At 42.9% G+C, this 66,868-nt stretch overlaps 8 protein-coding genes and 2 long non-coding RNA genes across 20 annotated transcripts; 5 read left to right on the top strand and 5 right to left on the bottom strand.

Moving 5' to 3' along the window:
• Nucleotides 1-6,231: 6,231 nt before the first annotated feature.
• Nucleotides 6,232-8,125, bottom strand: LOC112295139 (elongator complex protein 6). The gene is made up of 4 exons (XM_024546362.2): nt 7,692-8,125; nt 7,200-7,496; nt 6,825-7,019; nt 6,232-6,620 (listed from the first exon to the last, which is right to left on the bottom strand). The coding sequence occupies exons 1-4, from the start codon at nt 7,914-7,916 to the stop codon at nt 6,498-6,500; spliced, it is 840 nt and encodes a 279-aa protein (XP_024402130.1). The 5' UTR covers nt 7,917-8,125; the 3' UTR covers nt 6,232-6,497.
• Nucleotides 8,126-10,203: 2,078 nt separating this feature from the next.
• On the bottom strand, nt 10,204-19,417 carry LOC112276706 (transcriptional corepressor LEUNIG). 2 transcript variants are annotated; one of them, XM_090248308.1, is made up of 17 exons: nt 19,157-19,417; nt 18,309-18,406; nt 17,757-17,866; nt 16,941-17,366; nt 16,408-16,485; nt 16,135-16,237; nt 15,934-15,992; nt 15,258-15,608; nt 14,458-14,697; nt 13,428-13,676; nt 12,762-12,906; nt 12,505-12,614; nt 12,076-12,225; nt 11,726-11,881; nt 11,508-11,624; nt 11,001-11,210; nt 10,204-10,817 (listed from the first exon to the last, which is right to left on the bottom strand). In XM_090248308.1, exons 1-17 carry the CDS (start codon nt 19,186-19,188, stop codon nt 10,674-10,676), a joined length of 2,778 nt encoding a protein of 925 aa, XP_090104434.1. In that variant the 5' UTR covers nt 19,189-19,417; the 3' UTR covers nt 10,204-10,673. The 2 variants fall into 2 exon arrangements, with proteins under 2 accessions (XP_090104434.1, XP_090104435.1); XM_090248309.1 differs by having other exon boundaries at nt 15,934-15,986.
• Nucleotides 19,418-22,571: 3,154 nt separating this feature from the next.
• Nucleotides 22,572-23,833, top strand: LOC149989793 (uncharacterized). The gene is made up of 2 exons (XR_016501832.1): nt 22,572-23,093; nt 23,333-23,833. It is a non-coding gene; the product is annotated as an uncharacterized LOC149989793 (long non-coding RNA).
• A 420-nt stretch (nt 23,834-24,253) lies between these two features.
• LOC112294667 (uncharacterized) lies at nt 24,254-27,493 on the bottom strand. Of its 6 annotated transcripts, none has more exons than XM_024545423.2 (4): nt 27,368-27,493; nt 26,681-26,760; nt 25,327-26,382; nt 24,254-24,795 (listed from the first exon to the last, which is right to left on the bottom strand). In XM_024545423.2, exon 3 carries the CDS (start codon nt 26,355-26,357, stop codon nt 25,515-25,517), a length of 843 nt encoding a protein of 280 aa, XP_024401191.1. In that variant the 5' UTR covers nt 26,358-26,382; nt 26,681-26,760; nt 27,368-27,493; the 3' UTR covers nt 24,254-24,795; nt 25,327-25,514. The 6 variants fall into 6 exon arrangements, with proteins under 6 accessions (XP_024401191.1, XP_024401155.1, XP_024401181.1 ...); XM_024545387.3 differs by having other exon boundaries at nt 27,139-27,473; XM_024545413.3 differs by lacking the exon at nt 27,368-27,493 and adding an exon at nt 27,144-27,353.
• A 752-nt stretch (nt 27,494-28,245) lies between these two features.
• On the top strand, nt 28,246-37,724 carry LOC112276700 (transcriptional corepressor LEUNIG). Of its 3 annotated transcripts, XM_090248305.1 has the most exons (17): nt 28,246-28,419; nt 29,985-30,082; nt 30,525-30,634; nt 31,025-31,450; nt 31,906-31,983; nt 32,154-32,256; nt 32,399-32,457; nt 32,783-33,133; nt 33,694-33,933; nt 34,359-34,607; nt 35,028-35,172; nt 35,321-35,430; nt 35,719-35,868; nt 36,047-36,202; nt 36,304-36,420; nt 36,718-36,927; nt 37,111-37,724. In XM_090248305.1, exons 1-17 carry the CDS (start codon nt 28,388-28,390, stop codon nt 37,252-37,254), a joined length of 2,778 nt encoding a protein of 925 aa, XP_090104431.1. In that variant the 5' UTR covers nt 28,246-28,387; the 3' UTR covers nt 37,255-37,724. The 3 variants fall into 3 exon arrangements, with proteins under 3 accessions (XP_090104431.1, XP_090104430.1, XP_090104429.1); XM_090248304.1 differs by lacking the exon at nt 28,246-28,419 and having other exon boundaries at nt 29,764-30,082; nt 32,405-32,457; XM_090248303.1 differs by lacking the exon at nt 28,246-28,419 and having other exon boundaries at nt 29,765-30,082.
• Nucleotides 37,725-44,197: 6,473 nt separating this feature from the next.
• Nucleotides 44,198-46,320, bottom strand: LOC112294661 (uncharacterized). The gene is made up of 3 exons (XM_024545374.3): nt 45,743-46,320; nt 45,349-45,452; nt 44,198-44,991 (listed from the first exon to the last, which is right to left on the bottom strand). Exons 1-3 carry the CDS (start codon nt 46,152-46,154, stop codon nt 44,359-44,361), a joined length of 1,149 nt encoding a protein of 382 aa, XP_024401142.1. The 5' UTR covers nt 46,155-46,320; the 3' UTR covers nt 44,198-44,358.
• A 2,024-nt stretch (nt 46,321-48,344) lies between these two features.
• On the top strand, nt 48,345-52,908 carry LOC112294651 (ferrochelatase-2, chloroplastic). Of its 2 annotated transcripts, none has more exons than XM_024545350.3 (10): nt 48,345-48,640; nt 48,919-48,990; nt 49,338-49,775; nt 50,017-50,160; nt 50,330-50,431; nt 50,588-50,691; nt 50,820-50,946; nt 51,099-51,352; nt 51,577-51,778; nt 51,929-52,908. In XM_024545350.3, exons 2-10 carry the CDS (start codon nt 48,943-48,945, stop codon nt 52,151-52,153), a joined length of 1,644 nt encoding a protein of 547 aa, XP_024401118.1. In that variant the 5' UTR covers nt 48,345-48,640; nt 48,919-48,942; the 3' UTR covers nt 52,154-52,908. The 2 variants fall into 2 exon arrangements, with proteins under 2 accessions (XP_024401118.1, XP_090104428.1); XM_090248302.1 differs by having other exon boundaries at nt 48,371-48,408.
• A 1,788-nt stretch (nt 52,909-54,696) lies between these two features.
• On the top strand, nt 54,697-59,169 carry LOC112279181 (uncharacterized). Its single transcript, XM_024513374.3, has 7 exons — nt 54,697-55,240; nt 55,352-55,578; nt 56,625-56,779; nt 57,219-57,633; nt 57,762-58,107; nt 58,208-58,349; nt 58,502-59,169. The coding sequence occupies exons 1-7, from the start codon at nt 55,100-55,102 to the stop codon at nt 59,032-59,034; spliced, it is 1,959 nt and encodes a 652-aa protein (XP_024369142.1). The 5' UTR covers nt 54,697-55,099; the 3' UTR covers nt 59,035-59,169.
• A 697-nt stretch (nt 59,170-59,866) lies between these two features.
• LOC112279182 (zinc finger protein CONSTANS-LIKE 3) lies at nt 59,867-62,256 on the bottom strand. Its single transcript, XM_024513375.3, has 3 exons — nt 61,270-62,256; nt 60,740-61,026; nt 59,867-60,614 (listed from the first exon to the last, which is right to left on the bottom strand). Exons 1-3 carry the CDS (start codon nt 61,718-61,720, stop codon nt 60,276-60,278), a joined length of 1,077 nt encoding a protein of 358 aa, XP_024369143.1. The 5' UTR covers nt 61,721-62,256; the 3' UTR covers nt 59,867-60,275.
• Nucleotides 62,257-62,617: 361 nt separating this feature from the next.
• On the top strand, nt 62,618-65,391 carry LOC149989792 (uncharacterized). Of its 2 annotated transcripts, none has more exons than XR_016501830.1 (2): nt 62,618-63,718; nt 63,905-65,391. It is a non-coding gene; the product is annotated as an uncharacterized LOC149989792 (long non-coding RNA). The 2 variants fall into 2 exon arrangements; XR_016501831.1 differs by having other exon boundaries at nt 62,618-63,810; nt 64,041-65,391.
• The last annotated feature ends 1,477 nt before the right edge of the window (nt 65,392-66,868 follow it).

Raw genomic sequence — 66,868 nt, 5'->3', positions numbered from 1 at the left:
ATCTCCTCACCGTTTTTTCTTTCCTTTTTTTTTTTTTTTTTTTTTTCTTTTTTATTCTTTTTTTGCTTCTTTCTTATTTTTTCTATCTCGGTTGATGTGTGGTGATTAAAACCGACGGTTTGTCTCGATGTCCAACCTGGTTTATCTCCAAAATGCCTTTCCGGATTGGAATCAGTATGCTTTGGATGCTCCGCTGGATGTTGCACTGGGTTTTGAATCCGTAGCGTAAGGTTCGTTTTTCTATGGCACGTCGTTAATCGACTCACTTATTAACATTCAATATCGAGTCGGCGGGATTCATGAGAACATAATGTATATTTGTCATATTTTGCACCTTGGCCTTCACCGAAATAATAACGTACGATAGATAGACATATAGACACTCTTAATGAATATGTAGTTTATAAACTGTAAAGAAAAAAACAAAACAAAACAAACATACAACAACAACAACAACCACAAACAAGACAATTAACAACTAGGTGTACACCTATTTGGTCAGTGACGTTTATTATCTCATAAAATGACGTGAAAGTTGCATAAGATACACGGTACCCTCTATTTTGTATGTGAGGGTGTATGTAAATATTCTAAAAAAGTTAAAACCACAATTCACTAGCAAATTATTGAGTTATCAACTTTTACTTGTATCAAGTGTCGTATAGTATTTGCTTGAAGTTAGAAGCTATTATTTAGTTATATTTAGTTTTGATTACTGTAATGTTCATGAGAGCATCTTAGCAGAAAATATTAATCAGATTTGAACTAAGAGTTTATCATAGATCCGTGAAATAAAAACTTCAATAAAACATTACATTTGAACCATGACTAAGAATAAAATTATTGTGATCAAATTAATAAAAAAGATAAATAACATTATATTTAAATTATGTCATAAATAAAATAACATACAAAGATATGATCTTTGAAGATTAATTTTACATAATTTAATACATACTTACTAAAGGTATAATTGGGATATATTATAAGCTACTTATATCATAGCATCAATAACTTTATGTCATTAAAAAAAATTAAATAATTAATTTGTACTAATATTATAATTTAAGGGTTTAATGTACATATATTGTAAAAAATTAATCATATATTACATTTTTACAATATATGTACATTAAACCCTTAAATTATAAATTATTATATATGATAAATTTCATCAACAAAACAAATCATCAGCCATATATTTTTCAAATATTTATTACTATATCTTATAATTTCTAATATTTTTTAATATTTTTAATAAAAATTATATTAAAAAATTAAACCTACTTTGTCTTATATATAAGTTTAATTTTAAATAAAAAACAAAATTTATATATATATATATATATATATATATATATATATATATCAAAAAGATGTAAATTTATGAGATAAGAAGGTATTAAAATCATTGTTGTCAAATATAAATAACTACAAAAGTCTTGAACCAAGATTAAAATACAAGATAGGCATTGATAAGAATCAAGATGGTATCAATCTTACATTTATATATATATATATATATATATATATATGTGATAAAAAAATTTAAAAAAAAAAAAAAATTGTGTAGTATCTTCTTAAGAGCCACAAAACTTGCAAGCACAATACCAAAGTTTAAAATTACTTTTATTGTGGTTTCTTAGAAGTAGGATACTTCTAAAAGAAGCTTTTATAGATATGTAGTGCATTTATAACTTTGATTCCACTTAGAAACTTTCTTAATTTTTTTTTAAATGATATTATCTATAATTTTTAATTTTTCTTATTTTACTTCGTTCAACTTACTTGGTTAATAAATGTATACACATATATAATTATGTTTTATGTTTTAAAAAATTACACCTTATTTTATATATTTTTTAAAAACTTAAATACTAATTTTTTATACGTCATTTAAAATCAAAGGTACACAATTATTTATATATGAATGCGAATAATAATTTATCATATATTTTTTAATAAAAAAATATTAAATAATATATATTTGTATATGTATTTAGAAATCTAAAAGGAACATACTACATTTAATTCATATATCATTGCTAATTTTGATAATTGATAAAATTCCATCAAATCTTTTAATAAAAGTTTTATTTTACATTATAGGATTATGCATGTATAAAATATGAATTATTATATCTGTATTTATTAGAGAAATTTAAATTATTAAATATGAATTTAATCAATTTTTATTTAAATACCATAATTTTTTTACATAGTATTTAAAATAAATCGGAATAATATATTATTAATTAGATTTATATTATATATTAAAAGAAATAAGAATAATTTATATCATTTAGGTAAGTATGTTTTTTAAATTACCAATAAATTATTAGACTATGATATAAATAAAATAAAATTCATAATATTACATCTAATAAAAAAATTATTAAGAATGTAATTTACAATTTTAAAAGGTTAAAAGACGCTCAAATACCTTTAATTCTGGAATAGTAAATCACAACAAAATACTACTTATTTTCACATTATTATATAACAGTACAACATTTTGAAAATTTTAATAGATGCAAATAAACATAAATTCTAACAACACTTGAAGCTATCTGATCATAAAAATAAATAAAAATATATGTATATATATCACATCAAGAGTGATTTCACACATTTACATGTGAGGGAAAAGTTTCTAAATAAATGAATTCTTACCACCCCTGCCTAACCTCCCACTTCCAGCAATGGCTGTACCCCCCCCCCCCAACTGCATTACCCCCACCCACCCGCCCAGCACCAGTTTCAGTACTTCACAGCAATTAATCGCAGTGTAAATTCAATTTAAAGTGTTTAAAACCAACTTTTATTTATTTATTTTTATATAAATTTATTATTATTTGTAATGTGATTGATTAAAGATTAGAATTTTTAGATTAAAAGTGCAGATATAAAATTTAGAAGCCATATAACTAAATTTAAGATTTGAGAATTTCAGTTCAAGCTTGGTATATGAATAGACAACTTACAATGTATAAGATTGAGCTTTAAATTACAAATTTAGAAACTTGAGGATTTTTAGTTGTTTAAGTTTTATTCACTACAAATGGATTAGATTGTATGCCAATTATAATCATAACATGTACTTGTACTCAGTTTTTCAAAAAATAAAACTACAAAAATCATAACTCTTTAAAGTAAAATTAAATATGTGGAGCTTCATTTGATAAAAGTATTTCCATAGAATCAAAACTGCAATTATTCACATTCTAGAAACAGAATACACACAAGAGTAAGTTGAAAAGCATGCTACATAAAAACGATTCTTACAATAGTAGTATATTCAAAAGAACCTTTTATGTATACATAACTGGACACATATACATTATTTTTAAAAGAAGATAATGATGATATTCAACAAAAAATAATCCAACTCGTTTTTCTTAGTTCAAAATATTCATGTCCTGTCCTCCATTAAGACCCACAATAGCAAGAGACATAGTGAAGAATAATTGTTGCAGAATCCTCTGTTGAACGCAATCAATTCAGTTGACGATTCTCCCGAAGGTGGAATGCGTCTGACAAGGGGAGAAAGTTAACTTCCCAAAGGAATATTCATACAATATTCTTTTTTAATTGAAGCAACAAATGCTACTGCTGCATCATGGAACATCCATGACCCCCAGACCTATTTTTATACCCTAACTTTCAGAAAAAATTACATAGGGATACCAAAACTGGGCGTCAGCTAAGACCCAATGAACCAATAAAAAGACCCAATACCTCACACAGCAAAGTTCATACTTTTGAACAGATGACACAACATGTTACAACATGGAACAAAAAGCAACAAAAACATGTTAGAACTTGACTTCGAACTCACACCACATGTTACAAATAACAACAAACTAGGTGTTGTGATGAGAGGAGATGTAAGCATTCTCGGCCAGGGTGCGTGCATGAATTCATAGATACAGTGCATGCATGCTATCACAGCTACGGTGCCTGAATTCACCGCAGCACGGTCAGCGACGTAAGCCCTCACATCGACCAAGGAGGTCACGAATAGGCGCAGCACATGAGCTCAATCAGTCCTGGGAACGCAAGTGTCAGATGCATGACATTTGCCGGCTGAACTCTGCAATCTGGCAAGCTTTGACACCTCCTCAGGTTTGCGGATCATCGTCCGTCGCCAAGTCCAGGTTGTATTTTGCCTAGATACTGAAGTGCCGGGATTCTGCATAATAGGGATTGTTGATTTCTGGATTGCATGGCACACAGCAGGGCCTTGAAAGCTCACGTTTGAATGGGTCCTTGCTCCTGCAGTGGGGAGTTACTTTTCCACCGTGAGGTCGCACACTGAAACCGTGGCCGTGTACATTCAGTCGGTTGCATTGGGTTCTGAGGAGCTGAACGCTTTCACAGCTAAGGCTTCGTTCGTCAGAGCTCTGCATTATTGCTGTTGAGCTTTTGCTAGTGGGTTTAGATATATTGTCCTCGTTTAGCTCCAGCGACGTTGAATACAAAATGCATGTGTGGTAGCGAAGAAGTATTGTTGCTGATCCTGACGTCAAATGTTCTGATGTTCATGACATATGGGTTGTCGTATGTGCGTCAGGTGACTGGTGTTTTGCTACCGAGGTGGTTGGGGAGAGACGAACTATTGTGTCACCGCAGCTTGTTCATGACATCTGATTCAACTACACTCCGACAGCACATTCAGTGGGACTGCTGATGCTTCAGAAACTGGGGAACCCACAGCGCTTGAGTTTTTAAGAGACGCAGGAGTAAGTCAAGTGTAGAAGAGAACCAATGAGCCACTCCTCAAAGCCCTCGAAGAATCCCACATTGTCATAACCAGATTTCAATGTTCTCATCCAGTATCAAAATCTTCTTCCTACGTAGAATATCATGAATACTACATCTAGCTATCGGTGTTTGGGTAGCATCACCACACAATGATGCATTCATGGACATTGAAGCTCTACATAAAAACCGCCATTACCATTACCACCCAGATTGATACGACTGACTTGTGAAGCTGTTTGTACAACAAGACAGTGGCTCTTAGCTGACAAGAATTCAGCCATTCTGAGAGGTAAACTTGAATGAACTTCAGTAAGAAGATTAGAATTTTGTTCATGTCAGCAGACTGTTCCTCAGCATTAGTGCATTTCTTAATACGACTCTGACGGTTGTGATCTTCCGTTGGTGTTGGAGGGGTAGTGTGTTAGTGATGAGCAGGGAATTCCAATCTTGTAGCTTCTCGTATATAGGAATCTTCCTTGTGTGCATGAACTCTTCATGACATGAAATACACGTAACATTTACAAAACTTAGCAAAATAATCCGAAACTAGCTTGACCAAGGAAACGATGATGCTGCATGCAAGATGGTTGCGTTGCCGGCCATGAAGCTGATGAATGGATGCCTTTAGGATTTGGGTGTTACAATCAGTGCCATTTCTTAATTAAATTGTAATACATATTCTGTTTCTCGTTGTAATTTTTTTGTATTTTTTAACAATATAAAGATGGATGTATTGCCATATTCTGACTGAAATTTCACTGCAATACTAGACAAATTTGTCATCCATTAGCTAACTTAATATTCTATTTCTGGCTATGGCAACAAGGTCATCTCAGTATTTTGTTGTATACTATTCTTTTCTTCTGTTGTCCCATTGAACTCACTCAGTATCATCACAAAAATCTACATATTAATAAGTCATTTTAAAAAATAAGTAAATAGATATGTTAATTACGTTTTTTTTTTCATTCAGAATATTCTAATCTATTTGAAAATCACCCTCAAGTTATTGTATATTTTCAAAATATTAAACACATTGATAAATATGCATATGTGTTGGAGATGTGAGTTAGTCACCCTGTCACTAGTTGATTGCCCGAAAGCGGCGTTTATTGCTTACACTTTTATATTTGCTAGATCTCATCCCATTTGACATCATAGTGACACCCAAATTTTTACTTGAGAAAGCCCCTGCCTCTTTGAGATCGATCGAAATTGTGGGACCAGAGCGGTGGGGGGATGGGTTCGTCGCTACTAAAAGAAAAGAAAAGGAACTTTCCTGTTGAGGAACGAAGCGATTGCAAGAGTACAAGAGGCTCTGCAAAGCAAACATACCTGATACGATGACATCCAGTTCAGTAAGAGATGGAACTTGAATAATTTCGAAAAGAAGATGAGCAAAGATGAGGTACAGCACATTTGCACTGTTGAGAAGATGAAGACACTTCGAAAGATGGACACACCCGATAATACTAAAAAAACGTTGCATTTATGATAGCCCATCGTAATGTATGGACATGGCACTTTGGAACGCTTTAGTGTCAGATGTGCACTTAGTATTGCATCAGTATATTCAAACAAAAGTACTGTACACTCACTAAGACAAAAGCCTCTAGCTTGAAACGTCCTTATGCTACAGACTATCTTTTGCAAAAAATGATTCTATTCACGATCAACGGACCTGACCTGTTTAAAACTCAAAACTAATGAAAGTAGCAGAGTTTACTTTCATATCAGAGACATCCACCGGGATGAAAGAAAGAAGTATTGTTCTCCATTAACTTGAATTGTAATGTTTGCACACCCTGTCGTGATTCCCTACTAGAGAGCACGTCACTCCAATGGGTGATAGTTACCTGGACACAAATCAAACGTTTATCAGCACATAATACTTCTCCACACCGCCACTTTTTTTGCAAAGACGCAGGAATTCCCAAAATGACTAAAACTACTATGTTACACATAAAATCAACCAAGCAATGAAAACTATCGTTAAATCAGCAAAACTCCTTTCCTTGATCAGCATATCTAGGGCCTTCGTGTCATTAGAGTTTACAAACCTGGCCATGCACATCATTTGCAAGACCAGTGGATAGTGGATCCACAGAAATTGTGACGTCGGCTATGTGGTCAAGCTCTTGTGCCAGAGATGAAGATGTTTGTCCACCCTGTTCACCATAGCCACCGCTGTCCAGCCCTGCAGCACCATATCTAAAGTCCGTATCTCCATGGACGAGCACAACAACAGAGCATCTCTGCACATCACTCAAGATATTCAATAGCTCGAAAATCACATGTTCAACCTGACATGACAAGGGATATTTCAAATTCAAATAAACTAACCTAATCCTTGCAACAACCTCAACATCAATGAGCTAAAATTACCAGAAGTTCTGAAAAACCCATCGAAAGAATAGCAGGGGATTAAAACTCACATTATTCCCTGTATGAATAGCCCTGCAGTATTGTAAGAAAGAGAGAACTTGGTCGGACTTGCCACCCGCAGAGATCTCAAGAAGAGAGGCATCGTCTATCATTATCACTGTCCGATCGCTTGCATTATGTGACTTCATCTTCTTCACAATACCATACACTATTTGATAGAGCCTTTGAAGGGGAGAAGAAACCTGCTCCGTTGATCCTCTGACTTGCGAGGTGAGGGGATTGCCGGCAGCCATCAAATCAAGAAACACCAATTGCCCATTATCCCGGCAGTGAAGCAGATTGCATCCCTACCTCCATCATAAAACATCAAATCCTGTTGAGAATTCATTACCACGACCTTAACAACAAGTGCTCCATAAACCCTAATTCAAAATTGTCTGGTCTACTGAGCTAACCATTGCTCTAATCCAAGCCTAAGTTTCATCAAAAGCTACAGAATCTCGTTGTCTACTCTATTCAGCTGCGAAATTAACTACTCGCACCTGTTTCTTAGCAATCCGGCCATAATGAGAGAACGGCTCCGCCATGGCCACAAACACCACTCGCGTACGCGCAAAACTCCCATCACCATGGGCAGAAGACGTGAGCAATTTCTTCAACATGAAAGTAAGAAGGAATCCGCCTTTTGCAGCCACGCAATCTTCAATAAGAATGAGAGCACCAGGCGGCAATCCATCTCCCTTCCAATCCAGTGCCTCTTCCAGCATAGTCCCCTTCTTTCTTCAGGGATTTATATCCAAAGCTTACAAGTTCTGTAGCCGCCGCTGTTCAAAAGCAAAGAATCTTCAACAAATCCAACAACTACAAACAGTTTAACTTCGACGAATCGCTCAAGTGCCGAAGCATGTTGATTGCCCCTCAGATTGAAAGAATTTAGTGGAATCTGCTTAGCGACGGGGAAAAACAGCAGACTAGTAAGCCAAACACTTGACCTTGGCAGGGGTTTGTGGTGTTTCGAGGGTATCACCCGGGTTTATGCTATATCCTAAGGGTATCGGAAGAAGAATCCGGGTATCAACTGGGGAGATTCCCGACACGCTGACCTGTTGTGTCGACCTCGTCAATTACTGCCGAGAAAAATAATTTCAGGTTTAACATATATATACGTATTATTCAAAATATATTCAACAATTGTTTCTAGTTACACTGGAGAGAGAAATACATATACATGCAGGAAATTGTTCAAGCAACATCTCCATGTTGTTAACTCAACACCTCCTTAAGTTCTCATGATTAATTCAATCCACCCCCCATCCCATGTCCTTGTCCTCTGTCCCCTTTCCCTATCTCCCATTCTCAACCCATGTCTTCTATCCCACTGCCAAGGTCAAGTGTTTGGCTTACTAATTCCATTCCTACTGCACGTCCCTTATTCTTAATCATTGAGAACAGCAACAATAACCTTGAACATAGATGCTTTTATATAAAATTATTTTGTGACTAAAACATTGTTGATGTTGTATTGCAATTACAAGATGATACATCTTGTTTTAATTTAAACACTATTGAATCATTCAATTGTGTTTCGTGTACCTATGGAATCTAAAATTCTCCAGCTATACTTGGGAACAAAAAACATGGAATAGACTAAATGAATCATGTTGTTAGTGTGACACCCAAGAGGGTGTCACACCAACAACATCAGGGTGTTGCATTAGCATCTCTCTCTCTCTTTCTATATATATATATATATATATAGATATACAAATTATCATTACAATATAATTTGCATGATGAAAATATAAAAAAATTAATCTTTAAAAAAACATGAATTAGATGTATGAACATGACAATGTGTTGATTTGAAAGAATGAACTACTATTAATTAAAAAATATATTAGTTTTTGATGTAAGTCAAATTCATAATGAACAAATCATAATAATTAATAAATATAAATCAGAAAAATAAAATCAGATAAAATAAATTTATGAAAGCACTTTGTATTTAACAATTTTCATCATATTCTATTGTATTCATAATTTTATAACAGAATAAATTCTTACTCGAGTGAAGAGATTTTAATTCTTCCTTGTAATAAACCTTATAAAAAAAATATACCTTTTAGGCAAAGAAACAAGTGCAAAAAAGTACGAGTTTAAAAATTAATAACACATCACTATGTTGAAAAACATTCAACTACAGCCTAGATATTGTGAGCCATACATGTCTCATAACTTAGATATTCATTCCTATCTGTTTGTTGAATGATGTATGATAGAATTCCTTTTCACCAAAAATGATTGAAATAAACACTAATTCATGAATGTAGCAAAAAATAAAATAAATTAAAATAAAAACTAATGAGCAGTTACACATCACCTGCCAAATAGAGATATCATTTATTAAAAAACTTTCCCTACACATACATCAGACAATTACAGTCTTTTAAGTTCCAAAACACCATTAAGATCTTCACATTCAACCTAATCTCTTTTACATAGATCTTCAGAAAAGTGTGATCCATTTGTAAATTGTAGAGGGCTAATAACTGATTCGCACTTCGTAGATACAACTTTAAATGATTAAACGTTTAAATGACTGTCTCGTAAGGTAAAGGCATTAGCGTGTACTACCAAAGATTTAACTACAACTTGCGCTCGTAATGAAGCTCCTCCGCGATATGTGCCTAAAGTAATAACATGAATGTCTACAAATCCGCGTTGTTAGTAAAATGCAGCACCCACTGCGGCACCGTGAAGATAAAACCCAGACCTATCAAGACCAACACATTAACACAGTGCTGCAAAATGAGCACATCCCAGCATCAGACTAGACAACGAAATGAATCCACGCATACAATTGCTGCATGATGTTCACATTAAACTCGCCGTACAACTCCAGCAGAGAAACCCATGATAACATCACAAACGGTCATGTCGAAAGCAAATCCACAAACTAATACAGTACCCTCTTCTGAACAAACGCAGTTCAATATGTTCACTAACATGAGCTGCACGGCGCAAACAACGCACGTAAAACGAGCATCACACGAATTTCCACAAACTCACGTCCCAATTCCAAATTTCACATACTTTCTACAAACTTTCGCTGCTGTTTGCAGGAGCTGCTCGCCTCAATCTTTCCGCTTCAGCCCGTCCTGCCAAAAATCCTTTACCTACTCCGCTCTGCCGTCCTCGCCAGCTACCCATCTTCTAACCCCATACGCCTCTTCAAAATTCCGCCTCCTCGTCTAACACCGTCCCCTACCTTTCCAAAATTCCTCGAGTCCTCCCAACTCAGGTCCTCCGAACGCCCATCTAACATACCCACTAATACCCACTACCCCCATCCCCCTCCATACCACCTTCTCCTTCGCTTCAAAACCACGTCACCCCACTCCTCCCTCGCAACATCTCCTAAACCTCCTGCACACCGCCACCGCCGCTGCGCCCCTGCTGCAACCTTCCCACTCCCCAACCACCCTGGCCTCGCACCCGTCTCCTACCGCACCTCCCCATCCCCATCATTTCCATAACCTCACCGTCTTGTCGTGGCTCGCCGACGCAACCATCCCAGTAGCCGCTGATGACGCTAGCGCAGCTATCAGACCCTCGTGCGCTGGCACCGTCATGCTTTGCTTCTCCACCATGTTCCAAAGCTCCAGTGACTGCACCTCAATCCACATGCACCATCCATTACCACATCTCATCCACGCACGCCCATTCATACACTACCCAACCAACCACGCCCCCCTCAACTTCCAAACATCACACCTCATGCACGCTCCCACCCTATCCCACTGCACCCCACCTCCTTATCATCAACGCATTCATCTCCCCCGCCCCTTTACCTGATAACATCCGATCACCAGCAACGACGGATAGTTCGGATGGAACACGCATGAATGGAACTTGTTCCCGTTGCAGCTCAACTCGTGCACGCACTCGCCCTCCACTCCGCCCGACCCCACGTTCCAAACCCTCACCGAATCCTCACTCACCGACGCCACGAAGTCCCCACTCGCGTCCCAGCACACCGAGTGCACGGGTTTCGTATGTCTCTGCACAATCCCACCGTCACCACACTCAGCCCTTTCACCCTCGTCACACCTACCATCCTGCCCTCTCAATAACCACACCACAACCGTCACAAAAATCTCCCACACTCCACTGCCGAACCCACCACCTACCCACGAGACCACCACACCACCACCACCGACATCATTCTGTACCAACACCGTCCACAATTTGTTCAACAAAACCAACACCTCTCACGTCAGCTTCTGTACTCATTCCTTCACCGATCCCTCCCCTGCATGACCCTGCCAAGGTACTCACTGTCCTCCACAAACACGCACCTGTAACGTGTGCACGCAAGTTTCCGACTCCACATCGAATATAGATACCACGTTCTCCGCCGCTGCTGCAAGCAACCTCCCATACCGAGGTTGGAACCTCATTTGCGTCATGCCCCCCTGCACATCACCCACGCAACCTTGTTTACTCCACCACGTTTTCACATCATTCCTGCGCTGCTCTATACTGCAATCTACCCGCGTCCACTCGAGTCACGTACCTTGAACACACGCGTGCATACTCCCTGGCTCACGTTCCAGTACCTAATCTCGCTGTCCCCGTCGCACGAACACAGAAGATCCTCGTTCGTCGGGTGAAAATCCAATGACATCACCGACGTTTGATGGCCAGTGAAGGTCCGCATCGAGTAAGTTGGCTGCGCAAATCACACCCAACCCATGTCCCATTTTAAACTTACCCTTCAGCTTTCGGCACTATGATCACATTCCAATCAACGGGCATCCCATCGAAGACATGGCGACAGTAAATTTGCTGCATGCCACAAAAAGGTACCATCACACACACACAACCACGCCAACGCCCTCACCGACGAGTCACTTGCCCACTTACACTGTCAGCGTCCCACACCCGCACCGTTTTGTCGAAAGATGACGTTGCCAGCCTTGTTGAACCTGGGCTGAACCGAACGTCAGTTATCAGCAGAGAGTGCTCCTCCAGCGAACTCTTCAGCTTCAATGCATCCATATTCCACAAAACAGCCTGTCCATCAAACACCACTCACATCTCAAAAAAACTGCATCTCCGAGACTCACCACTCTCTCAATCTGGTCATCCCTGGGGAACCATCATCCCCCACAAGCGACTACACAGTACACCGTACTTCGCGCCATCCACCACTCGCGCATGCAGTGCACGATTACGTCTATTCCCCGAGCCCTTTCCGGCACCACTGCCCACTAACGCCCATCCCTCGGAACTCACAGTCAACAATCCTAGCTGCAACCACGACACCGACCTCCATACACATTGCGTCCTTACCTTCTTATCGTGGCCTGCGCTTGCTAACAGCTTCCCATCCGACGAAAAATGACAGCACACAACTTTGCTCGTGCTTGCTCGCAGGCATGTCACCTCGTTGAAAGAGAATCCTGATTCACCACTCCCACACTGTCAATCAATCACCGCAACCTCCTAGACGGACCACTTTTTCAAGTTCTTCACACTGCTCCACTATCCGACCACGCCCACTCTCAAAGCCACTAGTTTTCAAACCAAGATACATCGTTTGGACTTACCCTTTGAAACATCCATGCTGTGTCCTGCAGGACTTCTTTTGCTGCCGCCGAAAAGGGACTCCCGTGGATCGGCTTCCTCGTGTGACAGGAACGATTCCACGTTGTCGTCCAAAGACCCATCTTCACCAAAACGGTCCATGTCAGCCTGCACCCCACAAACATCATGCCCCAAACCCATCACTCACTCGATCCATCAACATCCGTCACATCCTAGTAACACACAAACCACCCTAGACTTCGCAAAAACATCCAGAATGCTCACCAAAGATCACATCAACCCATCACCCAACCCAAGACAATCTCAACGCACCCGTCTACCAAACATAAAAAAAACCTAGAAAACCCCCGCCAGTACATCGCACTGCTCCTAGAGGAAACTGCAACTTTCAAGCATTTTACTCAAAATGAAGGCATCGTCATTTCCACTCAGGCACAGCAACATCGTGCACTCTCTCTCAACCTCCCCAGCCCTCTCAGACCACAAACGATCAAGGCCTCCAACACTCACACCTTATGCTCTCCACACCATATAATACAAAACCACATGCACCGCATGCACCTCGGGCACACGCCCATGAACTAATTACACAGAATGCCACGAAAACCAGCATTTCATAATTCAAACACTCTCCACATCTGCAAACTAACGGGTGCACAAGTGATTACCAGCTGATTGGATGGTGATGCCAACGGCCCAGTCCCATCGGCACCATACATCAGCAACGGCTTTGAGGTGCTGCCACTGTGTTGTAATGCTCCAGCCATGGACATGACGTCCCCAGGTGTGTGCGTCGATGGAGTCGAAGGTGCTGAATTCGGACCTGCAGTATTCGCGGTTCCAGTACTGTTCGCAGGCCCCGAGGATAACGCCGGCTGCTTTCTCTTTCTTGCACTCGGGGCAACCTTTGCAGCAGCCTTTAGCCCAACCCACATAAATTATAAGGTGAGGCGGTCTTATGTTGTATGTTTGTATGACGATCAAACCTGCCCTTTCAGCCAAACAGTACACGACTAATTCAAGCTCGTATACTATCGCCTTTAATTGTCAGAAGGACAAAGTCGTCCCTCCGTATTCAGCGCTCAAAAAAAGCGCTCGGCATAACTTAATGACACAGCCTGACCAAAATTCCCAGAAAACACTTCACTTCCACCTGCTCAGATTATCAATACTATCATAAACACTGTACCAATAAAGACAACGATTACGATTCTGAACAGTCAAAGACGAAGTAACACTACGCCTCAAACCAGCTTCATGCAACCACTTTAGTACTACCTATAATAAAAACGACAACAACAAACACCAAAAAGTCGGAAAAACTCTACGAGCCACCTCCACCATGACAACCCACATCGCCAAGTTCCCACTCTAAAATGCGCACAAAGACATCTAGACATCGCAAACACAACCACACGTCTCAATCCCTCACCCATTTACCTCCTCGTGCTACGAAATTCCAACCAAAATAGCATATGACTCTACCAGGCACGCACGAAAATGCCACCGTAACGTCCATTATTTTACAAAACATCCCGCCACCGCGGGAATCCCCTCTTATCAACGCATTCAGACAAATAATACACAAACCCACACTGCAACAACACCACTCCATCCCCAGAACCAGTACAACGCAAGCCGACAAATAGGGCTTCACATAAAACAACATCAGACTAATTAACCCACCCACCCCCGTACCTGTTTTCCCGTGCCAGTACTATTCGTACTCGGACTCGGCTCCAGGCCTCCGTACACGGGCTCACTTTGCCGAAACGAATTCGACACGTCCACGTTCACTTGACCCAACCTATCCTGCTGTTGTTGTTGCTGTTGTTGTTGCTGCTGCTGCTGCTGCTGCTGCTGCTGTGACGTCGCAGCGTTCTGCTGTTGATGGATCCCGCCCTGCTGCTGTTGGCTCTGCTGCTGAATTTGTTGAAGCTGCTTCATTTACTTAACATTAGCAACCAATGAACCAAACCGCCTTAGCATCCTCACGTCTCGTGCATACCCCCTCCCACCACTAACACTCCACACCAACACTATCCACTATCACCTCCCAATCCACCAACACTGCCACATCATCCATCTCATCCAACCCCCACTCTCCACCTCCACCCTGCACACCCGTCTTACTCCTTCCCATTCACCACCCTCGCTACTCATCCTTCCACCTGCATCCACCCTGACCTACGTGCATCCAATCTCGCACCACCAACCTTTCCACCTCTCAACACCCACATCATGCCATCACTCCCACGTTATCGCCCCATTCACCCCGTCCAACCGAACCATCGCAACCATCCACTCTCACCATCCCAACTTTACACACACCTCCCTGCTCTCCCGCATTCACCACCTTCACTGCAACCACACCGTAATTCCCACAACCACACCCACACACACATCCACACCTTCTACGCATGCCTCCGACACAATTCACAGACCCCCCCACACCCTTCCACCAACTCCACTTCCGCCTATCCTGCAAGTCTACATACCTTCATCATCAGCTCCGCCTGCGTCTGGTCCTGCGGACCACCTCGTGGCAGCGACGAAGCCACTTGCATCGGAGATCCCACACCCCCTCCCGAAATATCGCTGCTTGCGTTCGACTGCCCGTCTTTCGTCAGCCCGCTCCTGCCTCCCAACAGCACCCGAAATCGCCGTGGATCCATCTCGTTCAACAGCGGAGATCCCGAGCTCGACATGTTCCCCTGTACCTGGGCTTGTAACAGAAGCTGCTGCTGCTGCTGTGACGTCAGCATCTGAAACTGTTGATACTGGTTCGGACCTTGAATGAACGGCTTCTGACCCTGCCCTACTAACCCGGGCCGAAGCTGATCCATACCCTGCCACACACACACACACACGCCCCCACATATCAACTCCAACCCACACCCTTCCCTACACCTCCGCACGCACGCCACCCACATCACACTCGCTTCCCCACCCCACCCTGCATTCCATTCGCGTTCCCCATCCATAAAATCTCCACTACCCTTCGCATCCCCAGATCAACACTACCGCCTTCATCCAACTACTCATCCCGCTACGCCCACATCACAAACATTTGCCCATCCCCCGCCCACTCCCACTCCTCACTCACTCACTCACCCACTCACTCACTCACTCACTCACTCCGCCATGCCACACCACAATCGGTTCGAAACTTACACTCGGTGGCCACCCCTTCAACGATCCTTGGTTCACGCCTTGATTCACGCCCGCTGACCCTTCACAACCATTACCAACGTCATCATTCTTCCCGCCGACCACACCCACGCGCACACCCCAAACCCAACCCCGCCCCTTCCCCATCCCTCGCCACACAACTCGTCACCACCCTTCAACCGCCGCCCTCAAAACACCACCTACCTGGACTCAGCAACGCCGGTTTCGAGTGTCCCACCCCTGGCACTCCAAACATCCCTGACTCTGGAGCTGGAGACCTCTGGTTCAGCGCATCGTGCTTGTTATCCTGCATCACCAACCACGTCCCATCAGCCCTTTGCTTCTCTACCACTCCTACCACATTACCACAGCTATGCCTACCACACCACAACAACTATGCATCCCGCAACCCTTACTATCTGAAACACCTCCACAATCCAACACCCCACCACCACCGCCCGGACACCTCACTATCACCTGCGAGGATCCTGACATCTGCGATCGCACTTGAACCTGTTGCAGCGCTGTAGTTGCATTCCCAGCAAGTAACGGCCTGTTCAAAACCAACGCCACCATCAGCACCTGCACCCCAACCTCCACTCCCACTTCCAACCATCCTCTACCTCCCAATCAACCATCCAACCTCCACTCCTACCACCCCACCCCACCACATCACACCACACCACACCACACCATCCCATTTCCACAACTTCCACGTTCCCCCGCCGCCCACTGCATCCGATACAATGCGCGCCACTCAAAACCGCCAAAACCCTTCGTGCGCCCAGAACCAATACCTCTGCACCCACAACATCCACCACCAATTCACCGTCAACACCCATCATCTCCTCCCTTTTCCAGTGCTCCCCACCACACTCCTCCCTCTTCAACACCCTCTGCCACACTCCGGATCTACCACACCCATCATCGCCACTGCAACCTCCCAGCCACATCCACTCACACCTCTCCTCTCTCAAACAACACGCGCATCCTACTCCCATCACTACTACCTTCATGGCCGTCTCGTCCAGTGCATCCCTCTGATGCGGGTGCTTCAGTCGCTCTTCGTATATCTTCGTTGCCATCGCGTTCGCCGTCGGCTGTCGTAGCATCGCTTCTGAACCCGGACCGTTCCCAGACCCGTTCAACAGATGCGAGCTCGCTTCTCTCCGTTGTTGTGCATGCCGCTGTTGCAAGATCTGCAGTTGCATCTGCTGCAACTGCTGCTGCTGTTGCGCTTGCGCTTGCTGCTGCTGGTGTTGCTGCTGAGCTTGCTGTTGCTGCACTTGCTGTTGCTGCACCTGCGCCTGCTGTGCCTGCTGCGCCTGCTGCTGCTGAGCCTGCTGTTGCTGGACCTGCTGCTGTGCTTGTTGCTGCTGCGCCTGAGCTTGCTGCTGCTGTTGCTGCTGCTGCTCGCGAGCTTTCAGCTGCTGCGTCTGACCACACCATACCACACCACATCACCAACTGTCCGCGCACACACCGCCCACTCCTGCCGCCACTGTGACCACATCTCCGACCACTCCATCTCATCCTCCACACTCTCACTACATCACCACAAAAAGGACCTGCGTCTTTCCACACTCCCGCTACCTCACCTGCCCAACCTGCCACCTATCCAAATCGCCACTACCCACGTTTCCGTTTCCACCCCTATCCCACGCATCCCTTCCTGCACTCTCCAACACTCGTGCTCCCTACCTCACCACTCTCTCACCCCCCACACCCTGCCGCCTCTCCCTCCCTCAACAACGACCCCAAACAACGCTTGCAAGCCTTCCTCCTACGCCTCTACCATGCCACCCAACCACAACACCCACCCTCACCTCAATGTACGACGCTGCCACCTCCGAATGCTTCTCATTTGTGCGGGCAATGAAGATGTCCCAAAACACCGACCACCATTCGAACAAAAACCCTCCCGGTGCATCGATCGCTGAACAACACACCCCATCCCCCATCCCCGTATCGTCAGTCCCATGCCCCACCACCCAACGTCACCTTCCCCCCTCACCTTCACCTTCACCTTCACCGTCACATCACCACCCACAACATGACCTACTTAGCCTTCACGTTGCTCTTCGTCCACCTCTATCCATCATATACGCCATGCGTCCACTACCTTCCCACAATCGCATGCAATCCCGGCACAACGACACCCACCCATCCACCCTTTCCCTCATCGCGCATCACAGCAACACCACCCACACTCACATCTTGCACCACTCCAAATCTCTCACACCCTTCACTTGCTCTCAACTCAACCTCAAACACGCCTTCACTTCAACTTCTTCACAAAACCACGTCACCCACCCATCCCAACATCCTCGCCTTCATTGTCCCTCCCCCATCATACCACAAACTCAACACCAACGTACCAACGGGGTCGGACGACACTTTGCCCTCGTTCAGAAACGCTTTCGCCGATGCTTGCAGATTCCTCTTTATCAGATAGTCGTATATGTACACATCCAGCCTGCACATCAAACCCACATCACACTCCACCGTTACAAACCTCCCCTGCATCACAGCCCAGTCTGGAGGCCCGACGGTCTCGCACCAAGACTGCATTCGACCCTCCCCAACCAACTTCACGACATGCCTTCCTCACACACTACCGAGCCCATTTCGTGGCTTGTTCCAATCAGGTGCTCGTCTGCTGTTTCTTCAACAGCACAGCCTCCATTTTCGTCACGCAGTATGCTACCAACTTCCTCACTGCAGCTGCTCTCAAAGGCACGAAACTGCTTGCGGCCACTTTCCGAGCCCCGTGTCGGATCCATAGACTGTCAAACGATAGATATTTGCGTTTGCGCTATCATGCTGGCTTCCACCCACAGAAGTTCCTCCACAGGAACCTTGCACCAAACTCAAAGCACACTAGAATTCCAACTACATCTCCTACAGACGAAAGGCTCAAGCTGATAAAAATACTTGACCAGCTTTAACCTCCTTTTGTATCGCTAGGCTACCACTAGTAGCATGATTCGCCTCAGCTCTTCTAGCCTCTCATTCATTTTAGTACAGTCTGAATTATTTGTTTATGCTATTTGCTCCGAATCCAGTGTCGAACCAGTGCCCTACGCCAGCACACCCTACTAAAAGCCAGCTCGTCCAATACTGCGAGGATTTTTCCGCATTCTTCAAACGCACATGACGCTGTTAAAAACACTTAACCCAAAGACGACGACTTTTGCAGCAAAACTTCGGGACTGAAAACCCTTACATCTTGTCGGCCTCCCAGTTGCTCTGAGCCATAGTGTTGCGCGTAGCTGCAACGGGTTCTCACGCCTCCCCTCCCCCCCTGGTCCCCTTGCTGCCTTTCCGCCGTCGTTCCTAGCGGCAATCTTCTCCTTCCGCTATCTCCTGAGCAAACTTGGTGTGCGCTTAACTTCCTCTCTCCGGAGATCCTGTGGCCGTACGCGCGTTTGCCATGAGAGGGCCTTTTCGGCAAGTTCCATTCGAATGCCAGGGTTTGCTTCGCACTATTCTCTAAGCAGTGTGCCCCTCTTCGGGCAGGTTTCATGAAATGCGATGCAGCGTTACACGGTATCCTGCAGTAGTGTCAGGGTTTCATCACCAACAGAGCGTCTCGTCGTCATCGTCGTCATCGTCGTCATCGTCGTCGTCGTCGTTGTCGTCGTCAACATTGTCGTCAGCGTCGTTAGCGTCGTCAGCGTCGTCAGCGTCGTCAGCGTCTGGCTTCTCCGTCGTGGCCCTCGTAGAAGTTCGTCAGTTCGTTAGCGTCGGGTCTCTCAGCACTGCCTGCCCAGTTCCGTCCTGGTCGCGTTCATTTCGGCGTCGTCACCCTTCCGGGGCCAGTGTTCGCTGTGGGGCCGTGGGATAATGCGGAACTTCGGTGGATTCGAGGTGTCGTTTCGCAGTGTGTGGATTTGGGCCTCATGGCCGTGGATGGTCCGAAGACCGTGCCATCGCGGCATCTAGGTGGAAGAAAATCCACGTGGATTAGTTGCTTGATTTCTTCGTTATCTGCACGTGTACGCACTTTCGTAAAGAGCAAATTTGTACTCGTATCAGTGAATTGAAAACTATGAATTTATTTGTATGTTTTTAACAACTCTCAGCAAATTATTTTCTTGCGAGGGCTGTTTGATTGCTTTGCTTCAATAGTTCAGATTTAGTTTTTGACATATTGATAAAGTAATTTTAGTAGGCATAAAAACTTTAAGAAATTTAGAAACCTTTTTTTACAAGATTAATGCAAAAAAATAATTGTGTGTTTTATTAATTTTGATTGTATGTTTGGATTTCAGTGAACCATTATGTCTACTTTCTGAAATTGCTTAAATTGGAATATATCATGCCTCTAATATGACTCCACTAGAAGTTTAGAAGAACAAATTATTTGGCAAAAGAAGAGATGGTGTGTTGTAGTTTTGTAATAACATATTATCATAAACTATAACCCAAATATTAGTGAAATATTGTTGTAATTGTCATCTATTGCTTGATATAAAAAAAAATCTTAAAAAAGAAAATAAATGTATGCTCAAACATTTATCATTATGGATATTTTTATAAAATTAAGAAATAATCTAAATAAAATATAGAAGGTACTTAAGAAAAATAATTATAATACCTGGTCTTTCCATGAAATTGATTTGATAATATGTAATGAGAAACAATTTAATTAGACAAAAAAGTTATTAAACAAGTTATGTTTTGTGTTTTAAAATTTAGCCAATTTTTTCTTTCTTTTATTAATTATAATACATACTTTTTGCTTTAAATTCGCTCTAGTTTTCTAAAAATTCAAACATCTTCAAATACCAATTGTAATTTTAGAATGATAATTTCCTTTCATACTAATTGTTTTTTATTTTTTGTGCCTTGTAGACAATCTTTCCAATGGTTATTAATATCAATAATATTTTTATCTTATATCTACAAATGTATGCTTTTTGGATTTGATAATATTACAAAGTGTTTTTAAGAACTATTTTGTGAGAGTATGTGTGTGTGTATATATATATATATATATACATGTATAATTTAACCTTATTTTGTTTACAAAAATCATCTAAACTATTTAAAATAATTATAAAATATTCTTTAAATTTCAACTAGCTAACCAATGTTCTTTAATAATGCATACATCATTTAAATAAGTGTCATATGTGCTTTAAATAACTAACCAAATATATTAGAGTACTAAATACTTATTTTTCTTGTAGAACTATTTTAAAAATCTATAGTTGCTATGAAGATTTTTATAATTATATTCTAGTAAATGTAATCTCTTTAAAATGTTTCAAAGAATTATTAAAAATACATGATAAATAATAAATAATAAATAATAATATTAACAATAAATAAATATACACATATATATATATATATATATATATGTGCATGCAATTTACTGTCTAACAAAATTTTAGTTACATTTAAATATACCTAATACACGATCATAATTGCGTCCAAAGCTCAAAGTAATTAAAATAGCCACAAAATTATACAAAATTATACAAAAATATACAAATATACACACAAAATAACACACTACAACACCTAAAACAAATTACTATGCAATCTCTCTTCTTTTCCCCTCTTTTAAAAAAAAGAAATTATAATAATTTCAAAGACTAATTATGATCAAACATCCCAATCACCAATGAACATCCCTAAACATCTCAAACCTTACTTTCCATTATATCAAATTCTCCTAGTATAAAAAATGCTATTCTTTTTCACTCACAATCTACCTAAGTTTCAAGGAAGAATAGAAACGAATGCGCACACACACACACATGCTCGGTGTTGTAAAGAGAGAATCTTACAAGGCTAGACAGAGGGGCACTGGTAGCAGCACAGAAAGCTCTAGAAGGACAAGAAGAGAGCCTTGTTAAGCATGCACAGATGACTTTTTCCTAACACTATTTCACAAGGAAAAGCATTTGTGTCTGAACAGTGATTGGCAATAGGGAATGTAGCATTACGGCTGAATTAAATTGTCGCAGTATGAACAGTTCAGACGGTCACTCACTTAGTTTTTCATCATTTTCGGTGATTCTTTGCACTGGAGGAAGAAGTCTACGATGTCCTATTAAGTCTGCCGGGACACAATCTATCTCAGAAAGATTGTGATCCTGACTTGTGAACTCGTTCCTCTCGGTGTTCGGTCCCACATTTGCAGCAACTTTCTGGACGCTGACCGTTGGAAATAATCAGCTGGCAAAGAGAGCTTGTCATTCATGGACAATCCGTCAAGGATATTGTTCGGAGATTTCTCGCATCCAAACCAAAATAACGTGACCTCTTACATGTTTTGGTAGACTATAATAATAGTTGAAGAACTCGTTAACTCGGTTATCTAGTTAACTTCTGTTGCAGAACGGAAAAATCAGTTCAAATTGAATTAGTATACAATATCTTTCTTCCAGTAGGATCCAGCTCATCCTTAATACATCTAGCAGTGATTATGAAAGCAATGTGCTGTGGTTTCTGTTCTGGTAAGTGCATTTTACCTTAAGAACTTACACGCGTAACTTAGATTTTGATTACTCAGCGAAGAAACTAAAGTCTTTTTTTGATGTGGTCGCTATTAGATGCCGATGTGCTTATTAAATATCTTGCGAAACAAGTAGAGATTGGTAATTGAGAGACACAAGTTCAGAGGTTTGCTGAATTGAGCTCATTGAAGGCGAACTTCCGTTGCTTACTGGCAATCTTGATCTGTATACTTCGCTTCTTTTTTTCTTTCTTTTTGACTTTGCTTCGCTTTTTGTATCAACCAGGAAACATTATCACCAAGTTCGGCATCCTTGAATAGGTTATATGTCGTTTTCTTTACCTAGACTGTGAAAATTCTGTGATATTGGTTCCCACAGGTGTTATTTTTAGCCACTTCAGGTCTGTCCAGTTGGAAATCACAACTGTAACCTAGTAAAATTGCGTATTTGAGCTTATGAACAACGTTTTACTGCTCAAAATACAAAGAGGTATATGGATAGAACCGTGGAGCTTTAGTTTTCGCCATCATTTTCAGGCATAAAAGCTGCAGGAGGTATTATTGCATCATTCTCTAAAATTTGCAGAAGTTACGCGCAACCAAGGAGAAAGAAGAAAGAACGAGACTTGACACAGAAGCTATAGAGCTGTAAAGCGTTGATCAAAGAAGCTCAGAAGGAGCTGGATAAGAGGTATGCAGCAACGGTTGCTGAACGGATAGTCTACAATTCCCTACCTTATTGTTTCAGACTCGTTTCTTTTTAACCATGAACCTTAATAGCTTGACTTATTCTTTTCTGTCCCTGTCACTTGGAATATGGACAATGGGTCTTTCAGTTTATAAGTGATGGCCGCTAATATTCTGAAATCGTTTGACAAAGTCAAACCTAAGATAATAAGTTTACTGCATTTTTCTTCCTACTTCTACCAGGTGAAACGAGATGGAGAAAGTGGTTAAGGGCTTAAAACTTGAGGAAGAGACATTTAGTGATCGAATGAGAGCTGAGGAGAATGGTTTGATCGTGAGAAAGAAGAGGTGGGTCGTAGAGTTGGGACTGTTGCTAATGCTACTTCTTGAGCCTCAATCGTAGGAATGATATTAGGTGCTGCTAGGGATGTTTGTTGCGTTTTGACTTTTGGATTCCCGTGCATGCACAACCTGATATTTTTTTTGGTTGGCTTTGGCGGCCATGAGGGAATGTTTAACGTTGACGTAGCACTTTGAACCTGCTCAAGCTTTATTTAGATTGTATGACTGGAGATAGTTAGAAATGTCCTGTAGATCACTTATTCATATGGCGGTTGGGTCGACGGTTGACTGCGTATATGGAGAAACTCAGAGCGGATGTAATGATGAAGAATGAGACGATAGTGTTCTTGCCGAAGTAATGAAGTCACATTTAGGAAGTCCCTTCCATTAATTACTGCTCAATCTTTAACACTTATTTTTCCTACTGGAGGGAATTGTTTGCGTGGCCATCTTGAACATACCGTTTGTTTATTTAGCTTTAAGACATTTGTGTTCTGTGCTATCACATGCATAGTCCTTCCCCCTTCAATGTACATCAAGCTTGCGGTAGCTAAATGAGGGGTATCGGCAATTTGTCACCATCACGCAATTGGCGATATTGTGTGGCCTCCATACATGGATTAGAGCAAATATGCTGTGATCGAAGACACATTGCAAAAATATGCAGTGTCAGTGATGTTTTTTTTCCACTGAACAGCATTGCTCCCTGCCTACACGAGATTTTGAGGCCCATATGCAGGAGTTATTCTCATGCAACTCACTATTAAGAACAAGAGTGGCAGACACAAAGAGAGTGCTGCTGCAAAGTTGGGCAGTAACAAATGAACAAACATTATGCAGTTCATTCAAGAAAAAAACAGGGAAGCAGGCTAAAGGAGCATATCTGTATCACCCCTTAGCGAAGGGAGCTAGAATTGCTACCAATTCTATGAGCTCTACATTCTGTTCAAACGCATGTGGAATGCTTTGAGATGCAAGCTAAACACGTTCAGGATAGGGCAAATATCTCACATTCATAGAGCAATCTACTGCTCACCATTGCAACATATGCTACTATAAGATTTCAAAAAATCATGTCTAATATATATTAAGTTCAATTATGAAAAAAGAGCAGTAAGAGTATAACAATTCAATTCTTTTCACACCGAGACAACTATCATAGTTTTGGCTTAGACCATCGGTGATAGGACAGGCTACCTTACCTCAGAAGTTGTATCCATATTCAACTTCTGCTCCTGTTAAAGATCCTGCCCATCATATGAAATGCAGGCTCGCCTTTCCAAATTGAAACGCTTCATAAGTGCCGTGGAATGCTCACAGGATCTTTAAGCTTACAATGAACAGCTACGAATCACTACAGTATCCTGGTGCAATCAGAACTGCAATTTTAGACAGAGAATATACCATATGTTACATTATGAGACAACTCCACTTTGTGAGATTCAACTACCTAGAAAGAATAACCTTGGTCTATTGTATCAAGCAGCTAAACTTCTCCGACCAAAACTTGCCAAATTACTACCTGAAAACTCTCTATACTGCAAAAAACGAGGATTTCTAAGTATGATTTTGAAAGAGCTAGCATTGTTTATGAATTTGACTGCATGCAGTACAAAACATAAAATGAAAGGAAGAATAATTTACTTATTGATTACTTCAACGAAAAAGTTAAAGAAAAGATCTTGTAGGAGTGGAAAATTACAAGGACACTGCCGTATATGAATTAATTAGTCCAAGCATCACATCAAATAATACACCAAGCCAATTTCAACAGGTAACAACGGTGTGGCTCTCCTAGGAATGCCACCTCTAATTAGACGGTGAATATCTTCGACCATTAAACTGGAGCATTGAGCATTGAAAGTGAGAGAGGACGCACAAAAGGCAAAAAGTACCTGATGCTGTTCAAACTTCTCAGATCACATCACTAAAACCGTCGAATGGACTCAATGTTTTGCAAAATTGGATACAATCTGGAAGAATTGAATGGGACTCATGCACCGGATGTAATTTCTGCTTGCCCCCATCGTGGGCTTCCTCTGCTCAAAGACAAACAATCCAAATAAAAGAACTTTTGATGCTCCTACTTGAGCTTCTTCTCCTCCTGCCTTCTGCGTCTCATCCTGGTGTAAAGAACGTCTATGAGCGTCTCTGGAGGCACTGGGTCAATCTCCAGAAACCCCTTGCGATGCTTTTTAATCTCTTCCACACTCAGAAACGACGTCACAGTCTTCCCATCCCTGGTCACCACCAAGTTTTTCCCATACTTCTGAATCACTTGCTGTGAACTTGACTTATGTTTCTTGGAGAGAGTGTGGATGGCTGACCACCTGAGCTGATAATTCACAATTGCTTTTACTTTGAGGAAATTGTCACATGATGAGTAATAGTTCAGTAGTCCGATGCTGACTCTACGATACCAAGTGATGATACGGTGATCTTCTTGACCCAGCACAGAGTCGTTCGGCGTTGGTCTCTTCTGCTTTGGAGTTATAAATCCACGTGAGTGCAGCAGGGCGTATATCTCGTCGATGGGGGCTTCGATTCTCATCGAGTAATCAGATTCTCGACCTTTCGACTTGCGAGGATCACGAAACTTTGTAGAAGATTCAGTGTCCGACTCTAGGTCTTCACATTCTGCGTTATCCAGGTCTTCAGGTTCTATGTCTGAGTCATCTTCCCATTCAGAGTTTCCCAATTCAGAGCCACTTCCAATATCAGAACCTTGAGCCGTATCAAACTCTTTGCTCTCTTCGGGAATCTGACCCCTACGAGCTGACAAAGATGTGAACATACGGTCTTGAAGAGGAAGAACTGCCTTCAAGATTGAAACTAATTCTTGGTGCCTTGCTGAGGCAAGAAGCGACGGATAACATGAGAAGGATTCCACTGTGTATCTACTCACAATCGTAGAATTCGGCGCCATTGTCAAGTGTTTCCGAGACACGCCGCTGCATTCACCGAAATGTTTACGAAGTGAACAACTGATTCATGGGGGAAAGTAGATACACACCAATTTCCAAAGATGCGCCTCATGCTTCACATGGATTATTGGCAGCAATAACGATAAACAATGATTTACTAAGAGATTCTATGCCACTCCATCCAACGAACACTAAAGATTGCAGTAAAACAACCAAGGTGTGACGTCCACATTAAGCTTCAATGTCCTACTTCCGTGCCAAGTGCAGGTAAATACGCTATCGTAGCAAATTTCATAATTAGTCAAGACAAAGATGAAGGCCAAACCTAGAAAATGATAGATGGTTTTTTATCTTCGCCAGTTTTTTTAGGGCCCAATTAGAAGGACAAGTGTATTCTCCATTGACCTACATTCCCACGCACACATCGGTTACACTCATACAGAGAATCGACGATGACAGGTGATTGTATTACAAGCTTCTATGAATTTCGCGAGTCATAACTCGCACCGTCTAGAGAGGAGACTGTATATGAGAAACAAGTCCTGTGTAAAACACGCCCGCAGGAAATCTGACAGTGGAGAAGGAAGATGACTGAGAAAAAATGCATTCAAAAAAATTCAATTCAGACAGCAAAACTACAAATCTAAGTTCCCCTCTCCGCAATCAAACATGGCCTATGCGAACCCTAATAAGCATGGGGTTTGATTATAAGATAGGAAATTTGTTACAACCAGAGAGAATGAATCAAAAACACGACAATCTACAATAAGAGATTCCGCATACACCACGGGAGAGCAGAGCCACGGTCTTTGAAAGCAGTGCCACCGTCGACGTTCTCATGGCTGGTCCTTCCACTTCGTGTACTCCTAACCGCACTTCATCAATGCATCAAGTGAATCGCTCTCAAATGCTCAAGCTCCCATTTGGATGGAATACAATCTTTGCACAGTTGGGGGAGATTTCAGCCCGGAAGGCTTTGGTGGTATCAAGGTCCTGGAGCTTTAGAGGTCACCTGACGACGTCCGCGGCGCTAGGTCATTACATCGAGACATCTTGAGACTGCAATCGGTTGATTTCGACGATCCAGACGTCTGAGAGGATGCTCCATAGCTGGAACGAACATTCTCTGTGATTGAACCAATGTTGGCGCACATTTTAATGAATTCACCTTTGTGAACGGCACGTTCAACACTCACTAGGGGGCGTCAAGGATGTAAAAAAGAGAAATGGCAATTGATAAAAGTTGGGAGTTCCTCAGTGCGTGGATGAGGGACGAAAAATGAAAACATTTCACTGCTTTGATTGCCCGGTTACACTATTCTCAGAACATAATCCTCCAACCATTAAACATGCTTGACACCTACAATTATACGTTTTGTTTTCTTATGTTCGCTGCTGATTGCCACATGATGCAGTCGAAAAGAATCGACCTTTGTGGGGCTCTTGAGCAAAATCGATGAATTCGTTCCGAGGAAATGGGATTTTATTTCGAGTTTTTAATAATGGTCTGCTAACTTGTAAAGACAAATTATTTAGGGCTGTCGCCAAGCGAGATGTAGCTTAGACTTCAGAATCCTCCGTTGCAAAAAATCTACAAACCCACAGAATGATTAATTTAACTCCGGCGACAGAGGGGATTGTGGCTTTAGGCCATGACGGGAGGAGGGTTGAGTCACAGTCTATGCTTCCGTCCACGCTGGAACGGAGAAGCGAGATATCGACGACGACGGAGACGGAGAAGGGCTCTGCAGACAACGGAGCAATAACATCGTGAGAGTCGGCGATGAATCATATTTCCTTGGAGCCGCCCGTTGAGGCCATAATGTGGCAACGAGTGTGAAGGAAACCCTGGAGAATGCGTCTTGACGGGAAGACGCTCGGATGAGCAAGAGTACTCACGGACACAGAAATTCGAAATTGAGAACATCGACAGTCTAGGTGCGAGGCACAGTGGGAGCGAAGGCTTGGTGGTCGGTGGGGATGTAGGGGAGACAGAAAGTGGCAATCAGTCAATGCTGCTGTTTGCGTTACGATGGCTCAGAGCAACTGGGAGGCCGATAAGATGTACGTGCTTTTACTCAGAGTGTTTTGCCGGGCGTGTCCTTGTTCCAGTTTTGTTACTAAGCATGATGTCGTAAGGACTGGGAGGGTGCAGATGAGTTCACAGAGTGTTGAACGATCTGACTTTTGCTTAAGTATTGTTCTCTAGTGCAATAGCTTAAAATTAAGTTCGGATGGAGAGGAAGAGGGATGTGGTTCTTTAGCAGTGCATCAGCGGACACAAGATGAACGACTAGTTGTGGAAGTGTGAGCTTTTGAGGCTTTCTGTGTAGGTTTTTAGTTTCGTCTGGGAAAGAAAGAGAGAAAGAAAGAAACCGTTTAATCAATAGTTGTGTGAGGGAGGATTGCAGCAATATAAACTGACGATTTGTTAGATTATTCCTTGCAATGAGGATGATTGGATCTACGATTGAGTGAGTTGAGGCGCTTCTCTGTATCGAAGAGAACGTTTTAAGTGTACAGCGAGTAGTAAGGCGACTTTTAGCTCACAAAGTGTATGTCGCTTGTAGTGTCTTACGCGTATGCACGATTTCTCATCTTTTGAAGTCCTATGCTTGAATCGTGGTTGCACTCAGCCCATTTTAGTCCGGTCAATTATCATGAGTTTCGTTCCTGAATATGTTGTGTTTCGAGTTTGCATGTTTATCAGCCGCGAGGAATTAGCTAACTATCTGCATTTGTACACGGGCAATGTTCGTCATGTAGAAGCGTGTCCTGTTCACTATTTATGTTTCAGTGGAAGGAGCCGTGTTGTATATCGTGTTTACTCTAGCTTTGTGGGAATTTCGTTTGTACGCGGTTTTCTCCAAAAATTTGTATGCTTCAAATCGATCACTGAGATTTCTTTGGTTTAGGATTTTGCTTTGTTCACATCTTTGACGATATGACTAACTGACAGCAGAGAGATGGAGGTTGTCTTGTAATCATGACGAAATGCAGCAATTAAAGGCTTTTGTATTTGAGACGCTGTTGAATATCCACACGCAAAGCTGGTTAGCTATAACATATGAAAAATGTCCCCATCAGACCTTCCGACTTGTAGAAAACCGTCCTTCACTGGAAAATTCTGAGCCGCTCGATCTCTTCACTTACATCAAATTCACCTCGGAACATATTCCTAACCAGGTTGCAACCAGCATGAACAGAATGTAGTTGGAATTCTAGTGTGCTTTGAGTTTGGTGCAAGGTTCCTGTGGAGGAACTTCTGTGGGTGGAAGCCAGCATGATAGCGCAAACGCAAATATCTATCGTTTGACAGTCTATGGATCCGACACGGGGCTCGGAAAGTGGCCGCAAGCAGTTTCGTGCCTTTGAGAGCAGCTGCAGTGAGGAAGTTGGTAGCATACTGCGTGACGAAAATGGAGGCTGTGCTGTTGAAGAAACAGCAGACGAGCACCTGATTGGAACAAGCCACGAAATGGGCTCGGTAGTGTGTGAGGAAGGCATGTCGTGAAGTTGGTTGGGGAGGGTCGAATGCAGTCTTGGTGCGAGACCGTCGGGCCTCCAGACTGGGCTGTGATGCAGGGGAGGTTTGTAACGGTGGAGTGTGATGTGGGTTTGATGTGCAGGCTGGATGTGTACATATACGACTATCTGATAAAGAGGAATCTGCAAGCATCGGCGAAAGCGTTTCTGAACGAGGGCAAAGTGTCGTCCGACCCCGTTGGTACGTTGGTGTTGAGTTTGTGGTATGATGGGGGAGGGACAATGAAGGCGAGGATGTTGGGATGGGTGGGTGACGTGGTTTTGTGAAGAAGTTGAAGTGAAGGCGTGTTTGAGGTTGAGTTGAGAGCAAGTGAAGGGTGTGAGAGATTTGGAGTGGTGCAAGATGTGAGTGTGGGTGGTGTTGCTGTGATGCGCGATGAGGGAAAGGGTGGATGGGTGGGTGTCGTTGTGCCGGGATTGCATGCGATTGTGGGAAGGTAGTGGACGCATGGCGTATATGATGGATAGAGGTGGACGAAGAGCAACGTGAAGGCTAAGTAGGTCATGTTGTGGGTGGTGATGTGACGGTGAAGGTGAAGGTGAAGGTGAGGGGGGAAGGTGACGTTGGGTGGTGGGGCATGGGACTGACGATACGGGGATGGGGGATGGGGTGTGTTGTTCAGCGATCGATGCACCGGGAGGGTTTTTGTTCGAATGGTGGTCGGTGTTTTGGGACATCTTCATTGCCCGCACAAATGAGAAGCATTCGGAGGTGGCAGCGTCGTACATTGAGGTGAGGGTGGGTGTTGTGGTTGGGTGGCATGGTAGAGGCGTAGGAGGAAGGCTTGCAAGCGTTGTTTGGGGTCGTTGTTGAGGGAGGGAGAGGCGGCAGGGTGTGGGGGGTGAGAGAGTGGTGAGGTAGGGAGCACGAGTGTTGGAGAGTGCAGGAAGGGATGCGTGGGATAGGGGTGGAAACGGAAACGTGGGTAGTGGCGATTTGGATAGGTGGCAGGTTGGGCAGGTGAGGTAGCGGGAGTGTGGAAAGACGCAGGTCCTTTTTGTGGTGATGTAGTGAGAGTGTGGAGGATGAGATGGAGTGGTCGGAGATGTGGTCACAGTGGCGGCAGGAGTGGGCGGTGTGTGCGCGGACAGTTGGTGATGTGGTGTGGTATGGTGTGGTCAGACGCAGCAGCTGAAAGCTCGCGAGCAGCAGCAGCAACAGCAGCAGCAAGCTCAGGCGCAGCAGCAACAAGCACAGCAGCAGGTCCAGCAACAGCAGGCTCAGCAGCAGCAGGCGCAGCAGGCACAGCAGGCGCAGGTGCAGCAACAGCAAGTGCAGCAACAGCAAGCTCAGCAGCAACACCAGCAGCAGCAAGCGCAAGCGCAACAGCAGCAGCAGTTGCAGCAGATGCAACTGCAGATCTTGCAACAGCGGCATGCACAACAACGGAGAGAAGCGAGCTCGCATCTGTTGAACGGGTCTGGGAACGGTCCGGGTTCAGAAGCGATGCTACGACAGCCGACGGCGAACGCGATGGCAACGAAGATATACGAAGAGCGACTGAAGCACCCGCATCAGAGGGATGCACTGGACGAGACGGCCATGAAGGTAGTAGTGATGGGAGTAGGATGCGCGTGTTGTTTGAGAGAGGAGAGGTGTGAGTGGATGTGGCTGGGAGGTTGCAGTGGCGATGATGGGTGTGGTAGATCCGGAGTGTGGCAGAGGGTGTTGAAGAGGGAGGAGTGTGGTGGGGAGCACTGGAAAAGGGAGGAGATGATGGGTGTTGACGGTGAATTGGTGGTGGATGTTGTGGGTGCAGAGGTATTGGTTCTGGGCGCACGAAGGGTTTTGGCGGTTTTGAGTGGCGCGCATTGTATCGGATGCAGTGGGCGGCGGGGGAACGTGGAAGTTGTGGAAATGGGATGGTGTGGTGTGGTGTGGTGTGATGTGGTGGGGTGGGGTGGTAGGAGTGGAGGTTGGATGGTTGATTGGGAGGTAGAGGATGGTTGGAAGTGGGAGTGGAGGTTGGGGTGCAGGTGCTGATGGTGGCGTTGGTTTTGAACAGGCCGTTACTTGCTGGGAATGCAACTACAGCGCTGCAACAGGTTCAAGTGCGATCGCAGATGTCAGGATCCTCGCAGGTGATAGTGAGGTGTCCGGGCGGTGGTGGTGGGGTGTTGGATTGTGGAGGTGTTTCAGATAGTAAGGGTTGCGGGATGCATAGTTGTTGTGGTGTGGTAGGCATAGCTGTGGTAATGTGGTAGGAGTGGTAGAGAAGCAAAGGGCTGATGGGACGTGGTTGGTGATGCAGGATAACAAGCACGATGCGCTGAACCAGAGGTCTCCAGCTCCAGAGTCAGGGATGTTTGGAGTGCCAGGGGTGGGACACTCGAAACCGGCGTTGCTGAGTCCAGGTAGGTGGTGTTTTGAGGGCGGCGGTTGAAGGGTGGTGACGAGTTGTGTGGCGAGGGATGGGGAAGGGGCGGGGTTGGGTTTGGGGTGTGCGCGTGGGTGTGGTCGGCGGGAAGAATGATGACGTTGGTAATGGTTGTGAAGGGTCAGCGGGCGTGAATCAAGGCGTGAACCAAGGATCGTTGAAGGGGTGGCCACCGAGTGTAAGTTTCGAACCGATTGTGGTGTGGCATGGCGGAGTGAGTGAGTGAGTGAGTGAGTGGGTGAGTGAGTGAGTGAGGAGTGGGAGTGGGCGGGGGATGGGCAAATGTTTGTGATGTGGGCGTAGCGGGATGAGTAGTTGGATGAAGGCGGTAGTGTTGATCTGGGGATGCGAAGGGTAGTGGAGATTTTATGGATGGGGAACGCGAATGGAATGCAGGGTGGGGTGGGGAAGCGAGTGTGATGTGGGTGGCGTGCGTGCGGAGGTGTAGGGAAGGGTGTGGGTTGGAGTTGATATGTGGGGGCGTGTGTGTGTGTGTGTGGCAGGGTATGGATCAGCTTCGGCCCGGGTTAGTAGGGCAGGGTCAGAAGCCGTTCATTCAAGGTCCGAACCAGTATCAACAGTTTCAGATGCTGACGTCACAGCAGCAGCAGCAGCTTCTGTTACAAGCCCAGGTACAGGGGAACATGTCGAGCTCGGGATCTCCGCTGTTGAACGAGATGGATCCACGGCGATTTCGGGTGCTGTTGGGAGGCAGGAGCGGGCTGACGAAAGACGGGCAGTCGAACGCAAGCAGCGATATTTCGGGAGGGGGTGTGGGATCTCCGATGCAAGTGGCTTCGTCGCTGCCACGAGGTGGTCCGCAGGACCAGACGCAGGCGGAGCTGATGATGAAGGTATGTAGACTTGCAGGATAGGCGGAAGTGGAGTTGGTGGAAGGGTGTGGGGGGGTCTGTGAATTGTGTCGGAGGCATGCGTAGAAGGTGTGGATGTGTGTGTGGGTGTGGTTGTGGGAATTACGGTGTGGTTGCAGTGAAGGTGGTGAATGCGGGAGAGCAGGGAGGTGTGTGTAAAGTTGGGATGGTGAGAGTGGATGGTTGCGATGGTTCGGTTGGACGGGGTGAATGGGGCGATAACGTGGGAGTGATGGCATGATGTGGGTGTTGAGAGGTGGAAAGGTTGGTGGTGCGAGATTGGATGCACGTAGGTCAGGGTGGATGCAGGTGGAAGGATGAGTAGCGAGGGTGGTGAATGGGAAGGAGTAAGACGGGTGTGCAGGGTGGAGGTGGAGAGTGGGGGTTGGATGAGATGGATGATGTGGCAGTGTTGGTGGATTGGGAGGTGATAGTGGATAGTGTTGGTGTGGAGTGTTAGTGGTGGGAGGGGGTATGCACGAGACGTGAGGATGCTAAGGCGGTTTGGTTCATTGGTTGCTAATGTTAAGTAAATGAAGCAGCTTCAACAAATTCAGCAGCAGAGCCAACAGCAGCAGGGCGGGATCCATCAACAGCAGAACGCTGCGACGTCACAGCAGCAGCAGCAGCAGCAGCAGCAGCAACAACAACAGCAACAACAACAGCAGGATAGGTTGGGTCAAGTGAACGTGGACGTGTCGAATTCGTTTCGGCAAAGTGAGCCCGTGTACGGAGGCCTGGAGCCGAGTCCGAGTACGAATAGTACTGGCACGGGAAAGCAGGTACGGTGCATGTGGTTTAAGACCGGAGATTCGCACGGTGGATTACGGTTGGTGACGGAGTGGTCGTTGACGTGGTTTTGTTGTTTGTGTGGGGTACTTGCATGTGGCATGGTTGTGTTAAGTTGGAAGTATGATAAAAATATTGCATGGCGGTACTTCCGGAGTCGAGGTGTCGTGCATTATGTTTTGTTCATGGTAAACAAATGGTTTTTGTAATGGTTTTTCAGGCTGTGTGATTGAGTTCTGGTCAGCTTTTCTGTATAGTTCAGCTCTGGATGATGAGGTGCCCGTCTTAAGTTGAATGGCGATAGTATACGAGCTTGAATTAGTCGTGTACTGTTTGGCTGAAAGGGCAGGTTTGATCGTCATACAAACATACAACATAAGAACGCCTCACCTTATAATGTGTGTGGGTTGGGCTAAAGGCTGCTGTAAGGGTTGCCCCAAGTGCAAGAAAGAGAAAGCAGCCGGCGTCATTCTCAGGGCCTGCGAACAGTACTGGAACCGCGAATACTGAGGGTCCGAATTCTGCACCTTCGACTCCATCGACGCACACACCTGGGGACGTCATGTCCATGGCTGGAGCATTACAACACAGTGGCAGCACCTCAAAGCCGTTGCTGATGTATGGTGCTGATGGGACCGGGCCGTTGGCATCACCATCCAATCAGCTGGTAACTAGTTGGACGCCTTGTAGTTAGCATGTGAGGAGTGTGTGTGTGTGAGAAATGGAAGACCCTTTGTCTGCCTGGAGTGCATGCGGCGAACTGTGGTTTGTGTAGAGTATGTTGTCACTTACACATTCGCTATTGCTCAAGGCCCTGAACCCGCTCGCTCTTAGAAGTACGGGAGAGACAGTGGAGGATGTTGCTATGCCATAGTGGTTTTGTGGTTTTGTTTAATGTTTGGTACAGGTGTGAGTTAAGATGCGAGTCGTTGGATTGTACTGGATAGTGATGGCTTCAGGTGATCGTTGGGGAGCATAGTTTATGGTGTTATGTGGTCCAGGGAAAGGTGTGCGTTACTACATAGTCGCTGATGTGAATGGGTCGAGTGAGTGATGGGGTTTGAAGCGTGATGTTTCTGGGTTGCAGGCTGACATGGACCGTTTTGGCGAGGATGGGTCGTTGGACGACAACGTGGAGTCGTTCCTGTCGCACGAGGAAGCAGATCCACGGGAGTCCCTGTTCGGCAGTAGTAAATGGAGTCCTGCGGGACACAGCATGGACGTTTCCAAAGGTTAGCCAAAACGATGTATCTCGGTTTGGAAGATCTCAACCTTTTTAGGATGGGCGTGGTCAGATAGTGGAGCAGTGTGAAAGAATGAATTAGTGGTCTCTTAAGGAGGTTGCGGTGATTAATTGATATTGTGGGAGTTGTTGAGCAGGATTCTCTTTCAACGAGGTGACATGCCTGCGAGCAAGCACGAGCAAAGTGGTGTGCTGTCATTTTTCGTCGGATGGGAAGCTGTTGGCAAGCGCTGGCCACGATAAGAAGGTAATGACCCGAAGGGTCCTTGGTTGTGTGTCGGTCGGTGTCATGGTTGGAGCTGGGACGTTGAGTGTGAGTCGCGAGGAATGGGTGTGAGTGGGCAGTGGTGCCGGAAAGGGCTCGGGGAATAGACGTAATCGTGCACTGCATGCGCGAGTGGTGGATGGCGCGAAGTACGGTGTACTGTGTAGTCGCTTGTGGGGGATGATGGTTCCCCAGGGATGACCAGATTGAGAGAGTGGTGAGTCTCGGAGATGCAGTTTTTTTGAGATGTGAGTGGTGTTTGATGGACAGGCTGTTTTGTGGAATATGGATGCATTGAAGCTGAAGAGTTCGCTGGAGGAGCACTCTCTGCTGATAACTGACGTTCGGTTCAGCCCAGGTTCAACAAGGCTGGCAACGTCATCTTTCGACAAAACGGTGCGGGTGTGGGACGCTGACAGTGTAAGTGGGCACATGACTCATCTGTTTGTGCGTGTGGGACGATACTTTTTTGTTACATGCAGCAGATTTGTTGTTGCCGTGTCGTTGATGGGATACCCGTTGATTGGAATGCGAGAATGGTGCTGAGAGCCGACGGGGAAATTTATGACGGGACCTGGGTTGAATGTGATTTGCGCAGCCAAATTACTCGCTGCGGACCTTCACGGGCCATCAAACGTCGGTGATGTCATTGGATTTTCACCCGACGAACGAGGATCTTCTGTGTTCGTGCGACGGGGACAGCGAGATTAGGTACTGGAACGTGAGCCAGGGAGTATGCACGCGTGTGTTCAAGGTACGTGACTCGAGTGGACGCGGGTAGATTGCAGTATAGAGCAGCGCAGGAATGATGTGAAAACGTGGTGGAGTAAACAAGGTTGCGTGGGTGATGTGCAGGGGGGCATGACGCAAATGAGGTTCCAACCTCGGTATGGGAGGTTGCTTGCAGCAGCGGCGGAGAACGTGGTATCTATATTCGATGTGGAGTCGGAAACTTGCGTGCACACGTTACAGGTGCGTGTTTGTGGAGGACAGTGAGTACCTTGGCAGGGTCATGCAGGGGAGGGATCGGTGAAGGAATGAGTACAGAAGCTGACGTGAGAGGTGTTGGTTTTGTTGAACAAATTGTGGACGGTGTTGGTACAGAATGATGTCGGTGGTGGTGGTGTGGTGGTCTCGTGGGTAGGTGGTGGGTTCGGCAGTGGAGTGTGGGAGATTTTTGTGACGGTTGTGGTGTGGTTATTGAGAGGGCAGGATGGTAGGTGTGACGAGGGTGAAAGGGCTGAGTGTGGTGACGGTGGGATTGTGCAGAGACATACGAAACCCGTGCACTCGGTGTGCTGGGACGCGAGTGGGGACTTCGTGGCGTCGGTGAGTGAGGATTCGGTGAGGGTTTGGAACGTGGGGTCGGGCGGAGTGGAGGGCGAGTGCGTGCACGAGTTGAGCTGCAACGGGAACAAGTTCCATTCATGCGTGTTCCATCCGAACTATCCGTCGTTGCTGGTGATCGGATGTTATCAGGTAAAGGGGCGGGGGAGATGAATGCGTTGATGATAAGGAGGTGGGGTGCAGTGGGATAGGGTGGGAGCGTGCATGAGGTGTGATGTTTGGAAGTTGAGGGGGGCGTGGTTGGTTGGGTAGTGTATGAATGGGCGTGCGTGGATGAGATGTGGTAATGGATGGTGCATGTGGATTGAGGTGCAGTCACTGGAGCTTTGGAACATGGTGGAGAAGCAAAGCATGACGGTGCCAGCGCACGAGGGTCTGATAGCTGCGCTAGCGTCATCAGCGGCTACTGGGATGGTTGCGTCGGCGAGCCACGACAAGACGGTGAGGTTATGGAAATGATGGGGATGGGGAGGTGCGGTAGGAGACGGGTGCGAGGCCAGGGTGGTTGGGGAGTGGGAAGGTTGCAGCAGGGGCGCAGCGGCGGTGGCGGTGTGCAGGAGGTTTAGGAGATGTTGCGAGGGAGGAGTGGGGTGACGTGGTTTTGAAGCGAAGGAGAAGGTGGTATGGAGGGGGATGGGGGTAGTGGGTATTAGTGGGTATGTTAGATGGGCGTTCGGAGGACCTGAGTTGGGAGGACTCGAGGAATTTTGGAAAGGTAGGGGACGGTGTTAGACGAGGAGGCGGAATTTTGAAGAGGCGTATGGGGTTAGAAGATGGGTAGCTGGCGAGGACGGCAGAGCGGAGTAGGTAAAGGATTTTTGGCAGGACGGGCTGAAGCGGAAAGATTGAGGCGAGCAGCTCCTGCAAACAGCAGCGAAAGTTTGTAGAAAGTATGTGAAATTTGGAATTGGGACGTGAGTTTGTGGAAATTCGTGTGATGCTCGTTGCGTCCTTTTTGTGCACATGCACAGCTAGTTGTATGTGATGATGACCATGCTGGAACTCAAGGCGCGCGGTTCCAGGTTTTGATACTCTTTGGCTATTTTGTGTAATGCACAGGAAAAAGTTACATACACATAAATATATATATATATATATATATATATAAAGTTGAATTCAGATGAATAGTGTTTTGGGTATTGATTTAAGGTTTTATATATTTTACCTCTAAAGTAATTATATCAGGAGTGCCTTTTTGTTTTACAAGTGTGTTTTTTTCTAGGAACTAATATACTTAACTGTGGTTGTTTTGTCTTGTTGAGCTGTAACCATGCATATCTAAAGCCTATTTGTTAGGCATGATTGTTGCCAGTTTGTTGAGCAAACTGTACTCATGTCTTTTGCAATCATGTCTTCAAAATTTTGTCAATTTTTGCAAAAGTTGAATTCTTTGAGTGCCCAATTGATGGTAACAAATTGTTTAATATCAGAATTCTTTCTATTTATTGCATATTTTTTAGAAATGTCCTCATTTTACCAAGTCATTATTTCATTGATTTGACAAGAAAGATACCAATTTGCACCTTAAAGATTTTACTTTATAAGAAGATGAGATGGAGCTCCAAACTACATATTGTTTTGTGACCAATATGACAAAATATTGAGTTGCTCCAAGAAAAATGTGGGGTTGTCATGAAAAGTGGAGTAGAAAAGAAGAAGAAGAAAAAAAAAAGAAAAAAGAAAAAAGAAAAAAGTGGAGCAAGTGAGAAGAAGAAGAAGGAATAAAAAGTAAAATATAAAAATAGAACACCAAGAAAACTGGTGTAGGCAAGGAAAAAAAAAAAAAAAAAAAAAGAGGCCTAGAGAAGCAATAGTATTGTTACTAAGGCCAAGAATAGTCTTTATAGGTAGCCTAGTGAAGATGGTTTTGTATTTTGGCTTGGGGCTAGGTATAGCCTCTTTACTATTCAATATATTGATGAGCTTTTTGTACTTCCTTTATTTGTATTTGAGTCTCATTGCCAATGCATTTGACAAGGTATTAGTCTAATCTATTTTATATGTAATAGTCTTCTAATTTTTCTTCTTTTATGCTCATAGATCTAATGTTGTTGTTGTTAGGTGATATTTAATGTGTTGAACCTAGATACTAGTAGTGGAATGGAAGTTGGTGTTGTACTCATAATTCTATTGCCAATGCCATAGTTTGCTATCTATTGTCTTAAATGTAGATAATAATAGTTGAATAGAAGTTTGAATTGTTGTCACAATTTATTGTTGTTGTAATCAATTGGTGTTTGTTATCTTAAATCTAAACATTATTAGAAAAATAGAAGTTGATATTCTTATGTGAGATGCATGTACATCATTGACACCTGATCAATGATTTTTTTGCAATTATTTCTCATCTTTGTAGGCACTACAATTGTAATGGATGTGATTGTATTGCTTAATGAATGTTCATTTAGTATTGACAAGTTTATTTTAAATAGCTTGATATAAATATATGTGTGAAGGTCAATGCAAGAAGGTGTTATTTGATAGATAATTAAGTGAAAGTATTTGATATTTTTTTAAGAACCTTGTTTTTGCCAAATTAATTTAGAACTATGTTTGATGTAGAATAATTCTATTAAAAGTTAGTCTCTTAGATGGTACTTAAACCTATATTCTTTAATCAAGTTGAAAAAAGAGTTAAATGTTCAAGAACTCTAGTGTAACACAAACTTAAGTACTAAGAAAGTAAAAAAAATAAAATTTAAGTAAAAGATAGGAGACATGTGGACAAAGAAAGGACTTGCAAGTTAAACATACTTTTTCAAGGCATTTGAATAGCATTGAGTACATTGTCTTTAAGATAGTAATTGATATAATGCATATGCTTGTGCAAAAATTTTAGCATCTAAATTATCAAATGACAAACATCTAAAACATTTAGCATCTAAATTAGAATTATGTGAAATATGTTATGGTAGCAAACAATAAAGCTACAATGCTATATAATGCTTCAAGTAGTATGAGTGATTACAAAGATAATTCTTATAAAGAAAAAAAATAGTGTTGAAAGTTAGTAGAAAATGAAGTTGACATGAATGTACATAATGAATCAATTGTAGTGTTGGAAAAAGAATCTTACAAAAGGAAAATAAAAAAATGCATATAAAAATATTATACAAGTAGTAGATAGTGGAGATTCTTTTTTATTACCATATTTTACAGTACTTTTAGAAAAAGCTAGAAATGGAGCAACTATATTACAAGGAAGTAGTGCAAATTTGATTCAGTGATCGTTTTTGCTGTTCATCTTGTTGGCGTTGAAACGTTGAAAATCGAGATTCCTGCTGCTTTGTAATATAGATTCCTGCTTTGCTGCATTTGAGTAAGTTGCTGGCTTGTCAACTGAGAAATTAGAGATTCTAACTGATGAGTTGAGTTGCTGTTCTATGCTCTGTCGTTGCAACTTTTCCACGTATCTTTTAAGTCTGAAGTCTGCACAAACCCTGTTAATTGCTGAGTCGTTAGCCTGATTTTCTTGTCAGAGTCATGCCTACATAGGATCCCAGGGATGTTCATTAGATTCTCCAGTTCCACAAGCAACAATGTTAAATGTAGCCTTAGGTTGTGAGCTCGTGCATGACTCAAGCTGAGGGATGTTGGAGGAATCACCACCTATGCCACCGCTAAATGTGTCGTTGACTGTGTGATGTTTCATCAGTTCTGTTCCTGGTTCTGCATTTGTGGTATTTCTTGGAGCTGCCGCTTGTTCAAAGTCCCCACTTTGGATCCCAAGTTGCAATGGTTGTGGTTTCTCAGGTTAATCTCCAATACTATTATTTGGGACAATTATTACTTCATCAACAACACGCCGTTCAGAAAAGAAGTCAAAACACAGCTCATATTCCATCTGATAGCCAAGACACGGACTCTGTTGCAGCTTCAAACTGTTCATGGTATTTTGAAAGAGTATACCGCACACATCACTTAACCTGATATATATTTTGCACCGAACCGAGGCACTGCTCTACTCGGTCATGGCTGGAATACGATAAGTGGATGTATCTCGCACAGGTATTTTGCTAGGATAACACTCCTATCGATACCAGAAGGCAAATATCTCGAACCCAATATCCGCATCTTTTTTGTTATTACAGGAGCCAACAGAGAAGTATTTCTTGGAACTCGGTGGTTGCATTCGGGGCTCAAAACTGCCCAACTTGTTCTATCGGCTCTTCCGAAACAATCCTTTACCGGGATGCTTGCTTGACTCATGAGCAACGTTTTCACAGTGAAGCGTAGCAAGAGCTCACGCACTTTTAGCATCGTAATATTTTTACCGGCTATGAGTAATGCTTGCAAGGGGAGCTGCCGATTGCGGTTTCTTGAAAAGAAACACCCGTTTCTAGAAGACACGCCAAACAAAAACACAAACGCACTCAACTCAGTAAAATTTACACCCCCAATTTAGAGTGGAAGCTCAGTAGAACGATATATTAACACATTCTAGAGATAAAGAAACTAAAGTGTAGACATAAGTAAGCCGGCTCAGATTACTGACTTGGGTCCGATTTGCTTTGACAATGAGTTTTTTGTATAATATGTGCTACCTAATGTAGTACTTTGTCGCGCAGTGTGCAGTGTACTAACCAAGTGTTCCAAGATAACTCCTCATCATCAATGCATCACAATATGCACTGTATTGATGACAAAAATCACCAACAGAATCCAACACAAGACTTAACTTGGAAAGTATTAGTACAATTCAAAAGAATTGATCATACGGCCATACACGCATTAACTCATCTTTAATTGATCAAGACACAGACTGTGCAGCATAGGTACTATGGAGTGTATCCGGTTGGCTGTACTAGGATTATTGTGGACTTACGTTGACACCACTTGAAAAACCAAAACTCTTGCCACAAGGAACATATCCAACAGCACTTTTGGTAAATGATTATACGCACAAAAACGTGACAGGTGTCTCTTATGAAGTTTGCCAATCGAATTGTTCAAATGAAGCCATTACACAAAAGCATTGTATTCTGTTCCATTGAACTACTGTACAAAGCTTCGGGGTAAGTTAAATCCTAGGAACTTATTCCTGTCTAAGTGACCAAGATTATGTCTAGCCATCCTCCTGATAGGGAACAATGCTTGAGCTCTTCGACGTTGGAATGCATCTTTTCACATTATCTTTCATATCCTTGAAGATCCTCTTTGTCACCTGCACAAGTCCAAAAATGACACATATCAGCATCACTACGTTGCAGACATCGCAATGCAGGTGAAACATAGATAAATTCCTCGACTTGGTGAAAGGTATCAGGGTTCAGAAAAGTGGTGATCACAATCACATCGCCTCTCTTTTGGAGTGGCTTCCATTCTGCACTCTTGTTCTTGGCAATCATGCACTCCTTGATGGCCCCATTTGCATTCCTCGGTTTGGCAGATGGATTCCCCTGTTGCAACAAGAAGAAACAACAAACTCAGAATTGGCACCTGCCTTTCTTCATTCTTCATAAAATCCATGACATCCATGCAACAATTTACACGCCGCAACTGGAATGGCTGAAACTCGACCTCCTACAAATCACTCACAGTGGCACGATCTTGCTCCAACTTCGCGGTGTTCCTCCCTTCGCCATGTTCCAACCGGCGACCAGTGCGGAGTGTCAAACGGCTCGACTGTGGGGAACAGATGATGTCCCGCAACCAAAGAAGAGAGTAGCCAAAGTGGGAAGGCAACGATGACCCTGCGTGGAGAATGTTACGCTGAGAATGGTGTGGAGTTGACAAGCAAGGGTTCATTCGCCATTTATATAGATTGCCGTTACGAAGGTGGGTGAATGCAGCGAGGAAATGAGGCAAGGTGGAGAGGGAAGTGGGGGTGGAGCTCAAGGGTGGGAAGACACGGCGAGCGCAGTATCAGAAAACTTAGGGGAGGGTGGAAGGGGGTGGAGTCCTGATAACATGGTCGTGTTTGTTGAATGAAAGCAGTACTTTTTCATGAAAAAACAAATCTTGTCAGGTCTGGCGACCCCTCTACAGTTGGGAGGAGGAAGGATACCCACCAGGCACACTACATGCAACTGATAACAGTTGCTAACGCTTATCCTCCGAATGTGCTGGAGGCTCATTAGTAATGCAAAAACAAATTACGAGATTTAGGCAGAATAGTAAATCACCACTGGATGGGAGGATGGAAGGGGGTGGAATTGTCTGTGTGGGATGAGATGGTGGAAGGGTTGACACAGATAGTGATGAGGCGTGTGTTCCATGTGCGGATAGGAAGGGACTGAGATGCAGCTTAGGAGAAATCAACGCGTGAAAATAAGATTCACGTTACATTAGAAGTTGCGTAGAAGTTCATCTCGCAGGGGTGGGAGGTGGGGTCTGAGGTTGCTCGAAGTGGAAGTTAATCACTGGAGACGTGGAGTGGGATGGGTTTGGTGGGGTCGAGTGCCCCGAGATGCGTCTTCTGTCCACACCATCGCTTGCTGCAGCCACTGACCAGCACTCCAACGTCGATGTAAGTTTGTAAGAACTTGATGTCTGTATTCCAATGCATCCCCTCACTGACTCGAGCACCAGGTGTGAGCATAGAATCACAAAATTTGTGGAATGGTTTTTCTTTCGGTTCCCATCCTTGGTATGCAGTTTTCACCTTTGATTTATAAGTTTAAACTTCAGATTTTTGTATAGATCGCTTTTTTGCTGCTAATCTATCAGTTGTTTATTATTCTTTTTTTTCAAAAGTAATGTTTCAAGTAAAATAAAATTTATTTTTGCAATTACATATTGTAGAATGAACAAAAAAATTAAATCTATTTAACTGAAAAATCAATTTATTGATACTAATAAATATTTAATTTTAAATTTCTTAACATCTTTTAGTTTTAATATGATATTATTCCAATTTGCAATCTTATCTAAAGATATAAATATAGTCTCCTATCTCAAAATCTTTGATAGAATTTAAAGATAACATGACTTTGTTCCAACTACATTCCACTAGTGGTTCAATCTCAACTCAAGAAAAAAACAACAGAATAGTTGGATGATATTTAACCAGTGAATTACCCAACAATTTGTCTTTTAGGTACTCCCCACATTTTTTTATCGATTATTGTATATTTAATTACCTTAACAAATTATTCTGCACTAAAATTGAAATTAAAGTTATTCACTTCATAAGTTGAAAATGGTGTAAATCATTGTCAGATATGCTATAAATTGGTCTTGGAATTGCATTAAAAAGAAAAGTAGATTAATCAGATGCTGGTTAATGATGGAGCATGATATACAGCACAAATACAAACTATTAATATAATCTACTCAAGACTTGACAGTATCAAATTGTCCTATTCTCAAAGTGCTGAGTTCGTGGAAACTGTAACCTCAAAAAAAAAAAAAAAAAAAAAAAAAAAAGGGGGGGGGGAGAAGAAAAAAAAGTAGAGTGACGTGAGTAGAAATGTCAGAAAATTTTCTGACTCCTTTATCACGTATTGATACACAATGTGTTGAATATAACTAGTTCTGGAAATCATGTATTTATGATAAGTCTTGTTCAAGGGTTCTATCTTTCTATGTTGCACAGTCCCACACTCATTCAAATGTTGCATTTTACACGGTTCTTAGCGCGAGCCATGTCATTGTGCGAAGATATAAGACTTTGGCTGACAAACTAATCAGAACACATGCTGAAATTCCCTTGAAAAGCAACAATGGCCTCAACCCTGTCCTTGCCTCACTTTCACCCAGATCTGATGGCGGTTGCCCACTTGGTTCAGCATCCGTCGGTTCTTGTGCAGCTCTCCAATTGGCATAGATCGATACAGCAAGGAATAATCCTAATGCTGCAACTTTAACAACTGGTGAAGAGATTGCAGCAAAAGCAACTGTCGCTGGCATGAAGACTGTGACAATATCTGCTTTCTGGACGAACTTGGCGAAAGCCGTGAGGACAATCAAGGACAGGAGCACTGCCTCTGGGGGAATGAATTCCAAAACCCCGACCAAACCGATGGATGTTGCAATTCCTACCAGCCGTGACCGAGATCCCTTTATCCTGGATGCCGAAGCATCTCCAATGCAAAGAACTGCTAAAGTAACAAACAAGGAACTCGCGAGGGATTCAACAGGGCTTTCAACGATGAGGGCGTACATTTCGCTGACTGCTTCTACTGCCCACTGAGCTATAGCCATCACAAGAGCGACGGGTTCCGTTGCCACTTCAGAGAGTTTGCTGAACGCAATCTGCAATTGAGATATAAATCCTTTGTTACATTTGCAAATGTTCAGTCCGAATGTACTTGGGGCTACATGCAAAATATTCTAGACACAATGCACAAGTGCATTCACGCCAGGAGTATCTTCAATGTTCACATCTCATAGATTCTGAACGATAAGGGAAACAGATAACAAGAACACAATTCATTTTTCGTTCAAATCTGACCTCAAACTCTGAGGCGTTAGTGTGTGTCAAAACACACACTAGAGCCCCATAAGCTCCACTGTGACAAAATGAACAATAACCCCCACAAAAGATGGCGCAAACTGTTACGACCTATGAGAGGAAAGCTGTAAATAAGAGGTAAAATGAGGAGTGCTCACTGTTATGCCTTCTGCGATATACAAAATGAGTCGAGTAAAGTTTATCCCCCAAAGGGCAATCTCCCGCACCATGACGTCGCGCATCAAGAGGACCACAAGGAACCCTGCAGCCCCACGTTCACAGCAACATTGGGGCTGACGGAAGTTGAATTCATCATAGAACTAAACTAATCCGAGGGCAAGGGGTGGAATTCTCACGAACAATTTAGAGAAGGACGAGCTAAGACAGGCGTCCCTTCATACGACAACTGTTCACCGCTCAACTATTATAATTCAACATAAACTTGCTGAAAGGTAATGCCAGCGCCTATGTCGGAAAATGGAAAGAGTGAGGTCAGAGCAAGTTTACGCATAAATTCTCAAGAGATTTAGAATAAAGTCGGAAAATTCTTACCGGCTGCAAAGAGCCAATAGTTGGGAGGATCACCCCGATCCACTATCAACTCCCTAAACTCGCTCGGGAAGCTGCTATTCTCCTCTGGGTTATCATGCAGGTCATCTTCATTAACAACCGCATTAGCTACAACCTTCACCTCTCTACACTCTCCTTCACCACCACCAGCAACAATCATTCTGCCCGAAAACCCTATATTACAAAAATTAATTCTTCCCTGCAAATTGCCATCGATTGGCATCAAACTAGGCCGCAATCCTCCGCCTCCGAGCCTCGCAGTCGCACTCAGACCCAACATTGTTTTCGCACGCTTGCCGCATTGCTTTGAACGCGTGAGCCTGGCTGCACCCAACGACTCAAAGCTGGAGCTCAATCCCCCGGGCAGCTTGAGCTGCAGCAAATGGCCAGCCATGATTCCTGAAACCCAAAAACCTAAACAACTCCCCTCGCCACAAAACTAACAACTGAATCTCGACATAGTGGAGAGAGATGGCGATTGCTGAATCTCGAGAGGAGGCGGTATGTCTACGAGAATCGGAGACGCCGAGCAGCGGGGAGCAGGAAAAATTTGGCAGGGTTTTAGCGATCCTGGTGCAACGAAGTGCAATGAAGATGTTTATCCAGTGGTGGTGCCCCGCAGCGACGATCGCGTCGCCGTTCATTTCCGTCGCGACAAGTCGCGATGACAACGAAAAACCAAAACCCTAATTAAAGAATGTGGAAGATAATGTTCGGGAGTCGTACCAATACTCGACTATAAGAAATTAAAATATTTTTATAATATTTTTTTCGAATTTATTCAAATTATTTTATAATGTAGTATATAAGAATACAAATTGTAGCTTCTATGTTATTAAATTTTAATAAAAATGTGGATGTGCACAATAGAAGGAAGCTAAATTTGAAGAGAATAAAAATCAATAAACATATAAAAAAATAAAAAAATAAAAAAATGTAAAATGCCAATTTATAAATAAAAATAAATAAAAAGTAGGTACAATAGATTTTAATTTGTATCACATTTTTTTAATTAAATCTATAAAGGTTTTTCTACAAAATATTGTTAATGAACATACATATATTTATGAATTAAAGCTTTGTTGATATCAATTTAACCAACAAAATATTTGCATTAATTTGTAACAAAAAAAATTAATTTAAAAAACATGGAATTTTATTTTAGTTTATCTCTAGCTTTTATATAAAATTGTAAATAAATGCACTAAGGCTACTTAGATGCTTTGAACACAATAAGCCAAATCTTATTTTTATTTTAATTGCAATCTAAAATGCTATATATATATATATATATATATAAGGGAAAATATTTAATTTATCCCAGATTTCACAAAATTGATCCACCAATCTAAACTGTCATTACAACCTTGAATACCAAAGCCTTCAACCATGGATTTTATACAAGATGTCTATTTTAAAAGATTTGCACATTTTAAGTTTTAGTCAGAAAATTTTAGATTCTAATGGTGTATAAAATACAATCAAGTAATTCAATAGTGCATAAATTAAAACAAGATGTATTAGAATATTACAATGCAACATTAGTAACGTTTAAGTGACAGAATAATTTTATAAAAATGAATTTTATTCAATGTTATTGTTGCCATCACAATGATATGCAATGGAGAATAGAAGACTAGCATTGGGAACATTGACAAAGAACAAGGGTTGATAATAGAGATAGGGGCTAATAATAAAGACATGGGCTGATAATGAGGATTGTAGATGGGGACAAGAGATGGAGGAGGGGGGAGGGGGGATTATGATGGTTTTGATAGGTGGATTGATTTAGTAAAAGTTGGGTCAATTTAACACTCTCCGATACATACACATAGTCAATTATTTAGAAAATAGAAAGATCTCTAACCCTTTTAAAATCATTTACAAAGCTTTCAAACAATAATTGGCAACTATAAAAGAAGACTTTAATTTAACATAAAAATCGTTAGATAAAATATGTTACAAATATTTTATGATTAAATTTCCAAAATATAATATTTCCATATTCATTTCTTATGTGCCTTCTTTATATTGACAAACTAAATGATTTAATTAATTTTAATATAGTGATTTTAGAAAAAAATTAATAACTAAAGACCTAATTTTATATCTTAAATATGAATGTAAATTTTGTAATTTATTGTATTTGTAGATGTTGAAGATTAGATGATCCATGCTTAATTAATATTAGTATAAATAAGTTAGACCTTAGATTTTTTTATAGTATTTATATATAAAAAATATAGCTTTTTATTTTAAAGTAATATTTTATTAATTATATAGAAATTTGTGATCAGATATGAGCATTTGATGAGTTAAACAGCATAGTTATATAGTTATATACAAAAGCTCGTGTTTCTTAAGAAGCATGTTAAACGTATAAGAATTCTGACACCGAGGATGCTAGACATAGAGCATGGAGCCCGAAGTACTGCCACCCCAATTTGAAGACCACAGTAATTCGAGGATTCTACCCTTTTTCGGCGAGTAGGCCAGAATTCGACTCGACAGTTCCATGTCGGAACACGTCGGGAGCGAAGCAATAGGGTTTCAGGCATCAAAGTGTGCTCTTTTTATTTATTTCTTTGTTTTTCCTCCTTTCAGGCTTGCGAGGAGGGCTCCTGGCCACGACCTCGTAATCCTCTCAGGTGTCGATCAGCTGATCTCCATGCCACCATCCATCTACTCCCCCGTTCTCCGTGTTGTTCCTTTGTGTGGGTCTAACAATTGGATTGTCCTCGGAATTGGGTTACGGCGGCGACCCTGTGTCATAAGCACTGAGTGGACTGACAGCAATTTGCGACTGATTGTGGCGGAATTTTGTTTTTAGCTACTGGATGATCGCTGCTGGTGCTCTGGATGATTTGCGTTTGCGACGCTGTGAGTTGGCTTGCCGATTTTCCATGTTACCCAATTGCAATTGTGTGCGAATTCGGAAGCTGTGCGGGAATCGTGTGAAATGCCTTGGTTACAGACGTAGGTTCTTGCAGGGAACAGTAGAAAAGTGGAAATAGCGAACGAGAGCGAGCGAGCGAGCGAGAGAGAGGGAGAGAGAGAGAGGAGAGAGAGAGAGGGGGGGTATTGCCAGGTCTTTTCGCCCACGGGTTCGGTGAGCGAATTCGGTGTAGCTTATGCTTTGAATTCTGCCTTTGCCCCAGGTTTAAGGCGTTGGAGCTGGTAGAATGGCATCAATTACGCCTCTGCATCCTCAAGCTCTTTCAAGTCCACAGGTTAGTGTGCTGTCCGGAATTGGACATTCTGCCCTGACAGTAGCGTAGCAGCATAAACCTTATTGAAGCTGAGAGCGGGTGCTGCACTGGCTAATTCAAGAATGGAACACAGAATAGATGTTTTGGTGATGGGATCATCGGTCCCAATGAGTTATTGACCAATTTTTTTTTCTAATGTGAATCTAAGCGGAGACCTTTAAGAATCACGATGTCGTTAATTGATAAACATCCTTTAGGGTTTGGCTTTATTTCCGGAACTATATATATATATATATATATATATATATATAACGTTTTTTGGGTGTCCTTGTGCACCCAAAAGTTTAACCAAGGATTTTGGCTTACAGGCGTGTCCTCCCACCTCATCTCTAATCCCGGTCACTAGCTTTTACTTCTCAACTTTTCATGCAAGCTCGAGTCATGTATCACAATCCCTACGTCTGAACCAAGGGACTAGTGGTCAGAGCGAGAGTGTATCTGGTCGATTGCAAGGGTTTGGAAGAGGCTTCATTGCGTTGGCTGATCCTGAGAGGGCAGCGTGTAAGCCAAGTTCCAGCAATCAGCGTAATCGCTTCGTCGTAAGGGCCAGCGATTCTGGTGTTGTAAGGGCTGTGGCAGCCCCAGTGGAAGAGGATGTGCAAGTGACATCGTTAGATTCTAATCTGAACCGAGGCAATGAGCACGGGGAGGATGAAGAGAGAGTGGGGGTGCTGCTTCTGAATCTTGGTGGACCAGACACCCTTGAGGATGTGCAACCTTTTCTGTACAACCTTTTTGCTGACCCGGTAACACTACACTAGACCCCTTGAGAAAGTTGAGTGGAAACCATTTTTTATCAACTTGCTGATGATCTATCAAGCCGCGTGCGGAATCTGTCTACTAATGATGGAAAATCATAAGTATCTTTTGTGCAATTTACTGGCTCGATTGAGTAATTATATTTTATTGGGTTGCCAGTTGTCTTGACTGAGACAAGCTCAAAATTAGGTTACTATCAAGTTTTAAACCCTGTGTCTCTGTTTACAGGACATCATCCGGCTGCCCCGTTTGTTTAAGTTCTTGCAAAGACCACTTGCTCAGTTTATTTCCACGTCACGAGCTCCAAAAAGTGCTGAAGGATATGCCGCCATAGGAGGAGGATCTCCTTTGCGGCAAATTACTAACGAGCAGGTGGGGCTGTTGTTGCAAATCTTGTAATTGCACACTACTTACTTTTTGACTTTCTGTAAGGAAATATAGCTTTGCCATTCTTTCAACTTAATTGTCCTTGCAAATCAATAGAATTTTTTATAAGTATTTTGAAGATTTATTTCATGATTGTGAGATACATTTTGACTAGGCTGAAGCTCTTAAGGAAGCATTGGAGAGCAAGAACCTGCCGGCTAAAGTTTACGTAGGAATGAGATACTGGCACCCTTTCACCGAAGAAGCTATCGCTCAGGTAATACTCACAATATACTGTGTGTATGAAATAGGTTCTTATGCTTGAATTCACTGTAATTAGGAAGCTTTTAATAACTACTTAGTTGTGGCTGGTGATCAGCCGTTTGGGCACTTACCCTTGCATTTCTTATGAAGTCTGTGATGGCGTGTGCAGATCAAAGAGGATGGAATTACTCGTCTGGTGGTCCTACCCTTATATCCTCAATTTTCAATATCAACTAGTGGCTCTAGCCTTCGTCTTCTAGAGAGTCTTTTCAGGTATAGTTATTTCCCAACATTCCATGTTATAATTTTTGTGAGTTGTTCTCGTTACCTGTTTATAGCAGTCGCATTTGTTAACCAATCTGGATTAGGTTTTAATATGTTTTTTGTATTGCGACTTGCAGAGAGGATGAATATCTTGTTAACATGCAGCACACAGTGATTCCATCATGGTATAATCGCAATGGATATGTGCAGTCAATGGCAACGCTTATAGAGAAGGAATTAACGAAGTTCTCGAATCCCGATGAGGTGAGATTTCAATTCTGTTTCTTACTTTTTGATTGTAGTTTTATTTCTTGAATGACAACAAAGGTGGGTAAACATCTGTATGGTTGGCAAGTTTTATTCACATGCCAGCAGGATATGAAGCTTGTAAATTATAATGTTGTGGAATGGGACAGGTCCACATTTTTTTCAGTGCCCATGGTGTACCAGTAGCCTACGTGGAAGAAGCTGGAGACCCGTACAAGGCTGAAATGGAGGAATGCGTAGAACTAATTATGGCTGCAGTGAAGGCTCGGGGCATCCGCTGCCCCCACACCCTTGCTTACCAGAGTCGCGTAGGCCCGGTTGAATGGCTCAAACCATACACAGATGACACAATCAAACAGCTTGGAAAGAGTGGGGTGAAGAGTCTCTTGGCCGTGCCTGTCAGGTTTGTGCTCCAGTCTGCAGATTTTGATGCTTCCTTCTGGATGTGAGCAATCTACGTAAGTGCTTTCTTCAGCAAGTGTGAGCGACTTGAGTTGAATGTGATCTTTGCATGGTGTAGTTGATGGATCGATTGCTCACGAATTGCTAAAGTTACAAGTAAAACAAACTGGTTACAACTTCACCGTGGTGGTGATGATTTGTTTTATGAACTTGTAATGGTTGCAGTTTTGTTAGTGAACACATTGAGACACTGGAGGAGATCGACATGGAATATAGAGAGTTGGCCTTGAAATCTGGTATCAGGAACTGGGGTCGTGTACCTGCTCTGGGTTGTGAACCCGGTTTTATTGATGACTTAGCAGATGCAATTCTTGAAGCCTTGCCTTACGTAGGTGCAATGGCTGTCTCAAATCTTGAAGCCCGTCAGGTATGAGACCATCTTCTAGATGTTCTGTTTCTGCCTTGATTGTGATTTAATATTGCATCAAAAGATCAAACAGCGTCTGGGTTTACAAAATAACCTCAGCTTTTTGTGTTCAATGTTACGCTAAGCAGCAAGATGTTTTGTCTCGTGCAGTCACTTGTACCATTAGGGAGTGTGGAGCAGTTGCTAGCAACTTACGACACGCTGCGTCGCGAGCTACCACCACCAGTGGCAATGTGGGAGTGGGGATGGACAAAGAGTGCAGAGACCTGGAACGGGCGTGCTGCAATGCTGGCAGTTTTGACTCTACTTGTTCTGGAAGTCACCACTGGGCAAGGTGTTCTTCACCAATGGGGTATACTACCTCTTTTTCACTAAACTTTGTAGAAATAGTGAAGCGGACATCTTAAAAGTCAATACACGTCCAGGAATCGAGGTTGAAGAGGTGTGGACTTTCTCAAGTCCCAAAAGACTGGCAATCAACAATTGCTCAGTGCGAAGACCTGGTACTATCCATAATCACGACTTGTATACCCGCTTATTCTTGCATCTTACTCAACACTTGTTCTAGAAACATGCAAATGCTGGGATGTTTGGTGAAAGGCTGCTATACATAACTCAAGAAGCAAAGATCTTCTTATGTTCTTGCTATAGTAATCGTTCCTCTTATCTGATGCAACTTGCTTCCTATGGCCTCATTCGGTCTGCCTCTCCAAGTCCACCAATACATATTAGTATGGGGGTACCAATTGGCAATCTTGTTCTCTGCATCTACTGCTGTTGGAGTTGACTGGCAGAGCTTCCGATGTTTCACCCAGGGACGTGTAACGAACTAGGTTGTATGTAGGGCTTAGCCAAACAATCTTCTTGACAATCTACTAACAAATCTGTAGTTAGTCTTACACTAAGATCCAAGTCATAGCAGCGATTTTAGAAGGTGGACAGGGAACTGTTTTTAAACAGGATTTTATGTATCCAGTTGGGTGGACTGAACGCCAATCTTGTGCAGGATTCTTGTTATATTCTTTTGGCCATCAGAGAACCACTATTGAAGATAATGTATTTGATGTTGCCATGCAATATGAACTACTCTGGGGGAAGAGTGTGCTCAGTTCCAGTTTGATTGCTTTCAATTTCCACGAGCCCCTATGTGCAAACTGGTGTCTAGTTTTATTGCTCGTCAACTTCGATCAGGTTGTTCACTTTATGGTGATTATTTTTTTGAGATGGACCCAAATTGCACGAGGTGTTCTGATACATGGGGTTCAGGCGGTTCTTGATTCTTGTATAGTATGCCAGGTGTGTTGACCGAATTTTTGGCATTTCTTCGGGATGGGTGAATGTACTGTCAAATTAGCAGGAAGACCGAGATTGTTAAAAGTTTCAAGGATTTGACATTGAATGTTGAAAGTGCTATGTAGTGCATGAAAACTGAGCTAGGGACTAGGGATCAGAGAAATCTGAGGGACATCACTAGTGCTAAATGGACAATATATGGTTTCCTAAGCCTGATACTTATCCCTCTTTTTTGGTTTTATCGGTAGTGAAATATGGGTCACTTCCAAAGTTTCTCCGTTGAGTTGTGAATTAAGTATGAGAAATTACGTTTATGATGTACCGTCTATAACTTATCATTTATCATGTACCAGAAACAAGGTAATAAAGAGCATTGTTATAGTGTTTGCAGTGAGTTTAAATATGGAATGTGTAAAATATATTGTTGTTACTGAAACTTCAGTAACAAGCGTCTTTGACTTCAGAATTTGGTGTTTAAATTCTTTGTTCATCATCAACAGAGATCGCTGAAATTACAGCATTACCGAATAAACATCGATTTGCTGAATTAATCACAAGACGAACTTGAATTAAAAAAATTACTAGAAATTGGATTTGATTAGTCTTTCCAAAAAAATAAACATAAAAACATAGACATAAAATATTTTTCAAATAATCTTCTCTAAATTTATACATAGTTATTTATTTGTTTATTGATTTTCATAGCAACAGGTTGATTGTGAATTGAGTACATGCTGAAAGTTAAGAAAAACATTGGCAATTATATAGAATTTTTCTTTGATTGTTTGTTTGTTTAGAAGTTTAAAACACACAAAATTTCACAAGATTGGTAGATTTTTTTCACAAGATTGCTTTGAATTTCAATTCTTAACTCTTATTTAAACCCACCACCAAATATTATATTGTATCATTATTATTTCACGATTGCAACTAATAACAACATTCGGTCTTGGGTATGTGTATTACTGCATGCACATTTTTTAAAGCACTGCTTTAAAAAAACTCCAAAACATTTAGCTAACAATATATCATATATCTTTAAAGCATGTTGTACTGGATGTTCTACAAAATAGTACTATGAGTTTTTACAAAAAATGTATTAAATAGTACAACTACTGCAACTTTTATCATAGATTTTGGATCAGGTCTCAACCAAATTAAAGTTGATTATTTCTTAAAACTTATCTACCTCTTCTTTTTGCAAGTATGAATCACTACAATATTTTAAAACAATTTAACAGAGAATATTAATCAAATTTTTATTTTAAAAATTGATTAGACTTAAACAAGTAATTCAAATTTCCACAAAATTGCAACCCATCAACATGAAACCCAGAAGTTGAGTCTAATCAAACATTGCAACCCATCACATGAAACCCAGAAAAACATTCTTGCTAAAATCTCATCCATCCACCACATTACCAAAGAGATCACACCCTAAAACTCCAAAGATAGAGAGAGAGATAGCCCTTATCATTCATCCATCCCCATCAGCAACCCACCATCACACTTCATCCAAATATAATTCATCCATCACTCATCCATCGTCCAAAATGCAGAGGGGAGAGGGAGTCGCAACTCGACGAACACCTCCAACCGGAGATTGCTGGCTAGACTCCTCAAGCTTAATTCGCCTTCCAGTAATCGTGATTAAAATTAATTAGAACCTGGGGAACAAAATTAACATTGAAATCGAAACCCACTAATCGTTTTCAACATAAATCAAAATCCACTAATCATTTTTTACATGAATTAAAACCCAGTAGTCGTTTTCAACATGAATCAAAACCCAGTAATCGAGGTTGATATTAAGCAGAGCCCAGTAATCTCAATTAGCACATCCTAATCCCACAATCTGGAAGGATTCCGGCGCCGCAACCGAGGCAGACGACCGGGAAAGCCGTGCTCGCAAGGGGTTGTGGAGGTGGAGGTAGACGCACTCAGCAAGCAAATTGTCTCGCTCTCTCGCTCGCTGATTGAACTCACTCGCTGTGTTAATGTGTTAAAGACGCAGAGGGTGGATCGGAGATGCTTGCTTTGACTCTTCCGCCTCCTCCGCCTCCTACTTCTTCACCCACTTTAGAAACTCCGGGTCGGTTTCCGCATCTTCGCTGCAGGACGAAGAGAGCGTCGCTGCGTGCCTCGCTTTCTCCTTCGCTGGTAGCAGAGGTATCGTGGCTAAGTTCCCAGTTTAGAAAGGAGAGACGATAGAATCATGCCACAAAGCGCCTTTCCATGGCTTTCCCAGGCTTTCTGATGAGGTGTCTGTGACCATGTCAGAGTGCCACGAGCTGTGGGGGCTTGCGCAGATGTGGGATGTATAAGGGGCTTAATTTGGAAGGAGCTGGACTTGCTGTGCGTTGCCACATCGGTCGCGTGAGTACACTCCGTTTGCTACAAGTGGAGTTGGCTGTGAACTATGGCTGGTTTCCTCGTGAAGGTTGGGGAGAGGGTTGCGTGCTCGCTCGATTTGCAATTAAGCCATCTGTCGGTGCCTGTCATTTGGGGTAAGGAAGCTTTGTTTGGGCTAGCAAGTCGGGGTTTGCGTCCTGTCGCGGGAGTCTTTTGCGTGCTGCGTTGGAGCGTGCGTTGGTTTGCAGCGTTTTCTGCCATTGCTGGGTAGTTTGTACAATCTGGTTTTGGATAGAATTGAGGAGGCTTCTGTGCTTGGCAAACTTTAGGCCAGATGTTGGAGCATACGAGATCTGTCTGTCGGTGTTGTGTTTATCTACCTGCCATATGAGTTCTCGAAATTGCTCGGGCCGTTTCGCTCTTGGGTTTTCAGGGATGGGATAGCAAGTCTCTGGTGATGGCTTATCCTTATGCTTAGAATTGGCGATTTACGTCTGCTGGCCAATTGTGGGGTTTGGATTGCAGGGCGTTTCAATCAATGGGGTATTTAGCGTTAGAAATGGTTACTTCTCTTTCTCGCCTTTGTCCTCGAAGATTTCACCCCAAACCTTGTTCGTGTAACCAACATCCTTCATGAGGATTTTGGGTAGTCTAATCTAGGTCTTCAGATGTAAGATCCAGTTTTAGGAAACCTCCTGTGCTTGATGGTTAGGAGCATTGTCGTCACGCATCTAGTGGATTCCGTGGTTTGGGGGATTATTGCACCCGAGGTTTACATTTTTTTGGTCAACAGATTCACTTCAAGGCCTAAGGTTTGCTTTTGGCTCTGGTTTCTAAGCGACATCCCATTTTGTGGGAATGACGCCATTCTCCGTCGTTTGAAGCACTTCACTCTATGTTCGCTCTTCTTTTACGCCTAAGCGAAGAATTTGTCATATCAATGATACCTTGATTCCCTAATTTGGATGATTGATATCGGAAAAGAAGGTACACTGCTCCGATATAACACATGAACGCTCTTGTCGGGATGTCTTCAAGCTTCATATTTCTGTGCTTCAACATGAAGTACTGGGACATCTATTAGATGATGCATGATTGGTCCGTCTTAACCAAGTCTTGCGGTATACTCTTCCTGTTGCCATTATTGTTTCTCTTCAATATGAGACTGGCTCTATAGCAGCTTACGTTTCTCCTTTCGCAGTGGTCGTCGCCTAAGAGCCAACAAGATTGAAACGCCGGACAGGATTGCAAAAGGAAGAAGTTTGTGGCGATTCGTCGCAAATTTGGCTTGCGATTGTGAGTATCGTATAGAGAAAAGGATGGAGACTGATTCCGACTCTGTTGATTCTAGAGAAGGTGACTACTGCTGATCCTATCTGCTGTTCTAACTGTTGCACGCTTACACATTGGAATAAGTTCCTTTTGGACGCTGTCCTCCTTCGTTCTTTTTCAGACGACGTTGCTAGCGTTCTGCGCAAATTACGCAGTCTAACCTAGGAACAAAAATTAATAATAATAATAATAATAATAATAGTAGTAGAAAATTAAAATAGAGGATAACAAACAATATTAATATGAAGACGAAATTAGAGTATAAAAAAATAAAAAAAATAAAAAAAAAATAGTGCAGCAACTCCTGTTCCTAATCTAACGTCTGGAGGCCAGTAAAGTCTGTTGTTTTACTAAAAAGAACTTTGTATATGGGCCCCTAAGTAGAACTGCAGAATGCTTATAATCTGGGAACTGCATTAGGTTTTGGTGTTTTCACGCTAGGCATTGCATTGTTGGTTGATAGGTCAACTACAAGACAGGCGTGTGAGTTTATACGACCATGGGTCAGATTTACGCAATGATCGCCATCCAGCAGATTTGTACCTTGGTACAAGGTTGAAAAGGCCCAGGCACGACTTATCTCTTTTATCACAATTCTTCTGGGGTCTTGAGGACGAGGAGATGGAATCAAGACCTCCAGAAAAGAAACGCAGATGGAGAGGACATGCCAAAAGGCGAGGTGTAGCAACTTCTGGCACGCGAATTGATACAGATGAAAAGTCCGACAACTGTAAAACTAATTGGCATGATCTTCCGATGGAATTGTTGGTGCGGATCCTTAAATTGGTGGACAACCGAACAGTGGTAACAGCCACAGGTGTTTGTCGTGGTTGGCGAGACTCCGTTGGCCAGGGCATCTATGACCTTTCATTCTCATGGTTAGTTTAAAGATGTATATATCTATTTGCGTGCGGTTTCCCATGGGCTTGATCGTGTGTGAGATGGTTTTCCCGAGCAGAATCAACGATGAGATGTTTTGATTTGAGGATATTCGTGGGTAACTCAGGTGTGGTCACAGTGTGAGCAAGTTGGTCCAATCTGTCTCCCCCAAATTTCCACGCCTTCAGAGTTGCAGGCTGAAACGGTGCATTTACTTGGATGATGCGGCAATTGAGACTGCCTCAAGCAGTTGGCACGGACTTAAAATCTTAGAACTCAGTGAAGGCAGAAGACTGACTGATGCTTCACTGCATGCTTTGGCAAATGGATGTCCAATGTTGGAGAAATTGGATTTAAGTGCGTGTACGGGCATTACAGAAGCGGGACTTCTGGAGCTTGTACAAAGATGCAGCAATCTACGCCATCTTAATCTCTGGGGGTGCACGGACGCTGGTACAGACGCCGTATTGCAGGTACTCAAACTTTCCCATGCAACAGATGAATAAAACCGGCTTTGACGTTTCGTAATGCTTTCAATCTCACAATTCCACTGTGTTTTCTGGATTTGTGTAGGCTTTGGCAAAACATTGCAAAGCGCTCCAATCATTGAACTTGGGTTGTTGTGAACAAGTCACGGACAAAGGAATTATTGCTTTTGCACGTGGGTGCTCAGACTTGCGTGTAATCGATCTATGTCGCTGCAACCGCATAACAGGTACTTTCACATCTTCCTCACTAATTGTACTAAGCTTAGCAATGATTGACATGATATTTAATTAATTGACAACTCGGCTTATTCCTTGACTTCATGAGGTATATACGACTTGCAAAATTTCAGCTTTATAAAGATCTGTGTTTCCGCTGCAGACCAAAGCGTAATTTTCCTGTCCGACAAGTGCCGCCATCTGTGCGCTTTGGGGCTCTCAACCTGCGCTAAAATTACCGACGATTCAATGTACGCGCTGGTTAAAAGAAAAACGGCCGCTGTCTCACTACCCTCCCGGGGCAAAGGCAATAGATTTTGTGTGAAAAACCTGGACATGTCGAGTGACTTCCGGGTGCCTAAATATAGAACTTGTGCTACAAGCAGCTGCAGCAGCAGCGGCAGCACATGCAGCGATGCAAGCAAGTTGCCCATCAAGAGAGAGGGATTGGATACTCTACTCGAGGAGAATCCAAACTATGGTTTAGTGTGCCTCAATGTCAGTCATTGTGCAGCTCTGTCCGCGCAAGCTGTGCAAGCTGTGTGTGACGCCTATCCAGACCTTCACACATGTGCCGAGAAACAGTCGCTAATTACAAGTGGATGCTTGAATCTTCTATCGGTTAACTGTGTCTGTGCCCTCGATGCAAGGAGGGATAAGATCAAGCGGGAAGTGCGGCGGGGCTTCCTGTTATAGGAATATAAGATTTACGATTCTTTCGAGTATAGGATTCCTCATCTTTCATCCTACTATCTTGCATTAGGTCAAGATAGATCATGTCAATACTGAACATATATTGTAAATTATGGTGATAGCATTCATTTTTGTGAATCTGCAGGTGTTGCGGTATTGTAAATTTAGATTTACGTGTGTTCACATTTAGGGCTTAGCAAGGAGTCCTGTATTCCTTTGTATGCGAGAAGTAATCTTAGTCGAGAAGTATAGAGAAGTGATTCGATGGAAACTTATACTAGTTCTTTCAGGCTTTGCACTGACGATTAAGCACCACATACCAGGTACAAGCTGGGGAAGTTGAGTATAGAGTATGTAATTGCGCATAGCTACAACGATCACAATGGAGTTGTTTGGACTGTGTCGAAAACTGGCTAAGTGGACAGTTCGATTTTTTGACCTAAAATAATAAAATCTGATCATTCGAACTAATTACGCTTTTAAGGAACGCATGTTCTAAATAATCTTAATCTATATCATAATGATGCGAGTATATTGATTTGGATTTACGCTTGCAACACATTGCAAACTGGTAGGTCTGTTTCGACTAAGCAAGATTGCCTATTGATGGTTTCCACAAATAAATTACTTACGTTGAATGCCCCAGAGTCAACCACGAGGCATTCAAGTCACAATTGCCCCAGTTGTGTAAAACCAATTCCGTTTATGCGAACTATTTTAAAAATCACAGCATTCTTTAAGAATAAAAAGAAGTGAAAAAAATATATATATACTTCCAAATATCAGAAAAGATCTTCAGGCACATACGCATTTAGCTCAACACCTTCTGAGGAAATGACCCAAAAATCCAAGAGCATTATGGAAGTGTTGAAATACATCAAGATCGGAAGAATTCGCTGCATCATAACGATCGCAGGACAGAGGATTCGCGCCACGAAGTTCTCACCGTTCCGAAAGCTCTCAATCAACAAAAAGAAAAATAGAAAAAAACCACTACTAGAACTCTGACTACATCCTGTACTGTCCACAAGGCATTTAATCGTGTTCTGAAAGGGATTATAGAATGGCATGACTTGGTACTGGTGACCATTGAGAGTCTGAACAATTTACATTGCTGCCACTTTTTCAGGTGCTTCACCACTTGGATGGCTCTACACAGTTCTTACAGCAGCTCCTCTATGTTACACAGCAGCTTTCCATTTCAGATGACCTTGCTCGATGGAGACTCCAATACACAAGAAAACTCAAAAACTTGGAACCACTCCGAAACTTGAGTCCACTGAGCCAAACTGCTCCATGTCGGAATCAGTTCTCTTAGCGAACCTTCCTTTGATCCTCGGCCGGCTCTCAGCATATGCCTTCCTTGATGCATAGCGAATTGTTTTCTCAAACTTGCGCTTCTGCCTCTTCTCCTTGTAGCGCAACACGCGAGCTTCACGGTCGACGGTGTCAATGGGACCTCCAGTCTGGTGTGGCAGGCGAGCTGACATATCTTGGGAGCTTTGTGAGTCTAGGTAGGGTGTGGAAATGTCGCTGAGACTGGAGTCTGGAACAACGGCGGCATCTAGAGACGAACAAGAAATCTGTGCAAAGACAGAGCAATTCCAGTCAGCAACAAGGCTCCAAATTTTACATAAACTGCTCTCTCAACTTGCCAACGAACGTTCAGAATGACACATAAAATAAAAAGTTGGGATCTAGTGCTTACGCTCTGAGTAAGGGTAGATGTGCCATAGCTGTAACCGCTCTTCGCCGAGAGAGGAAATTTAGTAAACGAAGGGTCCATGGAGTGAGCAAGCGAATCCGTGTCCTCGGAGCATTCTGGCATATGGACTGGTACCAAGCTGTCGGGTTGAATTCCGGTAACGGTTGCATCGTCCAAGTCTAGGAAAGGGTCCACATCAGAGAATATGTCCGCGGGCAATTCAACCTTCTGTTTCTTGGGCTTGGGACTAAAGGGCCGGTCGTGGAAAGGCGACGAACCCATCTCGTCGGCTGTCACATGAAAGAGTCTCAATATGAGGTTTCGGCCGACCTCAGCATAATAGTTTCAATCCTCCTCGACTCTAACCAGGGCATTAAGAGAGAAATTTCTAACGACAACAAGGAGGTCTCAGAACACATTCTCTATTCACAAACAAAAGAATGATAATCAAGAACTTGACTTCGAAGCAACTGTAAAGCCCATTGCTCTCCTCAGAAGCGACTGGCAGATTTGAAACAGCAACCGTGTCCTACCTGCAGCGCTGCCTCTGATAATAGAGTTGGTCGAGATCTTAGGGTGCGGAAGAAGCCACGAGACAGCTTCCACAACCGAGGCGTCCTCACAGCCCTTCAGCAGATCATGGCACCCATTCTCTGACACCAACACGCAGAAATCTGGCCCACGCAAAGGACTCGCACTCTCGAACAGAGGTGTCACCGGCACTCTCTCGTGACGCTGCGCTAGCGGGTTGGCGGAGTGGATGTCTGTGTCACAGGCCACACAGAGAGAAGCCGCATCCGCCTTGCAGGTCACCACGGCTGGAGCAACCTCGCACACTTCGCACATCCACACGCGCTCGTGTCGAGACGCTAGTTTGTTGGCCCCGTGGACCTTCCCATCGCAGCCTACGCACAGGTAGGCAGCGTCCGCTCGGCAGAACACCGCCGCGCTGGAAACATGGCATGCATCACAAGGCTTCGGCATACTATACCACGGCACAACACAACCCACCTACTACAAGACTCTTCCTCACACCGGGGCGTGCAACCCCGCCTCTTTCAATGTCAAAAGACTTGCAACAACAGCAGCACCAGCCCCTTCAAGTGGAAAAAGCTACTCCCTTTACTGAACAACATACAACAAGGCCTCGAAATCCCCAGAGAATTCCTCCCACAGCACATGCACGTCTCCTAGATTCCAACTCCCTCCTCAAAACCACTTCAACAGGCTTACAAACCCCAATAAAAAAATAAAAATAAAAAATAAAAATAAAAACCTTGGTTCTGAATACCAAAGGTGATGAAAGACAGAACTAAGAAAATAAAAACACGTTAAAATCTCCTAGAATTCTCTACTGAGAACTGGGTAGTGTCGACAAATCAAGAGATTCTACACAGAGTTGAAGCGTGAAACCGCAACAACAGAGGTGCAAGCTGGACAAAATCTGAGCTTCCGGCAGATTCATCCACACCGCGAAGCTAGAAGAGGAGGAAGAAGAGCACAAATGGAGAGAAAATGGGGGCGAGAGAATGAAGACAGTCATGGGGGAGAGAAGGAACGAGACGAAGACGAGCCAGGCTTTTGTTTTCCGGGCAGGAATGGGAGCTGCCCTGCTCGCAAGTTGGCCCTTCACTACTCAATAACTCTTCTCCTGATTGTACTAATCCGAGCGTGAAACCAAGAGCGGAAATGTGGGGCAGAAGAGTAATTGCTAGCGGACCCCGAGTCTTCTGCCACTGCACATCTTCCGGAGGCATTGTCCACTCCCAATTCTCCATTTGGAGGGAAGGGTCCCACTTGGGATATCCACTAATCAGGTCCCTTGTAAAGATTACGCCGCGTCTCCCTCTGCAACGGAAGCGGCCTTGCAGGGAACGAACTCACACAGTAGATAGTTTCTGAAAGCTTTGATTGTGTGGTTCATCACAGAATCTGAGGTTTTTGTCACATTGTATAGTGAGAGCGGAATATTTTTCAGTAGTAATGATGTAAATATTTACAGTGTGGAAGAAACAAAAGTCTGCTAGTGTAGTAGGAATGATCCTTTCGAATGAATCACAATCTATGATTAGCACTAATGAGCCCTTGGTTACGACGGACGCTCATTGTAAGGGAAGTCAGTTCATGCTCTATCCACAGCCACGTCGAAGTTCCATGTGACTCTCGCTCTCTCTCGCCGTGGACTCTAAATGGAGTTTGCTTAACGAGGCGGAGTGAAGTTCGATTGGGGTCGGGGAAACGGCGGTGGGCCACCACGATTCTGTCGAGGTGGGTCGTGAGGTGGTGCTTCGCAGGTGATGAAAAGTAATGGAAGGTAGGAAGGGAATGTGAGCAGCATGACTTTGAGCAGTTTTGCTCGAGAATGCGGTGGTCCATGTAACGATGAGTGTGTTTGGAGTTGTGCTGAAGGGAAGCGATTTGAGCCAACTCGCGATCATGTTTCTCCAGATTGCTCGGGTTGGTTCGGCCGCTGCGCAGCTTGTCTCTAACTGTGGAGCCCGGTACCGCATCGATGGGAGATCGGAGATACTAGCTGTTCAATTGCTCCGCCCCTCTTGCAAGGCAGCACTTAAGAGGGTGGACTCGGCGGAGGTGGGTCTAACAATGAGGGGAATGTAATAAGGGGCTGAGAAGGCAGCAGAAGCGTTCGTCCTCTGCGCAGTCCCCAGCCCTTGAAAATGCTTGCGGCCAGAAACATCACTGCAGCTCCCCTGGTCCCCGGTCACATCCGCCGCTCTGTCCTGGTTCCACCCAAGCCAAGCTTACTCGGCTTCTCTGCTGCTCTCGTAACCCTCTCCAGCACACTTTCCATCCATATCTCCAGCAATCCGGAGGTCCAATAATAGTGGCTACCTGTTCCCGCCCACCTTTCGCGCTTGGCCACAACCGCCGGCCTAGCATACCTGGAACTCGCGCCTGCGCCAGTGGGTACCTAGCTCGTAGATCTCTCCTTGGATCTGACCCCACTGGATCTCACCAATGGTAAGATTGTTTAAGATCCTTCTTTGTGACTTGGCTGGGAGAGTTTCCGGAATCCAATTCGCTGCGGGTGTTACGTCCATGTCCCCCTCCTGGTTTACTCCCTAGACTTGTTTTGTTTTTTGTTTTGTTTTTTTTTTTTTTTCAGGTTCATTTGATAGAGTTTTTGTTGTAATTTTTTTTTTGCAGGATAAAGCTCGGATTCTTGTTGGAATAGACGAGAGATTTCCTCACTACGTAATTTGTAGGAGTGAAAATTAAACTTCGATAATGTTATTTTACTAAGATTAATCTCCGAAACTTGACCATTGTGCTGTGAAAATAGTAGCAAGAGCATAGGAGATGTGGTGCATGGACGTAGCGAACTTGCGATTTCCGAAAATTACTGTGCACAATTGGTCCCATGTTTTGCGCGGAGGAAAGCAAGAAATTGGCAACCTGGTGGAAACGCGTCCTGACTGAACCCGTTTTTTCGTCAACGAAGTTTGGAGATTGCTCCTCGAAAAAAATCGAAGGAAAATGTAATTGAAGACGAAACCGAGAAACTGGAAAAAGTCGGAGGAGGGAACCCTGGAAGCTCCGGAAGCCCCGGTTCGCGCGTAGTGGGGATGCAATATCCAACGACCCAATCGCGAAAGAGAAAAAGAGAAGTCCGCAATTTTAAAAGCTTCGTAAAAGATCTAGCCTTTTTCAGCTAGGGTTTGCGCAAGGGAAGCAATTATCTGCGTTGCTGCGTATCATTGGCGAAGACGGATCCCCAGCTCTCGCATGTCGGAGGTACTTGTGAGATTTTAAACTCTCAACGATTCCGGAGGTCTGAGGGTTGGAATCGACAGTTTAGGCTTTTTCAGGGGGTCCGCTGCATGCAAGTTGCGAGGCTGGTGGGCGAGATGGTGAAGTGCGACCTAGTAATGGCGTGTAACCTCCAGCCTCGCGGGATCAGGTTCGCGTCACCTGGAGATGGGATTAGCAGATTATCTATCGATGTGATTACAAGACAATCGTGAAAACCGAAGAAAAGAAGCTTCTTGAATGATTGAGAGGATGAAGGCTTACAGTAGGTGAGTGCGCGGAGCGTCGATCGAATCTCGATCTCGCGCACAACGATTTCACAGAACGCTGCTCGACATGGCTCAAAGAAGGAAGACGACGAAATGAAGCTGCGAACATGACACGACAGTCTAGTCTAACATACATCTGCTCGGTACTTGTTCTGCAAACTCCCTGAACTTTGCACCCACTTCGACGGTGCACAAATGTGGTCTAAACCTGCACGATTAGACCACATCAGTGTCTAACCTGCAGGATTATCTTAAAGCTAAGCCGATCTTCTAGTGCTAGAACTGCTTTAGGTGACTTTGAGTTCACTCTAGCGCTCGGAGCAATTCCGCAGTTACTGAGCTGAAGCAGCCAACATGTCGCTGTTCGGCATCGTTGTGCTGAGCACGGTGGCTACAAATCCAATCGTCTCCTCCAAGTTCGTTTGTTCGAAACTGGTGTCAACTTGTAATCTTCGGTGAATTCTCGACAAGAAACTATTGTCTTTTCAGTTGCATCCGTACCCCACACAGTAGATGTTGATGATGATAATACTAAACTGCACATGTTGTAAGAACCATGCATCGGCAAATGGGTCATGTGGGGCTTTCTATATTTTCTCCATCAGATCAGCTACGGCAACTGCTGGTCGGAGATTCTCTACTACTACGACTACTGTTGAACAGGATCTGATGTGAATACAGACAAATATTTTTTTAGTCTGCTTGACTTCTTTCAGGAAAAATGAATCTTTCGTCATTGGAATCATAAGTCTATTGGATAATATTGTTCACCGAATTGAAAGATAGCAGAGAGTTTGATGAATTGATACATGGTTTTGTAACGTGTTGTTCTAACCTTTGCAAATGAATCTTAGCTTGTTGAGTAATTACAGGTTATTCACTTACGCTGCATTGATCTGTACAGTGCTTATTTCACTTTGAAAAAGTGGGTTTAAGGTAGAATTTGCACGCCAACATTTTACAAAATAAATTGATTTATGAACTTTGTGCGTGCCATTTTACTTGTAACAATAAATTCTCATTTGCATCGGGGACTTGAAGGCAACCATATAAACCATCCATAAATTTCAGTAATGTTTTAGTTGTTCACAAGTACATTGTGATATTCTATTACATTGTTGTTGTTATTGTTATTCTTATAATTATCATGGAATGTGTATAATTTTGAAATCTATTTTGTTCAAAGCTTCTAGTAAAAAAATGTAAGGATTTGAATTTGTATAAGGTTGCATATTATTATAAATTTTGTTGCCATATATTTGTGCAATTTTTTTACAAATATTGATAAAAAATAATATATATATATATATATATATATACAATTTTTAACATTATAATAAATGCTATTTTAACTCATTACTTTCTTATTGCCAATTTAAAAACAAACACCATAAGGAAAATGACAACCAATAAAATTTATTGTGTTGTAAAGATGATATAGTTACCATTTGACAATTTGGATACAACAAGATATTAGAGTATATGGAATTTTTGGTAGTCTTAAATTATTTTCTTAAAAAACAGAAAATAATCTACTTCAATATGCAATACATGTATTAAGTAAAAATAAATAAACCCTTTACATTTCTGTCATATACTTGTACAAGCATTATAAATTCCACAACAATTCATACTTCTATTTAAATGTATTTTGTGGCCAATCTTTTGTTTTAAATTTTATTTTATGCCATATTTGTGGTAGTATTATAATCCACTAAAATAGTGCATTTTATTTATTTTCATAACCCTAATTACCCTTAACAATTGTACGCCTAAAGATTTTACAAATTATAAACAGTAAAGATTTATTTTAAAGAAGCCTAAAAGTATCATAAGATGTCAATTAATGTGATGAAGAAGGAAAAACCATTGCTTTTTGTAAAAGATAGTATTTAGTTTCTTTGTTGCAACATAGAGACTCATTTCTCATAGAAGATAGATTTTATATTGAATGATCTGTTTTTTCTCACCTTGAAACAAATTAATCTAATGGCCTATTATTCAGAATTATCAATATTCATAAAGATACTCCATATTTTAAAGTTTTTTAAATCTAGACCTACTCTTGTTCACATCTCTTATTCTATTTTTG

The sequence above is a fragment of the Physcomitrium patens genome, chromosome 2, assembly GCF_059467195.1.
Source record: "Physcomitrium patens ecotype Gransden chromosome 2, ASM5946719v1, whole genome shotgun sequence".
NCBI classification, from domain to species: domain Eukaryota; kingdom Viridiplantae; phylum Streptophyta; class Bryopsida; order Funariales; family Funariaceae; genus Physcomitrium; species Physcomitrium patens.
This window is presented reverse-complemented; position numbering and strand designations above follow the sequence as displayed.

What these genes read in the sequence shown, in the direction of transcription:
- LOC112294651 (XM_024545350.3), top strand. Translation starts at nt 48,943, where the DNA reads ATGGCATCAATTACGCCTCTGCATCCTCAAGCTCTTTCAAGTCCACAG. An exon ending in AAGCTCTTTCAAGTCCACAG is followed by an intron (nt 48,991 to 49,337) that starts GTTAGTGTGCTG and finishes TTTGGCTTACAG; the next exon opens with GCGTGTCCTCCCACCTCATC. An exon ending in CAAATCTTGAAGCCCGTCAG is followed by an intron (nt 51,779 to 51,928) that starts GTATGAGACCAT and finishes TGTCTCGTGCAG; the next exon opens with TCACTTGTACCATTAGGGAG.
- LOC112276706 (XM_090248308.1), bottom strand. Translation starts at nt 19,188, where the DNA reads ATGGCTCAGAGCAACTGGGAGGCCGACAAGAT. An exon ending in GGGTGTGGGACGCTGACAGT is followed by an intron (nt 11,882 to 12,075) that starts GTAAGTGGGCAA and finishes TGATTTGCGCAG; the next exon opens with CCAACTTACTCGATGCGGAC. An exon ending in TGGTGATCGGATGTTATCAG is followed by an intron (nt 10,818 to 11,000) that starts GTAAAGGGGCGG and finishes ATTGAGGTGCAG; the next exon opens with TCACTGGAGCTTTGGAACAT.
- LOC112295139 (XM_024546362.2), bottom strand. Translation starts at nt 7,916, where the DNA reads ATGCTGGAAGAGGCACTGGATTGGAAGGGAGATGGATTGCCGCCTGGT. An exon ending in GCCGGATTGCTAAGAAACAG is followed by an intron (nt 7,497 to 7,691) that starts GTGCGAGTAGTT and finishes TGATGGAGGTAG; the next exon opens with GGATGCAATCTGCTTCACTG. An exon ending in CAAATGATGTGCATGGCCAG is followed by an intron (nt 6,621 to 6,824) that starts GTTTGTAAACTC and finishes ATTTGTGTCCAG; the next exon opens with GTAACTATCACCCATTGGAG.
- LOC112279181 (XM_024513374.3), top strand. Translation starts at nt 55,100, where the DNA reads ATGCTTGCTTTGACTCTTCCGCCTCCTCCGCCTCCTACTTCTTCACCC. An exon ending in CTCCTTCGCTGGTAGCAGAG is followed by an intron (nt 55,241 to 55,351) that starts GTATCGTGGCTA and finishes TGACCATGTCAG; the next exon opens with AGTGCCACGAGCTGTGGGGG. An exon ending in TATGACCTTTCATTCTCATG is followed by an intron (nt 57,634 to 57,761) that starts GTTAGTTTAAAG and finishes TGGGTAACTCAG; the next exon opens with GTGTGGTCACAGTGTGAGCA.
- LOC112294667 (XM_024545387.3), bottom strand. Translation starts at nt 27,195, where the DNA reads ATGAGAACGTCGACGGTGGCACTGCTTTCAAAGACCGTGGCTCTGCTC. An exon ending in TGGCTCTGCTCTCCCGTGGT is followed by an intron (nt 26,761 to 27,138) that starts GTATGCGGAATC and finishes GTGGGAATGTAG; the next exon opens with GTCAATGGAGAATACACTTG. An exon ending in AACCATCTATCATTTTCTAG is followed by an intron (nt 26,383 to 26,680) that starts GTTTGGCCTTCA and finishes CGGTGAATGCAG; the next exon opens with CGGCGTGTCTCGGAAACACT.
- LOC112294661 (XM_024545374.3), bottom strand. Translation starts at nt 46,154, where the DNA reads ATGGCTGGCCATTTGCTGCAGCTCAAGCTGCCCGGGGGATTGAGCTCC. An exon ending in CTATTGGCTCTTTGCAGCCG is followed by an intron (nt 45,453 to 45,742) that starts GTAAGAATTTTC and finishes GTGGGGCTGCAG; the next exon opens with GGTTCCTTGTGGTCCTCTTG. An exon ending in ATATCGCAGAAGGCATAACA is followed by an intron (nt 44,992 to 45,348) that starts GTGAGCACTCCT and finishes TCTCAATTGCAG; the next exon opens with ATTGCGTTCAGCAAACTCTC.
- LOC112279182 (XM_024513375.3), bottom strand. Translation starts at nt 61,720, where the DNA reads ATGCCGAAGCCTTGTGATGCATGCCATGTTTCCAGCGCGGCGGTGTTC. An exon ending in TATCAGAGGCAGCGCTGCAG is followed by an intron (nt 61,027 to 61,269) that starts GTAGGACACGGT and finishes TTCATGTGACAG; the next exon opens with CCGACGAGATGGGTTCGTCG. An exon ending in CATCTACCCTTACTCAGAGC is followed by an intron (nt 60,615 to 60,739) that starts GTAAGCACTAGA and finishes GTCTTTGCACAG; the next exon opens with ATTTCTTGTTCGTCTCTAGA.
- LOC112276700 (XM_090248303.1), top strand. Translation starts at nt 29,890, where the DNA reads ATGCAGTCTTGGTGCGAGACCGTCGGGCCTCCAGACTGGGCTGTGATG. An exon ending in ACCGGCGTTGCTGAGTCCAG is followed by an intron (nt 32,257 to 32,398) that starts GTAGGTGGTGTT and finishes ATGGTTGTGAAG; the next exon opens with GGTCAGCGGGCGTGAATCAA. An exon ending in AGGCGGAGCTGATGATGAAG is followed by an intron (nt 33,134 to 33,693) that starts GTATGTAGACTT and finishes TAAATGAAGCAG; the next exon opens with CTTCAACAAATTCAGCAGCA.